The sequence below is a fragment of the Miscanthus floridulus genome, chromosome 1, assembly GCF_019320115.1.
Source record: "Miscanthus floridulus cultivar M001 chromosome 1, ASM1932011v1, whole genome shotgun sequence".
Taxonomy (NCBI): Eukaryota; Viridiplantae; Streptophyta; class Magnoliopsida; order Poales; family Poaceae; genus Miscanthus; species Miscanthus floridulus.
The window spans coordinates 19,446,925-19,519,013 of record NC_089580.1 but is presented as its reverse complement, the minus strand read 5'-3'; the positions used below and the strand labels follow the sequence as shown (position 1 = coordinate 19,519,013).

The window sequence follows — 72,089 nt, the reverse complement described above, 5'->3', positions numbered from 1 at the left end:
TCGACCACGAGGCGCCCGTCCTGGCGGCGCGCGCGCATCTGCAGGCACGGCCCGTCGCTGCGCGACATGGACGGCAGCGGCGGCGGGAACGAGCGGCGCGGTGACCGCGTCCCGGGCGAGCAGTGGTAGTTCACCGCCGCGAGATCCTTGCTTTCCCACTGCTCCTCCTCGCAGCAGCGAGCCGCGTCGTGCTGCCAGAAGGACTCCTCCGGCGCTGCGGCAGCCGACGCCGCCGGCAGCGGCGAGTCGAATAGGCTGGCCATGTCCAGGGACGACGTGAAGTCGCCAGAGCCCGTCTCGTTGCCGAGGCTCTCCGTGCAGACCTCGAGGCTCTTCTGGCTCATCAGGCTCGACGACCGGCGCACGAGCGGGTGCACGTACGGCTTGGACGCCTTCTGAGCGCCGGCGGGCGCCACCTTGTCGACGTCGGCCTGGATGACGTTCCATATGTCCATCTGCGCAGGCCGGTCGTCGACGACGACCTCCGGCTGCTTGTACGGCTCGACAGGGCGCAGCCAGCAGGGCGCCTCGAAGGCCGGAACAGCTGGGCCACGGCACACCGCCACCGACATCTTCGCCGCCTGGAGAAAGATGTGAAGTGGCAGTCGCGCTTGCTCCCTGTGAAGAGGCACGATCGTAAAGAGACGTGAGCAACAGATAGATGACTGGCAGTCGCGCTTGTTGCAAAGAGTCTTGAGTAACCGACTGACTTAACCAGCGTGTCAGGCTTCTTACCTTAGATCAGAGAAGCGGGCAGAGCATGCACACTGCTGCGCCGCAAGGAGAAGCTCGGAATTTGGAAGCACTTTGTGTTGGAACTTGTGTGGTCTTGGGCTAGTAGTCCTGACTCTGGAACTAGTAGATGTCTGGGCTGCTGTTGTTGCACAACATAAGCTTTGTTGCAAGCATGGACCTTGTTTAGTTGGCGAAATTTTTAAGAAAATGGTAATGTAGCACTTTTGTTGTTATTTGGTAATTAGTGTCCAATCATAGTCTAATTAGGCTTAAAAGATTCGTCTCGTGAATTTCGTCTAAACTGTGTAATTAGTTTTATTTTTTATTTATATTTAATGCTTCATGCATGCGTCCAAAGATTCGATGTGATGGGGAATCTTAAAAAATTTTGGGAACTAAACACTACCCATGTATGTATGGTGTGGTTGCTCAGCTGGGGTGGTATTTGTAGGCCGGGCTGCGGTGAGGGGAGAGAGGAGAGGGTATTGGCCGTTCAGGGACAAAGGCGAGGGCCCCATGCTCTTCCACTACTTTGCATCCACCATGCTCTGTTTTCCCTCGGCCTTTTTGCAAGTTAATAAATAATAATGCTTTGGCATTTCTTGCCCGGTCATGGTGTCATGGTTTAGTCGGGATGCATAAAGTACTGTTGCTGAGGCTATCATGGATTGATAGATATATAGTTATACTTAACCAATCATAGGGATAAAATGGTTTTTTTTCTTAAGCATACGAATAAAATGGTCCCCATGGATCGTGCAAGCATTGCTTGTGGTGATTGTGTTTAGTAAGAACAGAGGTGAGCATGAACATCATAGCTGCAAGCATGATAGCAAGCCATCAAACTTTTATATGCGCTTGACTTTGTTTCACTACCACATAAACTGTCTTCACCGTCGGCAATTTCACCACCGGTTTGTACAGAACTGGAGGTGATAAGTTTCACTGTCGGTCGAAAGACCGGATAGTCATAATAGAGAGAAAAACCGGCCGTGAAAATTGTTTTCACCGTCGGTGATGACATTTTTCAGTAGTGTTTACTAGTCCATAAACTAATATGCATGTATGAGGTAAAAATATATTTTTTTAGAAATACAAGAAATATAGAATTTTGTGAAATGCCTACAATATAATGTATACATATATTGATCACATTTCCTTACAATATACTCCCTCCGTCCCAAAATAAATATACATCTCACATTTCGTGGAGTCAACAAATTCTAAATTTGACCAAATATATACAAAAAAGTATTAATATTTATGACTCCAAACAAACATCTTTAGATGAATCACATCATATATTTTCATAGTAAACCTATTTAAAGATATAAATATTAATATTATTTTCTAAAAATCTAGTCAAACTTAAGAATATTTAATTTCTCGAAGTGCCAGATGTGCACATATTTTGGGATGGAGGGAGTATACCTCTACTGAACATGGTCTCAAAAAGTTATTTTACTTGTGTATTCGTTGTTATATGTGGCCATATATGGTATGGTATCCAAAGTCCACCACATAATTGAGCGAGAAAGACCAAAACTATGCTTAGGTAAAAAAAATATATACAATGATGCAATATATTAGCAACATTTTAAACATTTTTAGAACGGTAGATTGGATAATTTATAAGAAGAGGCATTTGGTAGTTTGGGATAGTTTTTCATAATGGTGGATGTGATAATTTACAAGTGGCTCTTTCGGATTCTTTGATCATTTTCCTATAATGGAATGGGTGGTTCCGTATTTTAGAAGGATGCATTTAGCGTAATTTATGCAAATCTTTTTCATAATGGTAGATATAGGTAATTTGGAAGCATGTATCGGGAGTACTTTGGGTATTTTTCGTAATTCAAGAGATGGATACTTCAGAAACATGTACCATCCAACTACTATTGGTGTCAATATTTATGATCAAATGTTTCTGTTGTTATGAGTATTCTTGGTATTTTCTCCTAGTGGCAATATTGGGGTATATATGTTGTTTCAATTTTCTGCTAATAATGTTTGTACTATGCAAAAATGAAATGATACTATATGTCATGTTTCATTTTCTATAATCACACCTAAACGAGCAGTGCAATGCAAGTAGGGAAAAAGGATAAGGATGTTACCGCATAAACTGAACAAATTATCCACGTGATTATTTGCCCCTGAGTAATTTACTTGGTTATAATTATTAGCAAAAATAGGTTATATGTATCCTTTTTCCTCTATTGAGAATTGATAATGTTATCATTTTTCTATGGTACTGTGTGGATTCAAGATTTGTCAAGTGGGGTTCTTTAGCCCAGGGATGCGAGTAGCCCAGGAGAACAAAGAAGATAATGCATAGGTGCTTTCATATTAGTTTTGTCGGATATTCAACACATTATAGAGGTCCTTTAGATAGAGGAAGGGCCCGGCTCCTGTCAAAAGTATGTTTTAAAGTTTTATTCTAAGTGAAATATCTTGAGTTTATAAAAGCTCAATATTTATGATCCATCGTGAAGCATAATTTTGTAATTTACTTATTTGGTATCATAAATATTTACTTTTTATACAAATCTGGTCAGATTTAATATTTTGACTTAGAATAAATCTTAAATAATATATTTTTTGCGATAGAGGAAGTAATTTCTCTCTTAGACATACCGATCTTCCTTTTAGGATTAACTGAGTTATCAGAGCATGCATCTTTAACGGTAGATGGCATATTGATAAACCTTGATGTGGGCTTGCGCAGAGGGACATGCGAGTTGGGGTTGAAATGTCCAAGGACAAAAGTATCTTGGTTCACTACCAGTTCACAGCTGAAGCACCATCGACACACCCATTGTGCTCTCTTATCAAGTTACTCACTTTGCCCTCAATTACATATCAGTTTAGCTAAGCGCTGCTTCATAGAAAGATTCTATTTTGGTTGCTTTGAGTTTTGTTTGCGTCTCCATACAAGAACAAGAATTATCTTTCGTCATTGTCTGGTGCTTAAAATGACCTTTGCCCTATTCACTACACCCTGCACAAGTGAGAAAGCATGAAACAGAACTCCCTATGCTTTTTGTTTCTCGTCACACTTACTTTCCGTCACCACAAGCAAATATTTATATGCTTATAGGTATAGCCTTTTAATTTCTTACCCTACTCGTTGTCCTCTTTAAGTGAATAGAGATACCATCTCTAGGCTTTAGCACATTTTTTGTCGGATGGAGAATGTGTTGTCATGTCTTATTATTTAGTAGCTATATAATTCTTTTATTTTGGAATCGAGAATCAAGCTCAAACTTACATTGGCTGTTTTGTTAGTACTCTGCTTTGTGTACTACATAGAAGTACACTTGAGTTAAACTGGAAATGTGAGTTTTGAAAAGAGCAGATAAAAGACATTCAAACAACATGTTAGTAAACGTATTCATGCGGCAGAGGCCTAAGACAACTTGCGTGCTTTTGGTAGAACGTCATGTTTGTAAACTCGGGCAATTTTAGTAGCAAAATAGTCTGTTCGAACAAAATTGCAAAAAAAAAAAAAAAAAAACTGCCTCTTTTATTTTTCAACACATCTACCTCCCTCATTTTTTTACTCGCAGCAGTATTATATATACTAGAATTATATATAGTAGCTCTCTAATTTTTCAAAACTTTTGAAAATCATTCTATTGTAAAATTATTTTGTGTAAAGTAATACTTGTACTCTAGTAAAACAAAATTAATGAGTTTCATATTATGGGAACAATTTAATTTTTGTAATGGACATTTAAACTTTCCTCTGTTCCACGTTGCTTCTCTTGATCTTCTCTTGTCAATCCAAAAGGAATGATCTAGGGATCTAAAAAAATCATGTAAATTTTTAAGTAAATGCTAAAAGTTAAATATGGTGCATTTTGCTTCGATATGGTATTATAGCTTTTGTAGTTTTGAAATAATTCTTTAAATCCAAAACTACAAAAACTATGATGCCAAATCTAAGCAAAACCGTCGTGCTTGATGTTTAGCATCTACTTAAAAAATCACATGATTTTTGAAAGTTCCTAGATCCTTCATTGCGGATTGACAAGATCATATCTATAGAAGCAACGAGAATGGGAGGGAACAGACAGTCGGACTTAGTTTGAATGTTATTCCTTTAAAATGATTTTAAAGAGAAATCATGTTCTGTGTTTGCAAAAATAAAATTATTTTTCCATAAAAATCTTAATTTCATTTTACCAAGTACGATTTTACTCAAAAAAAATCGTCCTACCTATGGTACAACGATTTTTTTTTGAAAGTTGCTTTACCGGGAGACAACAATATATAATTTTTAAAATTGTGCAGAAATGATGTGTGTTTATGCCTTCAGTACAAAAATGTTATTAAAAATAAAAAAAAAAACTTCTATAGAGTGCGGGGCAGGCCTAAACCAGCCTGGAAAGGTTAAGCGCACTCAAGACTTTTCCACGATCCACACAGACTCAATACTTAGGCATCTAACCGAGTCCAAATCCTTCATTGACCTTTTGTATTGTTTTTACCAATATTATTCCAAAACAATGTTAACACACCACTGTACAATGTACATAAACTACTCCCGTTTTCTTTCAAAAAGGGAAACCGTATATGTGCAGTCGTAAGCTTTCACCAATTTATTCGAGGAGGAGTACGAGTACACCGTTTCTTCAACTGGGCAAAGTCGACAAGTCGTACATGCGCCATTATTACTCGTATAACCAAGGCCCTGTTTAGATTCTATTTTTTTTTCCTCCTATAGTAAAAGAGCATGTTTGGACACATGTATAGAATACTAAATATAGACGGAAAAAAAAACTAATTGCACAGTTCTCGACAAAATCGCGAGACGAATCTTTTAAGCCTAATTAGTCCATGAAAAGCCTTAAGTGCTACAGTAACACCACATGTGCTAATGACCGATTAATTAGTATTATTAGATTCGTCTCGCAGTTTTCTGATGGGTTCTGTAATTTGTTTTTTTATTAGTATCAAAAAAATTTTTACCTCCCCAACTAAACACACGCTAAACCTAGCGGACGATTCAGGAGAGAAAAAAAAAACACACGCTACAAGGGGAGCAGACGAGCAGTGGAGCACCGCCCATTCGCCGAGCCCAGCAGCTGGGCCTCCCGGTGGATGCAGTGGCGCCTTTCGCGTGAAAAGACCCGTCGGCCGCGCGGGTCCCCGCGAATTTTCACCGGCGAGACACCTGGGCGAACGAGGTGAAAGCCGCGCGGGGCAAACAGAGCGCGGCCCGCGCCTCCACGCCGGCACAGCCGTCCGATGGGCCGCCGAGGCGGATCTGGCCGCTCTCCACGGTACGCGCTCGCTGTCCCACGAACCAGAAGGCGTCGCAGAACCAGAAGGCGTCGCAGAATCGCTCGGTTTGGTTCAGTGAGTGGGATCGATCGGCACTAGCGAACGCAGCTGGGCGAGCGGAAAAGAAGGGGGGAGAATTTCGGGCAGTCCCCCGTTTCTTCGGCCGGCCGCGGCCGGCGGCGATGCGTTTCGGGCGCGCGGCGGCCGGCAGGGGGCTTTGGCTCGCGCACTGGCGTTTGTTCGCGTCCGAAACGGAAATTGTTCGAACCCGCAGAGATGCCCGTGCGCGAGCGTAGTTCTTCCTGTTCCCGTTGTTGTTTAAGATGGATAAGACACCGCACGTAATAAGTGAGTAATGTTGTTTATCTTGGGGCTTGATTTGACGTAGTTTAGATTTCTGTTCTCAAATGAGACAAGGTGTGCTCCCTTTTTTTTTCACAGGCACATGACGGTGTCCATGCTTCTTTCCGTATGATTGTTGCTCGAAAAGAAAAGGAAATGAAAGGAACCGCCATGCTTTTGCATTTTCTTTTATCATCAGATGCCCATTTCTTGCATTGCATCGAAGCATCAGAACCGAGAAATAAGGTCTTATTTTAAACGTGGGATTTTTTTTCCCAAATGTTAGGTCTCTTTTGTAAAATCGAATTAATTTCTGTAAAATTTATGGGTTCAAAGAGAATAGAGCAGACTAGTTAAACGCTGCAATCCATTTTATGTTTAGTGTAAGGACGTAAAAAGTGAGATCAGCCACAGATAAGTGGGGCCAATTTGTCATTTTTCTCTCTTCCTCCTCCCCTTATATCTCTCGTCCCCAACCGTGCCCGGTCGTACACCGCGGCGGCTCTATCAGCAAGAGTGGCCGCACCCCGCCTTCGCGCGCGTGCAACCCCCTGCCAGCGAGCTCGGCCACGTGCTACCCCGTCGGTGAGCCTAGTCGCGCGTTGCCCAGCGCCTCCTTTACGGCGGTGGCAGGGCCGGGCAAGAGCTCGTGCCAAGGACCTCCGCGCGGCTCTTTGGGGCCGGGCACGGTGACGCCAGGGGCGGAGCTCGCCCCATGGCCGCACACCAAAGCCAAAGGCGGAGCTCGTGCTCCTATGGCCGCATGTTCTCCTTGTCGTGCGCCGGGCCCTGGGCGGATCTGCGCCGCTCCTTACCCCCTCCGTCAGCGGTCATGCGCCCAACTCCTTCCCCCTCCGTCGTTGGTCACGCTCGTGCTCTGCTTCAGGCGCGGACTCAGCGCTCGTCCCACATAGGACGCCCGTTTGTTTTCCGGGGGCGAGATGGACCCAAATCTCAATAGTGGGACGATTCCATCTCCAAATGACTGTGAACCAAACAACGATCTAAGGTGGATTACCTACCTGGGTCCATTCTATCCCATGAACTTAATGATCAAGGGAAGGAACCTCTCTCTTCTCGTTGACCCCTCAAGAGTCATTGCTCGGATAAAAAAATGGTACAAGTGGGTTTTCTCATCTCATCCTTCTAACTGAAAACGTCTAGCAACTTAGCAAGACAGAAGCAGTGTGAGTCGCAAAAAAAAAAGACAGAAGCAGTGTGAAAAAACTTTTATCAAAGAGTTAAATGCACGGGTGGTCCATCAACTTACGCTCTAGTTTCACTTAGGTTCATCAACTCTGAAAGTGGATTTTTGGGTCCATAATCTTTGTTAGTAGTGCATTCCTGGCCATACCCCATTTACTTCAATTTTTTAACTGACGTGGCACCTTGGACGCCGCAAGCACACGCGCATGTGCATGCATGATGCATGCACGTCGGCATCTTCTGGCAGGAGTCCCGCGGCGCCGGCAGCGCCGTGTGCTCGGCTGGGGCGACGGCCACTGCCGCGACGGCGCGCAGGTCCACGGCGACGGCGCCTGCGTGATCGGCGTGGCCCTGCGGGAAGCAGTAGACGGCGGCGCCGACGGGCGGCACGGCGCACAGGCACGCCTGCCACAGCTGCGCAGACAGCAGCGGGCGCGAAGCAAGGCATTAGGCGGCAGCAAGTAGCATGGCGTGGTGGGAGACGGACGCCGCGCTGTTCGCGGCGGTGCTGGGGTGGGGCCGTGGCCGGAGGTCGTCCAGGCTGCCATTCGGCATGGAGCTCGACGCCATGGAGCCCGCCCTCCCCACACTGCTGCTCGACGCCATGGAGCTCCGGCTGCGGCCACTGGACGCCGTGGAGGTCCGGTCGCGGCCTCGACGCCCGCCCTCCCCGCGCAGCTGCTCGACGCCATGGAGCTCCGGCTGCCCTCCTCCTCGCAGAGCCACGCCGCCGTGCTCGTGGTACAGTTCGCTGAGCTTTTCAGAGTACTCGTTGTATAGGGAAACGACGACCACCGCCTTGCGTTTGGCCGGCTGCTGGGTGCCGGAGCCCACGGTGGCGGCAGTATTGGCTCTGGGCACGCTGACGCCGGGCAGGACGTTCTCGTGCTGCGCGCACTTGAGGATCTGCCCGTAGAGCTCGTCGGTGGAGATGGGCGCCCACTTGAAGACGCACACCTGGATGCCGACGCGCTCGTCTGCCTGGGCGAAGTAGGAGGAGCCGTGGTACCGCGTCACCATGCCCACACCGTGTTGCTGGGGTGGAAGAGGTAGCGGCCGAGGTGGTGGAACACGGCGTCGCGGCGCGGGAACATGTGCGCCAGCTCCCGCTCGTGCCGCGGGAGCAGGAACAGCGCCGGCACGAAGTAGTTGTCCGCCTGGAACACGAGCCAGGGCACGCGCGCCAGCTCGGCCTGCACGTCGTCGCAGAAGAAGAGTTTGTCCTGGGCATAGTAGTTCCCGAGGCGTGTTCCCGAGGCTCTGGTTGGTGCAGATGCCGAGCCCCTCGTGGACGCGGAGGTCTTCCTCCGGTAGGATCCACGTGGACCCCGGGAAAGGCTCGCAGAAGAGGCCGTCCAGGTCGTCGCCGCTGCTGTGGAGGAGCAGCACGCGGTCGGTGAGCAGCGCGTAGAGGAAGGCGGAGGTGATGGAGAGGATGCGGTTGCCGAGGCCGGCGTTCGGTGTCCACACGAGGTAGCTGCACCGCGCGCCGACGGAGGGGTCAGCGCCGTCGCCGCCGGCGGAGGCGTTGTTGGGAGAGGCGCGTAGGCGTTCGACGACGCGCGCGTAGGCGGGGGTGCCCGAGGCGCAGAGGCGGTGGAGGGACTCGTACCGGCGGAGCGCGGAGACGAGGTGCGGTGAGAGCGCGTGCAGTGACGCCTGGCGGTAGAGCGAGGCTCGGTACCGGCTCAGGCAGGAGCTGTCGTCGAAGTCCGGCAGGAGGAGACCGCCCAGGAGCCGGTCGCCGGGGTTCGGCACCGTCGCCAACGGGATGCCGCCCTTCTCAGACACTGCCGCGCACAAAGAAAACTACTCGATTTAACAACTATAGTCACGGCACTGTGCGACAACATACTGGCGCTCATGACGACGCGAACTCCGGCGAGACCCATGAATCGGCTCCGGCTGCCCTCCTCAGCCTGGACAACCTCCGGCCACGGCGCCGCCCCAGCACCGCCGCGAACAGCGCGGCTTCCGTCTCCGACCAGGCCATGCTGCTTGCTGCCGCCTAATGCCTTGCTTCGCGCCCGCTGCTGTCTGCGCAGCTGTGGCAGGCGTGCCTGTGCGCCGTGCCGCCCGTCGGCGCCGCCGTCTACTACTTCCCGCAGGGCCACGCCGATCACGCAGGCGCCGCCGCCGTGGACCTGCGCGCCGTTGAGGCAGTGGCTGTCGCCCTAGCCGAGCACACGGCGCTGCCGGCGCCGCGGGACTCCTGCCAGAAGATGCCGACGTGCATGCATCATGCATGCACATGCATGCGTGTGTGCGGCGTCCAAGGTGCCACGTCAGTTAAAAAATTGAAGTAAATAGGGTATGGGCCAGGAATACGCCACTAACAAAGATTATGGACCCAAAAATCCACTTTCAGAGTTAATGGACCTAAGTAAAACTAGAGCGCAAGTTGATGGACCACCCGTGCATTTAACTCTTTATCAAATTATAATTCACCATGGCACATACTTGCATAGTAGCATTGCCCAAAAATAGGCAAACATTTATATCTCATAGCATTTCCCTGCGACCAATGGCGTCTCAACAGCTATGAATGAAAGGCGTCCAAACGGGCAGAGCCTCTCGCCTTTCCCCACCAGACAAGATCGAAGAGAACGCACCATCGCCATGGCACCAAACAAAATTTTGCACCAAACAAAATTTTCACCAAAGGCGCGAGGCCACCACCAACCGCGCTGTCCATTCGTGGTCCGGCTCGAGTAACAACACACGAGCAGTGCAATGTCCGGATGGCCTCCATTCCGCGAAAATTAGGAAGAGGCGGGGCCCCGGCCGACCGCACGCAGCTTTTTTCCATAGCAGCGAGAACGTTACGTACGACGACGCGTCACCGGCCACTGGCGTGTGTCAGGAACGCGATCTCCAGCCCGATCTCGCCCTTGTTTCGGCCCCGTTCAAAAACAAAAAATTTTCAACATTCCTCGTCACATCAAATCTTGCGGCACATATATAGAGTACTAAATGTAGACGGAAAAAAACTAATTATACAGTTAGTTGAGAAATCGTGAGACGAATCTTTTAAGCCTAAATAGTCTATAATTGGACAATTTTTGCCAAATAAAAACGAAAGTGCTACCGTAGCCAAAAGCGAAAAAATTTCGGAACGGCCCTGTGCTACAGTTTTGGCCGGAATTGGCGCCGCCAAATTCATTGGTGTGCACTGTAGTACAGTGTAGTATTTCGTCTGTATTCGGTAATAATTATCCAACCATTGACTAATTAGGCTCAAAATGTTCGTTTCGTAAAGTAGAATCAAACTGTGTAATTAATTTTTGATTTCGTCTATATTTAATACTTCATGCATGTACCGCAAATTTAATGTAACAAGAAATCTTCTTTTTACATAGTGCCAAATTCGAGTTCGGGAACTAAACACCCCCGATGCATCAAGCTAGGTTCGCGCGCCTCCGGCGGCCACGGAAGGGGGGCCGCCACGCCGTCCGGCCAGCTGGCAGGCATGGCCTGGGCGGCTGGCGCCCTGCCCGGCCATTCCGATGACATCTCTCATCTCGAGGTTGGCTTACCGGCTGACGCTCTCCACAATGGTGGAGTGGTGCTAAATAAAAAACGGGCTCCACGTATAGTATTTGGCATCGCTTTTGCATATCCTACGAAGCATAACTAAAGGTACAGTAGCCCCTGAGCCCTTGAACTCATCCAGCATGTGTTGCGGTAGTTGGGATGGGGCTAATTAAGCCCTTGTTTAGTTCTACCTTAACTTCTAAAAAGTTGCTATAGTACCTGTCACATCGAATGTTTGCGGCTCGTACATGAAGCATTAAATGTAGACGAAAAGAAAAACTAATTGCACAGTTTGGTGGGAAATTGCGAGACGAACGTTTTGAGCCTAATTAGTCCATGTTTAAACACTATTTGCCAAATAAAAACGAACGTGCTACAATAGCCCCAAAATCCAAATTCCTACAATTAAACACCCAAAGCTAGCGCTGGTTCCTTCTCTTCCTTCCCGTAGTGCAGTCTCTCTCTCTTCTTTCATTAAAAAATGGAGATAGCACCAGTGCAACTACATTCACCGCTCTCCTCTTTTCTCATGTTGGCATCGGTAGTTGCAGTATGCTGAGTGATGCTTTTATCTTTCTCTCTCTCTGTTTTAGACATCACTCTGGCCACACGCGGTGGAAGGCCTAAGGCGCTCGCGTCGGGGCGCACAGGCACTGGCACCGGCCACCCGCCGGCGCACGCGGGTAAGATATTCCCGGCGCGAATTATTGCCATGGAGATGCAGCCTGCGTGCTACGCGATCTGTATGTCTTTTGCGCCTTTCCCATGTCTACTCGTACTCGCTTTGGGCCAGGACACAAAATTCCGGTGCGGTCCGGTCCAGAGACATGTTGTACGGCACTATAGCCCGCAGAGCCGCAGGTATTCTGGTTGGGTCGTCGGACGCGGATCTGATGGCTCCCGGCCGATGCAGCCAGAGCCATGGCGATTGCAAAAGCCTCTGGCGAAAGCGTGGCTTTGCCAACCCTGCAGTGTCTATTGGACGCGATTCGGGCTATGGGGTGCGGTGCGTGCCCCAGCGTCGAACGTAATCAAATCCACCGTGATCTATTCTAAAGCTGTGGTCCCGTTTGCAAAATTCAAGGAAAGGTCCATGCACCGGGACCCGAGGTAGCTAAGCCCTAACGTCTAACGATCCCCGAGCACAAGGGGAGAAGGAACGATAGATGACCTTTAATTTCTTTCTGATGTAGTCGACATGGGGATCTTGCCAAATGCTGACGAAGATTGCCTAGCTCTCTCCAAACAGCGCGATGCATATTTTTGGGTGCAACAGCAAACAGGTTCCTGCTTACTCACATGCTCGAAAGTAGCATAGCAGCTTAATTAACTAAAAACAACTGCTGAAAACTTGAAACAAAAGCATGCATTATTAGTAATGCTTTTTACAAAGGCAATAAACCAGCAAGTCAAAAAGCCTTGTATATCCTTAGAGTCTTTGATTTTCTTATATCGGGTAAGTCTTGCTGAGTACAATTGAGTACACACGATTTTAGTCCCCCCGTTGCAGACGACAGGTACGCTTGAACTACACTTGTGTGTGGAAACCTCCTGTGGGCGCAACAGCATGGTGTCGCGATGTGGCAGGAGGCGGTGGGAGCAGGAGCGAGATAGGTGAGGTGAGCGGCTGTGAACGCACGCTACAGGGCGAGGCAAGGTGATAGAGAAGGCAGAGTGCAGCCCTGTGCATGACTTGGCAGTACGTGCGCACGGCGCAGGGCGGTGGCGGCCAAGCCTGGCCTGGCGCGCAGCCGGTGGACCACCAAGGCTGGCCCGCGAGACTCAGCCACGACGAGGCTAAGGCGTTGCGCGGCACCAAGTGACACGCGACAACGGCACACGGACTGACCAGCGGCAGCCACCTGGCCACAACCCCGAGCTCGTCACCGGCAGCACACTCGCGCACGTGGTGACCACGGCCTCAGGTCAAGAAACTAGGAACGATGCCACGCACACATTTTAAAGCGGGCAAAAAACTGCTCACTGATTCGACGAAGGCTCAACCAATTCCATGAACCTAAGGTCAACACTACCAGCTAGCTAGCAAAGCAATCGTCATGACCAGGGAGCATCTAGAGAGGGAGTGAGAGGAATGCTAACATGAGCTTGTCGCGCTGAACGTCAGTTCGCGAACAGAGTGCCAATGACATGACTTTGACACGTTTTAACGAAGTTTGAAAAATTTTACGAAGGTATCGTGACACCCAACACCACTACCACTTAAGCCATGCTCAAGTACTCGCCTAGAGGCAACTAACAGTACAAGAACATGAAGCCGATGTTTAAACAATTTTGTTAGAATTTAAATGTCAAAACGGCATTGTCTACTATCATTATCAGATTTAGAAAAGGGCAACGCCCGGTTAGGACTAACAACCATTTGCGCTTTGGTCACGATTTTTAATATGTTTAAACCTTATTAATTTCATCCAATAAATATTTCATGCAATAGTCCATACTTTATACTAAACCATAGGATCAAAACATTTAAGCACAATTTTACTATTTTGCTCAATATAAATCACCAAAGATGGCATTTTAAACATAAGTTCATTTTCTCGTCGATTCAATGAAACATTCTAGTTTGAATTTCGGATTCGATTTTTGAGCTCCCAAAAACACTAGATAACAATACTCACTTCTCAAAAATTAAAGTTGTATTCTTATCTACACTATTTGCTCACCATTTTTACATAAACATTATACACAAGTTTTATCTTGTTTTTGTTTGTAGAAATCATGTGTGTTTTAACTTGTTAAAGTTCAAAAACTCGTTCGGCTTGATTTCTTCGAGGCCTTAACCTAGGCGCTAAGCAAGTTCATAACACCAGAGGTGTTACAGAAAGCAAGATGGTTTTGGCGGAAAAAATGTGACATCACCATTAGAGGTGACATCACAAGAATCCTCAACTTAAGAGCAAACCGATGTACTTGATCAATGAACTTCACAAGAAGAAGTCTGATTCGAAGGACTTAAGACACTGAACCCTCACCGAAAGAGCTAGTTTGGGGGAGAAGTACTCTCGTGTATCCAGGTAAGTATTCTTTACTTTTATTTTAGTTTTCAGACTCTTTTTAATAGCCAAAAAATGGTGAATAAAAACAAAATAAAAATTTATCTTTGCATTCGCCATTTATAGAATTATAGTAATAATGTGTGATCTAAAAATAGAAACAAAATAAAAAGATGTGTCTAGTTCGCTTTAATTTATTTTTAAGAGCTGAATAAAATAAAGAGGACTCAGAATAATCTCTTAAATAGAATTGATGAATAGTTGCTCTGTTGTAATTCCTTTTAAGTATCTAGTTTTCAACCTTGAATTCTCCCGAGTTTTGGATAAGATTGTTTTGATATAAGGATTTACTCTGAACTTGAAATTCGTGGGTAGCATATGCTTGATCTAAGTCTAGGTAATTGACGAATATGATTTGAGAAGGTCGGAGCTGTTGTTTATCTTGTTTCAAGTAACACTAAAGTTCTAGATATTTATGTTTTAAAAACACAAAAATGTTACATAATGAGTTCCTGTATGGCAAAGTTTAAATTCCCACCAGAGTCATACTTGTTATTTAGGCTAGGAAACCTTCCACATATATGTTGTTTGCTTTTGTATTGAGTTTTGTCAAGCTTTGTTGACCCTTATGAGAGGTTTGTTATGCTCTTAAAATCAAGATCACGTACACACCACCTACATATACACCTGCTGCTCCTACACTGGGAGAGAACATAAAAACATGCTTGTTAGGTTTCCCATCCACCAAATAAATGCTCCAAGTTCTTGTTGCTATCTCTCAAAAGTTTTGTTGCAAAAAAGAGGCATGGGGCTATGCAAAAGTTATTCATAAAAAAAGAAAGAGAAGAGAAAAAAAATGAACACAAAAGTGTCCGAAATATCTAAAACAATGGGTACTTAGATGTTCGCCTAAAAAAGAGAGGAGATGAATAAGATAGCCCCTGCTCTCTAGCAAATATTTCCAAGTTTTCAAAGAGAGATAAGTTTTCAAGGAGCAAAGTAGAATTAGGTTAGCCACCATATATATATCTACTATATATCCACACACATGCACATCTTGATTTGATTGTATGACTCAACTCTCTTTGGATCCGTTGTTTGACTTTACAATATATGCATTGCAAGTATGCTCTAGCTTTCTCTCTACATACAAACTCTACATAAGCTTTAGTGGTAGGAAGAGAAAAAGGCATAACATCTTTATTGCCTTGGTGAGGATCCACAAATACCACATATATTGAGAGACTTGACAGTGTCATACAATGGAATCTCTGAGTTTTATTTGAAAACTTATAAAAACTCTAGAATAATGGTGGAACAAAGAACTTGAGACATAGTGCTTGACTTGATCGTTCTGTCTTTCAATTGCTCAAGACCCAAGTGAAGGCTAAGGAGCCCCATGGTTGAAGGTAATATGGGTAAGTTTAAAAGTCAGATCAGTTTATTCTAATCCGTAGGAGAGTTCTTGATTGAATTCTTGTGTACTTTTAAGGCGTGAAAGCATTGTAGCAACTCCTGATCCATTGTTGAGTTTAGCTTTGCTCAGGGACTAGCAAAGGGTAAGTGTGGGGGACTTGTTGATGGTTGTTAATGTCAATCATAAACCATCAATATAACCTGCATATATGCTAAATTTCATCATCAAATATAGGTCTAGGGGTTTAAACTAATGAATTCCACGAGCTTTGGTGAACATATGAATGCATGAGGATTTATCTAGAAAATAGCTCTCAGGACCACTGTCATACACTCCAAATAGGCAAACCGACATCAACAAGTGATTCAATTCGTGAAACCTACGAAAGTCGACTCAAGACAGAGCCCAGGACCCACCATCCGAAGGGGAGGCCCACTTGCCACAGTAGCAGGACGGTCGGCCAGCCCATTACGGAGGCCCCTCGCCCTTCGCCACCTCGTACGCCTTCCTAAGGTCTGGACCCTTGATTTTAAGGTGGTTTTAAGTCTGTTCATCCAATGGTGATCGAGGGAGTTGACGTGGATCAATGATGTGGCAATTCCTTGCACCCTACTCCACCTCGGCTTATATATAGCAACCCCTATCCCCCTCCTTGGAGGCATCCTTGAAACTCTAATTCATATCCTCCCCGTTAGGATCAGAGCCAGCTCTCAAGATGTAGAAGTAGAATAGCTCTAGTTGAGAGTTAGAGAGAGATGAGCCATGCTCAGGTTCTAGAGAAATCTTCGGAGGTCAGGTATATCTTTGTATCTCACCTTTGCAAGACTTATGCTTTAATATATTTATCTTCTCTATCTACTTTTATGCCTTTCATGTGTATGGTTAGTATAGTTATCATACTGTCGGGTTCACAAACCCGGGGTCCCTCGGGGACCGGCTTCCACGCCAGGGCTCGGCCTAGCAAAACAGCATGTTGTTCATGGTCCGGCCCAAAGGTCTAAAAATACGGCGGGCCGGAAGGACAGTTCGGTCGCTGACCAGAAGGTCTGCCCGAAAGAACGAACGCACGCTCATCAACTTCTTTGGCCCACCTCCGACCGGAGCACTCGCCCCAGGCACCAGCCGCACCCGGGCAGTCTCTCCGATCGGAAGGCCCGGCCCAAAACGCTGCTTCCTACTCTGACCCCGCGACTCCGACCAAGGACCCGTAGGAAGCCTACTTACCGCTCTTCTCCAAACTGGCGCGGCTAGGCCCGACTAGGGCCATCCGACCGGGGGCGCCCGCTCGGAAGGGACCAGGGGTGAACGAAGAAGGTAGCCCACAAAGTCAAACCACGATACCAGGACCATACCCTGCACGTCTGCGGGAACAGTGCTCCTCAACCGCCCTGACACAAACAGTATTGTAGGCACCGACATTTGTGTCTACAGTATTGTAGGCGCCATTAGACTCCCATACGGCAAAAAGCCCCCCACATACCTCTGGGCATGGGCACCAGGATTCACCATACCTGGTACCCGTGGTGGGGCTCCTCTCATACCGATAGTATTTTGCAGGTACCGATGTCCTCCCTTCCTAAAGAAGCCAACGCAACCTTCCATGTGCACCTGACATTCCACAGTGATATCAACAGTTTTGTGGGCGCCTACCATCGACTGTCCTCATCGGCATGGGCAACAAGGCTTAGTGACATCCGTACTCCCCCCTCTCACCTATAAAGCCATCCCCTTCATCTATAAAAGGGGATGCGCTCCCTCCAACAAAGGGGATCGATTTCCTGGTAGTTAACCCAAGTCGACTTCTTCAAGTTCAGGTTTAGGGTTGGACACTTCGTTCATAGCATAACTCCTGTCGGTCTCGGCCCTTTCGACCGGACCGACCGGACACCCCATCTCTCTCTCCCTCGTTTGTAACCCCACTACAGACTTTGAGCACCTAGGCTCAGGAATAAAGTCACCGACTGACCCGCACTGGACGTAGGGCACGTTGCCTGAACTAGTATAAATCCTGTGTCATTGAGTGCTAGGCCACCTCCGATCACAACGTACAATAAAACTACAAATATTTACTAGTTGGTCACTTTTTGTACCGATAATTGGTGCCGTCTGTGGGGAAGATGCTGTACATTCAACACTTTTTTGGTAATCAGATGGCCCATTTTTCTGCCACCTCCGCCGTGGCGGGCTCGGGTGATACGATTCGCTTCGACTCGATGGAATTTCCCGCACTCCCGCCCGCCGGGATGCGGGTTCCACCCGTCTTTGAGCCTTCCTAGGCCTTTTGCTTCGGAAGCCTGGACTTCGTTGCCGACCAGCTCGGCGTACTCCACCTCCACGAGGAGGCACACGTTCCGGCACCCGTCGAAGGGGCGCCCTCCATCGACTCCGGGACGCTCGACATCGACGGCGCGGCATCTGCGCTTCTATCCGAGCAAACTCTCTGCTGAAACCTCGCTGTAAGTAATACGCGTACTGCTACTTACTCTTCATTTACTATCCCTAATCGAGTACCCGGAGAGATTGTGTCATCCACACTGCAAACACCGCATGATCAGTTCCCCTACAGCCTCGCGTCCTCTGCGGATACGTACACCCGGGGACTCTGAAGGGTGCTGGCGCCTTTCCCCCTCACGTTTGAATTTGTGGGAATGACAGGCCATGCTCCTACCGCTTCCCATGAACCCTTGGATGGTGAGGGCGTGAGCGACGATTCCAGCGTCGGCGACGTGGCACCAAGCCACTGTCCGTCCCAGGAGTGTGCCATGGCGGACGCTCCGGGACAGCCACCGGTTGTCGTGGAATCTACATAGACTCACACCCCTCCGAACCCGCGTGCGGAGGCCCTCGCGTCCGCTCAAGCACACACCGAGGAATTGCGACAACGGCAGCAGAACTAGCCGCCACCTGCGCCGGCTCAGTCGGCCCAGCGCGTCGCGCCCCACGCACATGGCCTGGCGGGTGGCGCCCGGGGCCACGCCCGTTAGGTCCAACAAGACATCGTGAACGAGGGAAACGATGTCCCACAATTCACCCGGGCTGGCCGGAATATCACTGCTGCAGCGATGCTTCTACGCGGTGTTCCTGAGCCCATCGACCCTCAGGAGCGGGCAGTCTACCGGAACCTCCGGGTTTTAGTAGAAGCCACTGCCGTCCAACAGGCAGAAAGCTCCGCATCATGACTCCAACGCATGCCCTCTCTCCCCACCAGGGGAACAGGGACGCGCTAGACGGATCGCTCTGTTCACTCACTGCTACAGCCGCCAGCACCGGCTCGGAGTGCGGTAGTCACGCCACGGTCCGACCGGGCAATGGCTCTGCACCCACGATCGGTACATGAACAGCCCGATCCACACCAGGACACCCGTAGCGCCATTGGCGACCGGCATCAGCCCCAACATAATAACGATATCCACCATACGGCGGCAGGTGCCACGAATCCTGGCCAAACCATCGAGGGAACTGGCGAAACGCGGCCCAGGCGTAGTCGCTGGCCGGACGACCGGAGCCCCAGCCCCGAGGGCCTAGGGCCTCGGGCCTTCAGCCGACGCATCTGAAAAGCGTCGTTCCCGCAGCGTTTCTGGCCACCCACCAACATCACCAAATACACTGGGGAGACAAACCCAGACATTTGGCTCAAAGACTTCCAGCTCGCCTATTGGGCCGGAGGAGTGGATGATGACTTCTTCATCATTCAATATCTTCCCATTTGCGTGGGGGAACATGTTCAGGCGTGGCTCGAATTCCTTTCGCACGACAGCATCCGCGACTGGGCGGACCTCAAGAGGGTCTTCATTGGGAATTTCCAAGGGACGTACGTCTGACCGAGGAACTCTTGGGACCTTAAGAGCTATCAGCAAGAGCCCAGGGAGTCCCTACAGGATTACATTCGTAGGTTCTCCCAATGATGCAATTCTCTCCCTGATGTCATCGACGCAGATGCCATCAGCGCGTTCCTCTCCAGGACGAATTGCGAGTCCCTTATCCACAAGCTTGGCTGCTTGAAACCCCATACCACCCACAACCTGCTTGACGTAGCCACCAACCACGCCTCCAGTGAGGAGGCAGTCGGAGCGGTCTTGAGCGGAGGCTGGGACAAGGTCAAAGCCAAATGCATGGACCTAGACGAGGGCCCCTCCACGTAGAGGGGCAAGAAAAATAAAAAGGATCGACGTCGATCGGACAGCGCCCTGCTAGTCTCCGCGACCGATCGCACAGTCAAGTAGCCCCATCAAGGACTACTTGACCACTTCAACAAACTCATGGATGGTCCATGCCCCAACCATGCCTACCCTGTCAAACACCTCTACAAGGAGTGTGAGCTCCTCAAACGTTTCCTCCAACAGGCCGACGGGCCAAAGGAACGAGACGGCAAAGAGGCAGCACCCAGGAAGGGAGGTATGGCAGGCAAAGACGCGGACGACTTCCCCGATGCTGATGAATGTATCATGATCTTTGGCAGATCCGACGCCGTCTGGACCAAGCGACAGCATAAGGTTCGCTATCGAGAGGCATGCACCGCCGAGTCGGCCATCCCCTCCTTCCTCAGCTAGTCAGAGTCTCCGATCACCTACGATCAGAGGGACCATCCCTCCCACATCGCAAGACCAGGACGCTACCCGCTCATCATCGACCCCATTGTCCGCAAGAAGTGGCTTACGAAGGTGCTAATGGACAGCGGCAGCGGCCTCAACATCCTATACATCGACACCCTCGATGCCATGCGCATCCCCCGATCAGAACTCCACCCGGCGGGCTCCTCCTTCCACGGGGTAATCTCAGGAGCGCAGGCATACCCGCTCGGGCAGATCAATCTTCCCGTAACGTTTGGTAGCCGAGCCAACTTCCGCTCGGAGGTCCTCACCTTCGAGGTGGTGGACTTTCCAAGGTCCTACCACGCCATCTTGGGGCGGCCATGCTATGCGAGATTCATGGCAATCCCCAACTACACCTACCTTAAGCTGAAGATGCTGGGACCAAATGGCATCATCACTGTGAGCAGCGCATTCTCGCACGCCTTTACGTGCGACCGTGAACACTACGAGCTCGCCACTGCGGTTGTCAACTCGTCCAAACTCCCGCGGCTCGGGGAGTCGTTGGCTCCGGCAGCCCCAGACTGTAACCAACCGACTTCCTCGTCGACCTTCCGCCCGCTCGAAGAAACCAAGACGGTGGGAATCGACCCCACCAACCCAACCAACATAGCTCGGATCGGGACCTAGCTCCTGGCCAAATAGGAATGCGAGCTCGTTGACTTCCTGCGCGATAATCACGATGTCTTCGCATGGCAGCCGTCTGACATGCCGGGGATACCCCGGGAGGTCGCCGAGCACGCACTACGCCTTGCCCTGGGCTCTAAGCCCACCAAACAATGCCTATGTCGCTTCGACGATGAAAGGCGTAGGGCCATAGGCAAGGAAATCGCCAAACTCCTGGCAGTTGGGTTCATTAGGGAGGTCTTCCATTCCGACTAGCTCGCCAATCCTGTCCTGGTCAGAAAAAAGACTGGGAAGTGGAGAATGTGCGTCGATTATACTGGACTTAACAAAGCATGCCCGAAGGATCATTTCCCATTACCACGCATAGACCAGATAGTTGACTCCACCTCGGGTTGCGAAATCCTCTCCTTTCTGGATGCCTACTTAGGCTATCACCAGATCGCGATGAAAGAGTCTGATCAGCTCACAACCTCGTTCATCACCCCATATGGTTCGTACTGCTACGTGACCATGCCTTTCGGCCTGAAGAACGTTGGCGCCACCTACCAAAGGTGCATGCAGCAATGCTTTGCCGACCAAATCTTCCTGCTCGACTAGCCTGATTAGGCCGAGCAGCCAAAACTAATGATTGCCGTCTATGTTGATGACATAGTGGTCAAAACGGCCTAAGCTTGCGACCTGATCGCAAACTTGGCCGCGACATTCACAAACCTTTGAAGGTTCAACATCAAGCTGAATCCCGAAAAATGTGTTTTCAGGGTTCCAAAGGGGAAACTGCTTGGATACATCGTATCCGAGCATGGCATCAAAGCCAACCCTGAAAAGATCACGGCCATCTCCAACATGGGCCCCATACGCAATGTCAAGGGCGTGCAGAGGCTCACCGGTTGCCTGGCTACCCTAAGCCGCTTCATCTCCTAGCTTGGCGAACGGGGGATGCCGCTCTAGAAGCTCCTCAAAAGGACAGACGCCTTCATCTGGACTGAGGAAGCCCAGCAGGCTCTCGAAAGCCTCAAAACGTCCCTAACATTGGCCCCAATCCTCGTCGCTCCCGAGTGGGGAGAACCCCTCCTCCTTTACGTCGCGGGAAGTAACCATGTGGTGAGCGCCACCTTGGTCGTAGAGAGGGAGGAACCAGGACACTAGCTCAAAGTGCAGCAACCCATATACTTTATCGGAGAAGTGCTTACCAACCCCAAGGCTCGGTACCCCCAGGTGTAGAAACTCCTATACGCAGTACTAATGGCAACCAGGAAGCTCCTACACTACTTCACCGACCACGAAGTCACGGTCATCACTTCATACCCACTCGAAGACATCGTCCACAACCGCGATGCCGTGGGATGAATCTCCAAGTGGGCTCTTGAACTCATGGGCCACGACATCAGATATACCCCCTGCACCGCTATTAAGTCTCAGGCTCTCGTGGACTTTGTCGCCGAATGGGCGGAGGTCCAGCTATCAATTCCGGATGTCACCCACGAATACTGGACAATGTACTTCGACGGGTCCATAATGGCGCTCGGCTCGGGAGCTGGAGTGGTTCTGATCTCCCCGGATGGGAGTAGGCTCCGTTACGCCATTCGCCTCCACTTCTCAGCTTCAAACAACGCTGTGGAATACGAGGCCCTTATCAACGGACTCCGCATCACCATCGAGCTCAGCACTACGCGACTCTACGTCCGTGGCAACTCGAAACTAGTTGTTGATCAGGTCATGAAGGAGTCCTCCTACAAAAGCCCCCTCATGACAGCATACTGCCAAGAGGTGCGCAAGCTTGCGGACAAATTCTAGGGGATCGAACTGCATCACATCCCTCGAAGGGACAACGATGCCACCGATTTCCTCACAAAATTGGCCACCAGGCGGGATCCGTCCCCAACCGGGGTCTTCATCAACGACATCCACGAGTCGTCCGCTCGCATCTTGGGAGATCCAATCTGGACGCACCCCGACGCCCAACTAGTGCCCAGGGGCCCCGACCCCAGTACCTCTACACCACCCGCAAGCGTCGCCGTATTGGCGCTAGGTCAAACCGATTAGCGAGTACCGCTACTCGCCTACATCCTCAAAGAGGTTCTCCCGCCCGAAAGGACGGAGGCCCAACGAATTGCTCGACGCGCCAAAACCTTCATCGCACTCGGTGATGAGCTCTACAAATGGAGCCCATCAGGGGGTACCCATGAAGTGTATCCTCACTAGCCAAGGGAAGGATCTCCTCCTTGAGGTTCATGCCGACATTTGCGGGCATCACGTGGCCCCAAGGCCGCTGGTCGGAAAAGCCTTCCGCCAAGGTTTTGCTAGCCCACCGCACTACGAGATGCAGAGGAAGTCGTTCGTAGGTGTGAGGGATGCTAGTTCTATGCCCGGCAAACCCATTTGCTAGCACAAGAGCTCCAAACCATCCCTATCACCTGGCCATTCACGGTCTCAGGCCTCAACATGGTAGGACCCCTCAAAAAGGCCCCGGGCGGTTTCACCCACCTACTCGTAGCGGTCGACAAATTCACCAAGTGGATAGAGGCCAAACCCATCACCAACATCCGGTCGGAGGAGGCAGTCAAGTTCTTCCTTGACGTCATCTACCGATTCGGCGTTCCCAACTATATCATCACTGACCACGGGACTAACTTCACCGGGAAAAAGTTCCTAAACTTCAGCAACGGATACATCATCAGGATCGACTGGGCCTCGGTCGGACATCCACGAACTAATGGTCAGGTCGAATGCGCCAATGGCATGGTCCTCCAAGGACTTAAGTCATGCATCTTCGACTGACTCAACAAATATGCCGGGCGATGGGTTGCGGAGGTCCCAGCGATCCTCTAGAGCCTACGAACGACCCCAAACTGATCCACGGGATTCACACCCTTCTTCCTGGCCTACGGAGCCAAGGCAGTGTTGCCCTCCAACCTCGACCACAGCACACTGAGAGTGAGGGCTTTCGACCACGACTGAGCCACGGAGGCCCAACAAGACGCAATCGACCTTCTCGAAGAGGCCCATGAAGCAACTGTCATCCGCTCCGCTCGCTACCAACAAACCCTCCACAGGTACCACAAAAGGAAGATCAGAGGAAGGATTCTCGAAGTCGGCAACCTCATACTCCGGAGGACCCAATCAACGAAGGAAAAACACAAGCTCTCTCCACCATGGGAAGGACCCTATACGGTAACCGAAGTAGTCCAACCGGGCACCCACCGACTAGAGGACAACAACAGCAACCTTCTCAACAATACTTGGAACATTGAACAGCTACGTCATTTTCCCCCTAAATTTGGTCTAAACCACTTTTTTGTTAGAACACGCTCTCGTAAGAGCACCCCTGCCCAAAACACTTTCAGCCCGAGTCGCTCGGGGGCTCCATGTACAATATTAAAATATTACCTCTCTTTTTACTATCGCACGATAAAGCAACTGTGTCCCCAAACAAAAGAACATTCCATTCCCTGTGTTTTCCTTATGTAACTCTGTTCTTGTTCCCAACCAAACGCACCCCACCTTTTCCTACGGTTACGAACAGCTAAGCCTCGCGGGCCACGCCCCGGGATCATAAGGTCGCAGCCTACGGAATAAACGGGCAGGTACGAGAAAGAAAGGATAAAAAACAAAAGTTTTGCTAAGATAAACACAGGGAACGAATATCATGGTTCTATCACAAGGACAACACAGATATATTCGTTAATACGGAAAACTATTCACATGAGGATTCACCCACAAACCTAAACTATTGCATTCTCTGCTGCTACAAATACTACCGCAATCGCTCAACGACGTCACCTGGAGGCCAAAGAAGAAACCGGACACAACCACCAGGGACCCGCTCGGCTCCGCTCTTTCCACTTCGGTGAACACAATGAATACCTTTAGGGCGTCGCACCTATAGATGCTCAGTAGAAGAACATGGTGCCCCTGGCTGGAGGCACCACCACATGAAATCTCCGCCAAGAGACCAACCGACCCCCTAAGTCGATCGAATCGCTCAGTATCCACACCTGAGATACAGGTAGGAAGCGAAGGGGCGCCCCATGCGGGTCATGCCGACTCCGTCTCGAATGATGAGCATGGGTCCCCGTCGGACATTTCTGACTAAAGCTCTCCGAACCCCGTCTCTCAGGTCATCAAGGTAAGCATGTGTTCATTAAATACGAAACTGTTCACACAAGGGCTAACCCACGATTGACGAGCGCAGGTCTCGGTCGGACGTTTCCGACCGGAGCTCTTCAAACCTTGTCACTCTAGACGTCAAGGTAAAATACTATCAAAGCCCCTCTATTTTAATTTAAAACATTCATACATCCATACGTGCATTTCATTCCATACGCCTGAACCCCCTAGATGGTTGGGGAATGAACCGCCCGGGGGGCTCGGGAACTAAGCATCGCACGTGCAGCGAAATGCATCAGAATGCTCCGTGTTGCGTCACGAAGCGGTAGTTGCCTCATTCGATATGAGTAACCAACAGAGCCAGGGGAGAAAACCATAGATGAGCACCATGTGGCCCTAGCCTGGTCTAGCAGACCGGGTCATCTCAACCTTCTTGTTCGATCCTAAACCTCTCACCAGGCCCACAGAATCTCCATCGAAGGGGGGCTATTAGGCCACCTGGGTCGGTCTCCGGAACGACCTAGGCATCTATCGAGTTGCAGGTAAAGGAGTAGTGGAATGTCACAAGAGGGCTATGCCAACCCTATCATGAACGACGGACCTGGGTTCCACTCGATCACACCCGTTAGCGAACTCACCGAGCTAGTCTTCGAGCCTGAGCGATCGGGACAGGCGACGAACCTCAGCCCCTCTGATTGTGAGGAACCGAGGATGGGGTAACGCACAATACTCACATCGACCCCCATGAAAAGCCCGATAGGGCTCGGGGGCTCAAGATAAAACGCCAAGGACAGCGACCTCGAACTCGCTAGATCCACGACTCTGACTCGCCCGGTCCCACGGCGCGCACCGACGCCAGGATCCACGTGCATCGTCTTGTCCGATCTTTAACCAAACTAACAACATCTTCGTAATGGCTTCAGATGGCTTCACTGTGCTCCAAAGAAAACCTTAGGACTGTGACCCCGAACTCGCGTCGACAGTATCTATGACATCCGGCTACAGCTCCTAGGACCGCGACTCCTAAACTCGCGTAACGGCTTCAGATGGCTTCACTGCGCTCCAATAAAACCTAGGACCATGACTCCTAAACTCGCATAATGGCTTCACTTCCAACTGTGCTCCTAGGATCTATGAGCTCCAGCTCATACGATTCCTGAACAAACTAAACTAACTCTCTTGATCCATGGCGCGCACCGACGCCTAGGTCCATTCGTGGCTCCGCCTTGCCCGATCCCATAGCACGCATCGACGCCAAAGATCAGTGAATTCTGTCGCATCCAAACCAGGCTTTCTTCATCCGTGGTGCGCACCAACACCAGGATCAGTAAGTTATGTCTCATCCCCACACCTAAAAATCCCCTCGGTTGCACAGCGACACCAAGGTTGAACAGAATTTCATCTCAAAACTAAAAACACACACGTCCACCAAAGCACCACCCCCCAGCCGGTTCTACCCGAACTGCTCGGGGGCTCGGGGGCTACACCGCGGGTGCGCTCGCGCGCACCCGCTGGCAAGACAAAAATCCCCCGGACGATTCCGCTCAAAACACCCGGGGGCTCGGGGGCTCCTGTCGGGTTCACAAACCCGGGGTCCCTCGGGGACCGGCTTCCACGCCAGGGCTCAGCCTAGGAAAACAGCATGTTGTTCATGGGCTGGCCCAAAGGTCTGAAAATACGACAGGCCAGAAGGACAGTCCGGTCGCCGACCGAAAGGTCTGCCTGAAAGAATGAACGCCCGCTCATCAACTTCTTCAGCCCACCTTCGACCGGAGCACTCGCCTCGGGCACCAGCCGCCTCCGGGCAGTCTCTCCGATCGGAAGGCCCGGCCCAAAATGCTGCTTCCTACTCTGACCCCACGACTCCGACCGGGGACCCGTAGGAAGCCTACTTACCGCTCTTCTCCAAACTGGCGCGGCTGGGCTCGACTGGGGCCATCCAACCGGGGTCGCCCGCTCGGAAGGGACTAGGGGCGAATGGAGAAGGCAGCGCACAAAGTCAAACCACAATACCAGGACCATACCTTGCACGTCTGTGGGAACAGTGCTCCTCAACCGCCCTGACACAAACAGTATTGTAGGCGCCGACATTTGTATCTACAGTATTGTAGGCGCCATTAGACTCCCATACGATAAAAGCCCCCCACATACCTGGTACCCATGGTGGGGCTCCTCTCATACCGATAGTATTTTGTAGGTACCGACGTCCTCCCTTCCCGAAGAAGCCAACGCAACCTTCCATGTGCACCTGACATTCCACAGTAATATCAATAGTTTTGTGGGCGCCTACCATCGGTTGTCCTCATCGGCGTGGGCAACAAGGCTTAGTGACATCCGTACTCTCCCCCTCTCACCTGTAAAGCCATCCCCTTCATCTATAAAAGGGGATGCGCTCCCTCCAACAAAGGGGGTCGATTTCTCGGCAGTTAACCCAAGTCGACTTCTTCAAGTTTAGGTTTAGGGTTGGACACTTCGTTCATAGCATAACTCCTATCGATCTCGGCCCTTCCGACCAGACCGACCAGACACCCCATCTCTCTCTCCCTCATTTGTAACCCCACTATAGACTTCGAGCACCTGGGCTTAGGAATAAAGTCACCGACCGACCCACACTGGACGTAGGGCATGTTGCCTGAACCAGTATAAATCATGTGTCATTGAGTGCTAGGCCACCTCCGATCACAACGTACAGCAAAACTACAAATATTTACTAGTTTGTCACTTTCTATACTGACACATACCTTAGCATGGGATCTCCGCTCGTAACGAGTGCTTTAGTTATCATATGTGACTAGAGTAGTAATCCGTAGTATAGACATGGTGTCTAGACTATAGGTTACCTGCGATTGCACTCAATCCTACAGTTAGTTGTGGTAGCCTTAGGGGTTATAGCTCTGTTAGGCCGTTGTAATCCACCACATTAGAATTGATGTTAGTAGAGCTTTAGGTAGCCTTCCCCTAACTATGCTTTCTCATCCCCCTCGAGAGCTGGAAAGGTATTGTTGCTTCAAAATGTTATTGTGTATGATTGCTATATTTACCAATGATTAGTTATACTGTATAGAACCAAAGTAATAGAGAAGTATTTAGGAACCTTTAACTCACCCGTTGTCCTCTCAACTTAGCTAGACTACTCATTTATTATGTAATTCTCTTGTGTGAGTCATTATTCATAACTCTTATCATAAACAACACTTACCATGACTTTAGTTTAGTTAGTATACTAGTTAGTAGATACATGATGGTGAATTATCAACTTCTTTAACCATTGTTTCCCTGTGGATAAATACGATACTCTGGAATACTCCCGGGTGAAAGCTACAATGGTATACGTGCGCTTGCGGATTTATCTATGTGCATTTAAAATATACCAACACAATGCCAAAAGTGAAGGAGGGTTAGGTATCATCAATTTAAAGACATGGAATTCAACCTTATTGCTCAATTTTTTGGATAAGTTCTAAATCATGCATGTAAGGTTCTTCTTCGACAAAGCTAACCTACAACACAAATTCAGTTTGAGGGCTGTTGGTTCCTTTTGATGGAAAGACCTTTTGATTATTAAGATCGGAACCTTAACTTCATGAGTGGTAAAGCATCAACTTACTTTAGTCCACCATATACTTGAAAGTATAATTGACCCTACGTTGCCTTTGCGGGGTGCTCAAACTATGTGAAAATCAACATGGCACATCTTTCCATATATATAGTTTGTGGGCTTCTAGCATGACCTGGTCAAAGCTTTACTCCAACAACAACACCCCTCATGCTAGAAGCCCTATTGGTTCCTTTTGGTGGAAATATGTGCTCAAACTATGTTAAAATTTTAGGTTATTGACAAAGAGTAATCCTAGTAGAGGAAACATAGTTATGCTCTGACAAGACAATTGGTTAGATAATCTCCTATAACACAAATTCCTCCAACTCTTCTCCTTCACAAGAAATCCAAATGCTCTATAAGGTTCTTCTTGGACAGAGACACCAGCAACATCTTTGCCCTCCCTCTATATATCCTCCCAAGCTTCAGCCTAGATAGCTGAACTCTAGGATTGATACAAGAGAGACACTTGGAGTTGGAAATTGAAGATTAGTGGTCTTACATTTGGGGCTCAAATACCTATAACACAAGGAAAGCATACTCCCAACTTCAAGAATCTCTTGAAGCCTCTCCCCTTTTTAGATGGCTCTGGTCCTTAGGGAATCTTAGTAAGCATAAATTCTTTTTCTAGCTCCTACTCAGGGATTGTTTGAACACAAGGAACATCCTACACAAAAAAAAACACTATCTGGATGACTACAATTGTGTGCTTTGTAATAGTGGGGTTGAGGAAACCTGTCTTCATCCATGTTTTGAATTGTTGTAGTTCTATTTCAATTCATTGGAACCTCACTCTCTATTCACTAGATCTAATGATATAGAAGCAAGAACAACTTTTGGAAGTTGCTTCAGGAAAATAGTGATGATGCCTTGTTGGGTGATTTGGACCATCAGAAATGGTGTTATTTTTTATAGCAAGACCCCCAACTTTACATTCATGGAAGGCAAACTTAAAGAGGAACTTGTCATGGTTTGTATCAAGACCGAGCAGAAGCTGAGAGGAGCACTAACCCTGTGGAGAGAGATTTTTTTTCTTAGCTTTGGTTCCTCTTTTTCTTTTGGCTCTTTGAGCCTTGTAATTTGTGTTGTATGTACATATATTATTTTTTATATATACAAAAATATTAAAAAAAAACTATATTTTTTTGCTTGAATGTGGCTAGTGGTAATGTTGAGACTGTTAATGAGTAAGGAACCCAAATCAAGTTCAAAGTGGTATATATCAGACAGTTTAGATATAGTACACTAGTAGAGAAACGAGTTGTACTCCCGGTTCTTAACCCCCTTCAGTCCCGGTTTTGGAACCGGGAGCACGAATCCAGGACTAAAGGGTCCCTCCTTTAGTCCTGGTTTCGTGCCCAGGACTAAATGTCTACCTTTAGTCCCAGTTGGTAATACCAACCGGGACTAAAGAGGCCTCTCGGCCTGGCCACGTGGGTCGTCCCTTTAGTCCTGGTTGGTATTACCAACCGGGACTAAAGGTTTTATTTTTTTTTCTTTTTTTTTGTTTCTATTTTCAATTGATGATTCGTTTTGGTTTTCGAATAGGTTTTCGAATACACATTCTACGCTGCTAATAATATACATATTCTACATGTTTATAATATTTGAACATTTTGTACAAACTAAAGTATGAAACTAACGTATATATTACATGCATATACATATATTGCACGTAATTTTATGTACATATATTATGTATATGTATATATATATATTACAAATAAAGCTTGCATTGTATATTCTATCATATCCTTGGGATAACAAATTCACTCCATCTGGTTTGGCTTTCATGTTTCGTTGACGTCATTGTAGAACTCGCCGATGGGGTTGAGGACCTGGTCATTAAGAAATCCTGCTATGGTCTCTTGAATTACTTTCAGTTGGTCACGTCGTATGACTTTTTCCTTCAACCATAGAGTCTTCAATAAAAGTTAAAGGAAAAGTATTAATATATATATATATATATATATATATATATATATATATATATGTGTGTGTGTGTGTGTGTGTTGGTCACGTGATTACTTATATATATGAGCAATAAAAGAAATTGTAAATATATGAATATATTTATATAACGTACTTTGAGCTTCTCTTCAGGAGTTCTTTTTGAGTACGCCATGATGAACTCGCAAACATAGTATCCGTAGTAGTTGTTCCCCTGTTCTTGCCTCAGAACCCACTTTTATGAGAAAAAAGATCCGGTGAATTGAAAGCATGCATGGTGTTAATTGAATTATATATATATAAATGTAGCTGGTACTTACTTTGTGTGCGATTATATCCAGTGGCGCTTTGCAATGTTTCATGTGGTGTTCCTCAATGAAACTTTTCCAAACACTACGCCCAATAAAATAAAAAATTAATTTGGCCTTTAATAATTGTTGCAGTTAAGAGATCGGGGTATATATAGTTGCTAGAGAGACCAAATTACCCTTGGATAATATCTATCATGTCTTGGTACTCTGTTTGTTCTTTTCTTAATGAGTTTAAGATGTGCAACCGACTATTGGCCATATCGATGACCATCAATATCCAGTGATTGCTGCGTATGTTTTTATACACAAATATGATCGACATTAACTAGAGTCAACATATATATATGTGGGAGATATCTCAGCTAGTAAGCAAATAATTGAACAAATGTCCATATGATCGACATTAATTATTTAACACTCACTTGAAGTTGTAGGGGAATAGTATGTTCTTGTTTTGTTGGTTCACTAAGAACCTCATGAGATTTTTCTCAAGTCCAGCTTTCCATCCAGGCGGCGGGGGATCAGGGTGTTTGAATACGACATTTGGATCAATGAAACCAACATCGTTATCCTATCTCTTTCTGAGTTCTGTCATCTCATATCTGCATATATAAAAATATAGTGTGAGGATATATAATTTATATATATATATGTAGCTTTATATATATACACTTTAATAGTAGAAAATAATCACACTTACAGACAATAGCAGCTAATGAGACTTTTGTCGAAAGAGTCCAGGTGGCATAGTTGGTGTAATTCTCCAAACTTGACATATATAACGTCATCGCCACGGAAGTAATGTTGGTTTCTAATTATGACAGAAACAAAGTTCTCTCCCCGTTTACGCGCCGCTATGTACCACTTGTTTAGTAGGTATATTTACGTACCTAGTTCACCTAAGGCCTCAGGGTTGTATAGACTCTTTCCATGTTCAAATTTCTTCCAAGGATCCACTTTCGGAGCAGATGGTCCTTCAGCGAGCACTTGGGCAAGGTCCAAACCTATATCCTCGTAAAACCGAACTAGTTCCTCAAAATCGACATCCGATAAGTCTAAGTTTGAACCATATTCATTACGAATGATAAGAGGGGGGACTGATTGTTGCGATTGTTGTCCGAGTTGTGCAACACCTTTTCCTGCTCTAGTCTTTTTCTGCGCCGCCTTAAATGACTTGGTGAGAGAGCGGTCGTAGTCCGATTTTGGCCGGGTCTTTTGAGATTCCCGCTTTTTCCGGTCCACCTTCTTTCTTAGAAGATCTAGAGCTAGGTAGAAGTATGGTTTCTCCGGGTTCTCCTTCGCTTGTTGTTGCTTTCTAACATTTTCAAAGAAACTTTTCACATCTTTTTGTACTTTAGCCTTTAATTCCTTTTCACTTTTCTCATAAGACAGTTTTCGGGGAATAACTGGATTAGAGGAGGCTTTCTTCTCTGCCGGTTGGTGGGCCAACGGCTTCGTTTGCGGGGCGGACCTCTTAGGAGCTGGAGACCTCCTTGGAGGCGTTGAAGACCTCCTCGAAGGTGGCGGCGGTGGAGACCTCCTTGGAGGTGGCAGCAGTGGCGGCGTTGCATAATCATTGCTCAGAGCACTATGATGATCTAGAGATTGAATAATTGGACTTAGGTTGGCGGAGGCCCTGCTGTGTGATTACAAAAAAGAATAATTATATAAGAAATTGTTATTATTAATCATGCATGTCAATAGAAAATTTGTGAAAAAATTGTTTCGTTCACTTTTGTCCACACCTATTGTCTGGCAGTTGAGGAGGCGGTGGTGGACTAGAGACCCCGGGAATAATGATATAGCGCTTGCGCCATAGTATGAATGTTTTCTCTGCTTCTCCTAGAGTCTTCTCCCCATCAACTCCTGGAATGTCAAGAGGCAGATCACTAAAACCTTTGTTAACTCTATCCACTGAGACGCTAACATATCCAGGTGGTATTATTGCCCCATGGATTCTTAGTGTCTTGGTAGGATCTAGAAAAGAAAAAACATCGAGAGCCACCATGATTGTGGCATTCTCTTTTGGAATATGTAGCTCACATGATGTAAATGGTGCAGTGATGTCATCCACGGGGAAACATAGCATTGCGTCATCTTGATTTGGCAACTCCGTGGAAGTGCAGTTGCTTTTCAACTGATCAGGGGGGCTAATAATGTTGATTCCTGGATCTGATGCCTACCTTTGGGCACTCATTGCTATTTGCACTTGCTTTCTGATTTCTTCATGCATTCTAGCTTGCATGTCTTTTTTGCGCTCCTGTGCTTGAAGCAACGCCTCCCGTGACTCACGAACCAATTCCTCCAACCTGCTGATCCGCGCTGCATCCTCATCCTTCCTTCTCTGCTGGCTTCTGTAAGTATCTCTATTATCAGGGAAACCATGCTCCCAAGAAATGTTCCGTCCTAAACCTCTCGTTCGGCCACTGTGTTCAGCGGTCCTGAGGGCATACGTCAGTTCATCCTTCTCTCTATTAGGCCTGAACGCACCAATAGCTTTAGCTTGTAGAGCATAAGACAATCTTTGTGTTGCTCTTTCAAGTTTTGTGCCATGAACCAGCTTCCCAGTCTCTAGGTCCAATCTTCCCCCATGAGCGAAAACCAATTCTTTACACGTTTGGGCCAATTGAGTGATTCTGGTGTGATACCCTTGGCAAGAATGTCCGCTTCCATTTTCTCCCACTTGGGAATGGCAATCGTGTAGCCACCTGATCCCATGCCATGGTGGTATACCTTCTGTCGGGCATTCTCTTGGTTCCTTCTCACCCGTTCCTCACCCTCTTCCGATGTCTTGTACTATACAAAATCATTCCAGTAGGGCCTCAACTTTGTGAGCGGGCTGCTAGTATTGAAATTGGGCATTAGGTTCTTCTTGACGTATTTTGTGTATAGAGATTTCTTCCAAGTCTGGAATTGTGCGGCCATCTTCTTCATAGCCCACTTTCGAACTAGTTCCTTCAATTCATCATCGTTGATAGCATCATAATCATCCGCTTGCAACGTGAAATGTTGAAGGATATCATCCCAAATTAAATTCTTATCAAGATCAGAGACAAAACTAACATGAGGCTCATTGATCTTTTGCTTCCATTCACGGGCACTAATCGGAAGTTTGCCCCTTACAAGGTACCCACAGTGTTGCACGAATTTCCTTGCATGTGGACCAAGTGGTTCGCCTGTCTCGATATTGAATTCTGATATTATGTAGCGGCCCTCCAATGGATTTTTTGGGCCTCGAATTTTTTTTGCTTTTCGCCGTTGTGATCGTCGATCCAGAGGGCTACATATAAAAAAGAATAAATAAATATCATGTGTACACATAATAGATGATAGATGTTCAAATATCATGTGTATTGACTCCCGTCATCTACATCCTGCTGGTCACCAACGGCAAATTGAGTGCCGGTGTTCATAATATCCATCATTTCTTCATCCATGTTGTCTCTCGGGGCAGCCATCTAACTTTTACTCCACTAGATATATCTACAAAAAATAAAAACTATATCTATAAAATGGACTCCTGTAGGACGTGCCACCTTGAGGATAGTAACATTTGTAGATGACATTTGTAGGTCCGAAGTTATCAAATATCCATCAAATTATAGCTCAAAAACATGTTTAAATAAGTAACCATCCGTACTAGTTGACCTTGCTTACGTGATCATCTCGGCGAGCATTTCTCCACCGGACGGCACCGTACTTGGTCACGGAAGAGCTCTGTTTCTACGAGGAAGGGAACACGGTCTTCCACGACCGTTGCCGCTCTCCCTCGTAGAATCAAAGCTCCTCCTTGACGTCCATTACCGCTCGGCAGAGAACATGCTAGCCGAGATGAACACGGTCTGCAAGTTCAACTAGTTCATCAATCCATGTTTCTACACGGCCTAAAATCTTAGGACATCAATCCATCTTTAGTATGGATTATTTGAACCCACCTCTTACTAATAGGTGGTTGGATAATTGGCTTATGTATGAGCTATTAGGACCTATTAGTATCTCTTCACCAACTTCTCTGCCCTGGTAGAAGACCTCCAACCAGAGCAAACAAATCCTTTTAATAGACACTGACAATTGAGGTCCACCTATCATCCCTACCAACTTATCTATGCAGGAGAGCATCGCGGCCGCTTGCGGGAAAGAAATAGCGTCACGGGGAAGAGGTCTTCGCAGCCCATAGCGCCGCGGGAAGAGTGCGTCGTGGCCACGGAGAAGTCGGGCGTCGCGGCTACTTGTAAGGAAGAAGTAGCGCCGTGGGGAAGCGCTCGTCGCGGCCGCGGGGAAGAAGTAGTGCCGTAGGGAAAAGGGCGTCCCAGCCGCATGGGGAAGGAGCGTGTCGCGGCCATCGCGCCCGCCGGCCCACCCCTTGCTCTATTGTGTTGGATCAGAGGAGGAGATCCGGACGCATGATGAGAGAGGGCCACGGCAAGATCGCGTCGGGGTAGGCCACTGGATCTGGGGCGAAGGAGGTGGCGTTGCGATAGGAGGTGTTCGGCAGCCTCTTCCTCACTGGATCTAGGCGAGGCTCGGTGGAAACATCAGGGATTGAAGGGCGCAGAGAGGGAAGAGAGCGGGCATGGGATCTAGAACAACGGTGAACTGCCGGATGGGGGCTAGTCTGGACGCCTGCAGGATTGAGGGCCGAGGGGGCTGGTTCGCGGTGAAACATGCCCTAACGATTTTGTGCTCGCTATGCTACTGACATATTCTAAGTTTGAAGGCTCTCGATTGTTATCTTCTACACTTGACCTGTTTGAATACCAAGAGCACACCAAACCGGCCATATTGCAAATTGGAACTTTCGTTCGACGGGCCCGAGCGCCAAGTCTCAAAAATCGCTACTCTGCGCCGTGTGTGGTAAGACACGAGGGCACGGTGCGAGCGTGCGGCAAGGTGAAGGCATGAACCAAACACGCCCGAAGTCCTCCAGAGCTATACTCCATGGCCACCCCATTCCCCTGCTCCCTCGCCGTCGGTTCGAGCACACACATACACAAATAAAATCTACAAATAAGCACACACTCATACACACACTATTGCTAATGAGGACGACGAGGGTGGAGGACGACGAGGATGGCCGAAGGTGATCTCTCGATGATGAGGATGCGACGGGGACGACGACGAGCGCTCTAACAAAGGGGACGACGACGAGCGCACGACGAGGCGTGCGAGCCCGTGGAACTGGGGAGAGGCGCGAGACGGGCCGCTGGCAGAGATGGCGAGAGATGGCGTGTGGAGGTGGCTGGAGGCTATGGGGAGCGGCGGCGGCGTGGTGGCTCTTGGGCGAAGAATGAAGACGATGGATGAGAGAAGAAGACGAGGCGATATATATTAGGCCGATCTTTAGTCCTGAGTGAAGCCACGGCTCAGGACTAAAGGACCTTTAGTCCTAGGTGATGGTAAGAACCGGGACTAAAGCTCTGACCTTTTAGTCCTGGGTGCATCCATGACCCGGGACTAAAGGTATTTTTTTGGCGGGCCACGAAAACGTAGCCCACCTTTAGTCTCGGGTGGTTGATCGACCCAGGAGTAAAGGTGGGCTGCAGTTGTCTTCCTGCCGGTTCTAGAAGTTTTTCCTTTTTATATATTTCTTTTATATAAATATGCAGACAATTATTAATTGCCTAATAAATAAAATATCATCCAAAAAATTATAATAAATATTCCTAGACTTGGTTTTGCATTATTATACACAACAAAAATTTGTAACCTATACTCTTTTATTTTACTGTATAAATATTTAACATAGTGTAAATAATAATTACAATTTGCACCATGCAAAAATATACTACTTGATTAAAATCATTAAAACTATTACTTTTCGACAGGAAATAAGTTTTCACATCTTATTAACGTTGATTATTTGGTTTTCATCACACATTCTCCACAGGAAATCCACCGTCAAGCAGAAAATTCATTTAAACCATAGAAAATACGAAAACACGACAAAAAAAATCTGAAGTCACAATTATTACATAATAGGTCTAATACATCACTATATATATCAAGCGGGCACAGTAGTGAACTTCTTCTTAACGTATATCCCTTGGTTATGATCGAGCCGTAACCATGGAGTGTCCTCATCATTTAGCTGGATGCTTGGGCCTTTGTTCACTGTGAAGGGTGGAATTCGGTCATTCTTTTCATAATCTTCTGATATGTCTGACTTGTCTTCAATTCTGACGAAGTTTCTTTTCCCTGAAAGAACTATGTGGCGCTTTGGCTCAATGATTGGGTCGTTGTTGTTTTTCCCTCTCTTCAGTTTTGTAGACATGTCCTTGATATAGAACACCTGATTCACATCCTTGGCAAGGACGAACGGTTTGTCTTTGTACCCAATATTGTTGAGGTCCACTGTTGTCATTCCATACTGGTTGTCGACTGCTACCCAGCCTCCAGCCGCATTTACCCATTGGCACTTGAACAAAGGTACCTTAAAAGTAGGTGTATAGTTTAGTTCCCATATCTCCTCTATGCGGCCATAATATGTTTGCTTATTTCCATTAGGGTCGGTGGTATCTATGCGGACACCACTGTTTTGGTTGGTGCTCCTTTTATCTTGGGCTACTGTGTAAAATGTATTCCCATTTATCTCATACCCTTTGTATGCGAGGATATACCATGATGGCTGCCTAGCCAACAAATATAGTTGCTCATCAATACTCTCATCACCCTGACATTTTTTTCACAACCAGTCGCTGAAAGTTTCCGTGTGCTGACGCGTAATCCAAGCTTCAGACTTCCCTGAAAACTCGGATCGGAGAAACTCTTTATGTGTCTTGATATACGAATCCACCAAGGAGGAGTTTTGCAGAACTGTGTAGTGTGCTTTATTAAAATAATTGTCCTACGTACCAATATATGTTTTCTTCCCTAGTGTCCCCTTTCCACTTAGTCTCCCCTCGTGTCGCGATTTAGGAACACCAATTGGGTCAAGGTCGGAAATAAAGTCAACACAAAACTCAATGACCTCCTCTATTCCATAGCCCTTGGCGATGCTTCCTTCTGGCCGAGCACGGTTGTGAACATATTTCTTTAGGACTCCCATGAACCTCTCAAAGGGGAACATGTTGTGCAGGAACACAGGACCGAGAATGCTAATCTCCTTGACCAGGTGAACTAGGAGGTGTGTCATGATATTAAAGAAGGAAGGAGAGAACACCAACTCAAAGCTGACAAGACATTGAACCACATCATTATGTAGTTTAGCTAGATCCATTGGATCGATTGCCTTATGAGAAATTGCATTGAGAAATGAACATAGCTTCACGGTGGCTAGACGTATATTTGGAGGTAGAATTCCTCTTAATGCAACTGGAAGCAATTGCGTCATGAGCATGTGGCAGTCATGGGACTTTAAGTTTAGAAATTTCTTCTCTGGCACATTTATTATACCCTTTGTAGGACACGTGGATGCCTAAGAGGGGGGGGGTGAATTAGGCAACTTAAAATTCTAACTCCTAACTATGGCCTCTTTTTCTACCTCTAGCAAAACCTATGCAAAAGATAATCTATATAGATGTGCAACTACGGTTTTACTAGTGTGTTGCTATCTCTACCGCAAATGATAATAAAATGATCAATGTAAGTGCGGAAGCTTAAAGAGCAAGGTAGAGATATGCAAACTCCCGTCGACGACTCCGGTATTTTTACCGAGGTATCGAGAAGCGCGCAAGCTTCCCCCTAGTCCTCGTTGGAGCCCCTCGCAAGGAATCCCTCGCAAGGGCCAAGCTCCCGGTCGGGTAACTCCATGGATAGCCTCGGGCCTTCCCCACGTGTAAGTGGGTCTCCGATGTGCCTTCCGGCAAGCCTCTCCCGGATGCTCCCCGCCGTCTTCACTATCAAGCTTCCGGCCGAAACGCCGCGGGCCTTGTTCCCTTCGGTACACGGTGGCGGCCGCACCACAAACGCGGTTGGTGCGATCTCGCAAGACTTCAAGCCCCTCCAATGTACAACTCTTGTGCTCGCAAGCACGGGGTGGCAAGAGGTATGCAAACCTCACTAAACACTAGGCATACACCTAGAGCAAGCGCATAAGCGGTGGTCTAATCAACCTAAGCACTTCGCAAAGCACCTACGCTAATCACCTGATGAAACACTATGCACTATGCAAGTGGAGATCACTAGAATGGTGTATCAACACCCTTGGTATGTTTCCTCAGCTCCACACTTCTCAAATGGCCGGTTGGGGGTTGTATTTATAAGCCCCACTGAGAAAGTAGCCGTTGGGGTCAAACTCCCGCAATTCTGCTACTGACCGGACGCTGAGATCGTCCTGACCGGACGCGTCCGGTCGTCCCGACCGTTGCAGCCGCGAACTACCGATCGGACGCTGACAGCGTCCGTTCGCCTACCATCGGACGCATCCGATCACAGTTTCGCGCGCCTGGAACCTCTCTGTACTCGATCGGATGCTGCGTTCCTGCGTCCGGTCGGTTGCCGCCAGCGTCCGGTCCTCGCATCTGGTCGCCTGTCTGCCGAGCCACCGGTCCAGCGTCCGGTCGTGCTTTCAGTGTCCGGTCCAGCGTCCGGTCGCCTCTACAAGCTCGTTTCTTCGTGATCTTGCGTATGGCTTGGTTCCTATCTTCATGCTTGGACTTTGCTTGATATCTTGGGTCTTTTCTTGTGCTTCTAATGTCTTGCTTGAGGTGTTGATCATCGGATCATCACGTCGCCTTCGTCCAAGTCACGTCTTGCACCCTATTGGACTACAAAACAAACACTTACAAATTTATTAGTCCAATTTGGTTGTGTTGGTCATCAAACACCAAAATCCAAAGTAAATGGGCCAAGGGTCCATTTTCCTTACAATCTCCCCCTTTTTGGTGATTGATGCCAACACGACCAAAGCAAGCAAATAACAAAATTTTTAATTTAAAAACTATCTACTTGCTAGGATGCAATGCAAGGGGCAAGGTTTTATGATGCTAAGAGATACTACATGAAAGACTATGATACCAATTGAAGACCTAGCTTGCCCTTGCAAATGTCCCCATGTGGCATTATGGATTAAAGTTTTGCTTCTTATAAATTCTCCCCATTACTTAAACTAATCCATAATCCACTATCCTCCCTTTCTTGGACCATTACCATTTGTAAACATTAACTTAATGCTTGCCTTTGGTCCTCCAAATTCTCCCCCTTTGGCATCAAACACCAAAAAGGAAGACATTAGTAGCACAAGGGAGGGTCAAACTTTGTGATCCTTTGTATGTAGAATTGGATAGATCACAAAATTTGACTCTCACATTATATAGACTAAGCTCCCCCTACATAAATGCATACATATGATAGAAAGCAAAGCATATGCATAATTGGCAAATTATTGCACAAAGGAGTTTAATCTATATAATGCATAGAGAAAGCATATAAATATCAAAATGAAGTCAACATGATGATACTAAATGAAGAATGATGCTTAACTTTGGGGACTCCAATTTCCTTACAATGAGACTACTACACATATGATAGGTTTGAGAAGTTGATACCATTTAAAAAGTGTTAGTCTCAAAGCATCCAAGTTGTAGAAATACTCCCCCTAAATATGTGCACACAAATATAGAATACATTGTAGAAATCATGCACATTGATTTTAGAATTAAAAAATACCACTTGAAAGATGACATCTCATGAATGTGAGAATCATTTTCAAAAAGATATCCAGGAGAGATTATCTACAATTTGGACTTTGGCACATATTTAATAAACAATTGTAAGATAAGCTATGTGCCTTGCTTCTAAACAATTTTAAACCATGTAGGTTTGCTCCAAGAGTTAAAAAAGAAACCGAGCAATCCTACCATAAGATATACCTATTGTATGCATGGCAAATGATTTAAACATGTAAATGCAAACATAGGCATGAAGAGTAACTAGATGCTTAAAGATACCAATTGTAGGAAAATCTAATTGCAAGATGTACCAATTAAAAAGTAATAACATCTAGTTACCTAACATGGGAAGGGGAATTTGGGTCCATAGTATTCACTAACCCACTTGGCAATGATTTTGTCCATCTTGATGCACCCCATGAAATGCACCCATACTTTGCCAAGTCTCCAAATTCCCCGAAGTCCATTGGACTTCTCACTTCCCTCTCGGGATCCAAACCTTCTTGGTGCTTTTCATGTTGGAAATGATTTCCTTTGGCACCCAAAAGCTTTTGACCCCATTGTTGGCTTGCTTGTTCACCTTGATGGCCACCACCTTGTCATTTTTCTTCTTCTTCAAGAGATAAGGTGTGGAGGCTTTCTTGTCCACCTTGTTGGTGTAGATGTTGGAGAGCTTGCTTGTTTGCTTTTTCTCTTTCTTCTTTTCTCCTCCCCCATTCTTCACCTTGCACTCATATGACTTGTGACCTTCCTTGTGGCACACGTAGCAAACCACGGTTTGTCCTTCATCAAGCTTCTTCACTCCCTTGACGGTGTTATCTTGATGAAGTTGGGTTTGCTTTACCTTGCCTTTCACTTGAGTCAAGTCCTTGGTGAGGCGAACTACTTCTTGCTTGAGTTTCTCATTCTCCTTTACAACCTCTTGTGTGCATGTATCTACAATCACTTTCTCAACACAAGCTTGGTTGCACAAGAGTGAGTCTAAAAATAAATCATTGCAAGAAGTAGAGGCATCCTTTTTAATTATGTCATTTCTTTTAGATGCTTTGGTGGGGGTATTTTTGATGGCCTCAAGATTAGCAACTTTATTTGTTAGCTCATCACAATGCTTGCACATGATTTCCATTTTAGCAAGCAAACTTTGATAATCATTTTGTGAGCTAGCTAACTTTTCTTTTAATTTTTCATTTTTCTTTTCAAGTTGCTTATCATTGATTGTGCATGCACTCGTTGTTGTAGTAGCCTCAAGTTGCTCAATTTTAGTAGATAGTTCAACATTGAGATTTGCAAAGTTTTCATATTGTTCAAGTAAATTCTTGTATGCTTCTTGTGAACTACCTAGCTCTTCTTTTAAAATTTTGAGCTTCTTTTGTTGACTAGTGCAAACTTTAGCATATTTAAGATTTTGTTGCACAATTGTATTGTAAGAAGGCAAATCATCATCACTATCACTCTCACTAGAGGATGAGCTTTCGTTACCTCGTGCCATAAGGCACACACGAGAAGAGCTTGATGATGAGTGCTTGCGCCCTCGCCTCTTGTGATGGTCTTCTTCACTTGAAGAATCATCCCATGACCTTATTGATGTGAGGGCTTTGTTCTTGCATGCCTTCTTCTTTGTCTTGGGTGTGGGCTTGTTTGGACAAACTTCCACAAAGTGCCCCACCTTGCCACATCCATAGCATCCTCTCTTTCTTTGCTCGTTTCTTTGATTGGTGAAAACGAGGTCTTGGATTTGGATGGGCACACCCTTGACATTGAGCTTTTGGATCATCTTCTCCACCTTGTTGATAAGTTTGATTGATTCTTCATCAAGGTCGGAGGTGGAGGAGGAAGATTGATCATCACTTGATTCTTCTTCTTCATCATCATCATCCTCATCTTCATCTTCACTTGAGGAACTTGAGCTTGAGCTTGTCTCAACTTTCTTGCTCTTCATCTTCTTTTTCTCGCTACATGCGAGAGCTTTGCCTTTGCTTGATGAAGAGGTTTCTTCTTGACCCATCTTTCATGACATTTCAAATGCCACTATCTTGCCAATGACAATGCCCGGGGTCATGGTGCTCAAGTCCTCCATATTGTGAAGGATGGTGATGATGCTTGAATATTTCTTTTGTGGTAGTACGGAGATGATCTTCCTCACGATGTCTGCATCATCTAGCTTTAATAATCCTATAGAATGGAGCTCATTGATAATTAGATTCAAATGAGAATACATATCACGAACAAGCTCATCATCATTCATAGTAAAGGAATCATAGTTTTGCTTTGCTAGACAATGTTTTTGCTCACGGACATTACTTGTGCCGTCATGGAGCTCTTGGAGTTTTAACCAAATTTCATGTGCCGTATTTAAAGTAAATACTTGGTTAAAAACGTCCATGCTAAAGGATTCAAACAAGCAATTTTTTGCTCTAGCATTAAAATGCAATTCTTTTTCATCACTCTTTGTGGGTTTTTTGGGATTCTTAATGGGTTTCATCCCGTCACGAGTGACTCTCCATACACCTAAATCAACTGCCTCAAGATGACAAGCCATTCTTCCTTTATAGTATGGGAAGTTAGTGCCATCAAATTGCGGAGGCCTAGCGGTATCCATCCCAACCACTCTAAATAGCGTCGGCTCAACGGCGGTTAAGCTAAAGGTCCAAATTGAGCCAACCGGCTCTGATACCACTTGTAGGACACGTGGACGCCTAAGAGGGGGGGGGGTGAATTAGGCAACTTAAAATTCTAACTCCTAACTATGGCCTCTTTTTCTACCTCTAGCAAAACCTATGCAAAAGATAATCTATCTAGATGTGCAACTACGGTTTTACTAGTGTGTTGCTATCTCTACCGCAAATGATAATAAAATGATCAATGTAAGTGTGGAAGCTTAAAGAGCAAGGTAGAGATATGCAAACTCCCGTCGACGACTCTGGTATTTTTACCGAGGTATCGAGAAGCGCGCAAGCTTCCCCCTAGTCCTCGTTGGAGCCCCTCGCAAGGAATCCATCGCAAGGGCCAAGCTTCCGGTCGGGTAACTCCGTGGATAGCCTCGGGCCTTCCCTACACGCAAGTGGGTCTCCGATGTGCCTTCCGGCAAGCCTCTCCCGGATGCTCCCCGCCGTCTTCACTATCAAGCTTCCGGCCGAAACGCCGCGGGCCTTGTTCCCTTTGGTACACGGTGGCGGCCGCACCACAAACGCGGTTGGTGCGATCTCGCAAGACTTCAAGCCCCTCTGATGTACAACTCTTGTGCTCGCAAGCACGGGGTGGCAAGAGGTATGCAAACCTCACTAAACACTAGGCATACACCTAGAGCAAGCGCATAAGCGGTGGTCTAATCAACCTAAGCACTTCGCAAAGCACCTACGCTAATCACCTGATGAAACACTAAGCACTATGCAAGTGGAGATCACTAGAATGGTGTATCAACACCCTTGGTATGTTTCCTCAGCTCCACACTTTTCAAATGGCCGGTTGGGGGTTGTATTTATAAGCCCCACTGAGAAAGTAGCCGTTGGGGTCGAACTCCCGCAATTCTACTACTGACCGGACGCTGAGATCGTCCTGACCGGACGTGTCCGGTCGTCCCGACCGTTGCAGCCGCGAACTACCGATCGGACGCTGACAGCGTCCGGTCGCTTGCCATCGGACGCGTCCGGTCGCAGTTTCGCGCGCCTGGAACCTCTCTGTACTCGATCGGACGCTGCGTTCCTACGTCCGGTCGGTTGCCGCCAGCGTCCGGTCCTCGCGTCCGGTCGCCTATCTGCCGAGCCACCGGTCCAGCGTCCGGTCGCGCTTTCAGCGTCCGGTCCAGCGTCCGGTCGCCTCTGCGAGCTCGTTTCTTCGCGATCTTACGTACGGCTTGGTTCCTATCTTCATGCTTGGACTTTGCTTGATATCTTGGGTCTTTTCTTGTGCTTCTAATGTCTTGCTTGAGGTGTTGATCATCGGATCATCACGTCGCCTTCGTCCAAGTCACGTCTTCCACCCTATTGGACTACAAAACAAACACTTACAAATTCATTAGTCCAATTTGGTTGTGTTAGTCATCAAACACCAAAATCCAAAGTAAATGGGCCAAGGGTCCATTTTCCTTACACCCTTTATATTCGAGGAGAATCCAGATGGTACCTTGATGCTTGCTAGGCATTCAAACATGCTTTCTTTCTCTTCTTTGCTAAGAGTGTAGCTGGCAGGACTTAAGTAACGGCGTCCATCATCTATCTTCTCTAGATGTAGGTTGTCTCGTTTTTTCAAACATAGTAGGTCCTGTCGTGCTTCAAGTGTGTCCTTAGGCTTCCCATACACACCCATGAAGCCTAGCAGGTTCACATAAAGATTCTTCGTCAGGTGCATCATGTCGATCGCGCTACGGACCTCTAGGACTTGCCAATAGGGTAGCTCCCAAAATATGGACTTCTTCCACATGGATGCGTGACCGTCGGCGTCGTTCGGAACAAGTTTGCTGCCATGTGCCTTTCCAAATACTACTTTGACATCCTTAACCATATTGAGTACATCCTCATCAGTTCAGTTGCCCGGCTTGGTCTGGTGGTCTGCCTTACCTTTAAAATGCTTGCCTTTCTTTCTTAGGGGGTGATTCGCAGGAAGAAATCGACGATGGCCAAGGTACACGACCTTTCGACATTTTTTCAAGAATATACCTTTAATGTCATCGAAACAGTGCGTGCATGCATTATATCCCTTGTTTGATTGTCCTGAAAGATTACTTAGAGCAGACCAATCATTGATTGTTACGAACAACAATGCTCGTAGGTCAAAGTGCTCCTGTTTGTGCTCATCCCACACACGTACACCTGGTCTATTCAACAAAAGTAGAAGTTCTTCAACTAGTGGCCTCAGGTACACATCGATGTCGTTGCCAGATTGCCTTGGGCCTTGGATGAGCACTGGTATCATAATAAACTTACGCTTCATGCATAACTAGGGAGGAAGGTTGTAGATACATAGAGTAACAGGCCAAGTGCTATGACTACTGCTCTGCTCCCTGAAAGTATTCATACCATCCGTACTTAAAGCAAACCTTAAGTTTCTTGCGTCATTTACAAACTCCGGGAATTCTCTATCGATTGCTCTCCACTGGGACCCATCAGCAGGGTGTCTCAACATATTGTCTACCTTACAGTCTTCTTTGTGCCATCACAACAAATTTGCATGGTCTTTGTTTTTGAACAGACGTTTCAAGCATGGTATTATAGGAGCATACCACATAATCTTGGCAGGGATTTTCTTCATGGGACGTTCGCCCTCAACATCACTAGGGTCATATCGCCAGATCTTATACCACGATGCATGACATACCGGGCATGCATCTAACTTCTCGTACTCCTCACCACGGTAGAGGATGCAGTCATTAGGACAGGCATGTATCTTCTGGATTTCTAATCCCAAAGGGCAGACTACCTGTTTTGCTTTGTACGTAGTGACGGGCAATTTGTTATCCTTCGGAAGCATCTTCTTTTGGATTTTCAGTAACCCTCCAAATCCCTTGTCAGATACATCATTCTTTGCCTTCCATTGCAGCAATTATAGTGTGGTACCCAACTCTTTCTGTCCCGCATCACAAGTTGGGTATAGCAATTTCTTGTGATCCTCTAGCATGCGCTCGAACTTGATCTTTACCTTTTCACTTTCGCATTCTCTTTGTGCGTCACGAATGGCCTGACCAAGATCATCAGCGGGCTCATCTTTTGCCACTATCTCTTCTTCAGCTTTTCCCATTGCAGTATCATTGAAGGCACCATATTCAGCAATAATGTCATCATCGTCCCATTGTTCTTCACCTTCTTCTATTATAACCCCGGTTTCTCCAAGCTTCGTCTAACAAATATAGTTTGGCATGAAACCCGATTTCAACAAGTGTGAATGAAGACTCCTTGAGCTAGCATATTCCTTCAAATTCTTACATATGGCACATGGGTAGCACATGAAACCATCGCGTTTGTTTGCCTCGGCCACACGTAAGAAAGAATGCATGCCCTCAATGAACTCTTGGGAGCGGCGATCAGCATTGTACATCCAATGCCGGCTCATCTGCACTACATAACATACATACCATATTAAAACCTAGAATATAATTAGTTAATTATACGACATACATGTCACCACACAAGGTATTAATTTATGAAAGTCTCGCTATAATGTAGATAATCCCAACTACCAGTAAAAAAACTAAAGCTAAAATGCACTTCAGCAGCATAAGGATTTCGCGACCAATCCCAACTAAACAGATAGATCATGCGTTTGTTCAACATCTATGGGCTTCTTCCGTAGGATCACTGCCTCATCAGCCGCCGTAGCCGCCTATACCAGCCTAAACATCCAGTGCCATCCCACTGAAATTAAAACAAAAAATTAGAACTTTAATCACAATCATCATGAAAATAAGTATAAATTAACAATAATCATCAAATGCGACAAAATAACTCAAATTGCGATCCGGACACTTATAGAAGATACGACCCTTGTTGGGACACTCCTTCCTCACCCGGTACTCCATCACAATCTTCTCCTCACACTTGCCGCATGCAATGAGAGGGAGGTCCGGCCTTAGTCGCTTTTGAACACGATGAGAGGCCGAGGACCCGAAAGTAGTTGCCATCTACTCTCTATACTCATTTTTAATATAATATAAATTTCTTATTTTATAAACAAATAAAATTAAAAAAACTCTAAAATTCTCTATATCTCTAAACCATAAAATTTGCTATGCATGCTAGAAATGAAAGCTGAATACTAGTTTTGAATAACTACTTTAACCTTCTTTCATCCAAATATGCAAACTTTAAAGTGATTTTGAGCTTAAATGACTTATAAATAAAAAAATTCCATCATAAAAAACCATATATATCTAGTCCACAAAATGAGATATGCTACTGATGAAACATGAGAGTATAAAATTGGTAACCTTTATAACCGAAGAATCGATGGAGGAATCGAAGAAAATCTTGTGATTACCGGCGATGAGGAAGAAGAGAGGTCGGCGATGAAGCAAGAAAACACTGAGCTCGAAGTGGCTCGGGCTCGGGGAGGAAGAAGGGCTATATAGGAGGGGAACTGTAGTCCCGGTTGGAGACAGAAACCGGGACTAAATGTCCCTTTCTAGTCCCGGACGGAGTCTCCAGCCGGGAGTAGACTTTTACTCCCGGTTGGAGGGACGAACCGGGAGTAAAAGTTAACCTTTAGTCCCGGTTGGTAGCTTCAATCGGGACTAAAGGTCCCCTGCAGCAAAAGCCTGTCACAGTAGCCGTTGGGCAGGGACCTTTAGTCCCGGTTGGAGCTACAAACCGGGACTAAAGGTCTGTCTACTCCCAGGCGCGAAAAATACCGGGACTAAAACCAAATTTTGAGATGGGATCAAAGATCGTTTCTCTACTAGTGGTATATCTCCTTCCCAACAGTAATTGCGAACCACATAAATTTTAATATTACAGTTCAAAGTGGTAAACTATTTGAAAGTTATCTCTATAACTAATGAATTTATATTGATATTAATATTACTAATGATACACAAGGTTACTTGTGATTAATTTTAATTTGGCTAATCATTTATTAATTTTAAATGCTTTGGTTTATTTATATATTGGTGAGATTATTTTTCTACACACAATTAGTGCGATAATTATTAATAAATATGTTGTTTTGATGGATTGTCTTTATCAATATGTGTTATACTATACTCATATTTTACATCCCCACATAATGCATAATGATTTTGTTCTATTAAAACATTCGATAAAACAATTAGACACTTATTATCTTCGGAATCAAGTAAATATCAGTTTTGCATTTTGCATTTGCACCCGATAATATTCATATCCATATATGTATCTAAATTCAAAATAAGTTTTTGGTAAATAGCATTATCTGAATCCTTCCCTACCTCTGTCATGTCAGTATTAGGGGGTGTATGATTCAGTGACTAAAGTTTATGAGGTGTCACATAGAGATATCATATGTGGTGTTCGGATACTAATAAAAAACAAATTACAGAATTCGTCATTAATACATATTTATTGTAGCACAATATTATTAAATCATAGACTAATTAGATTTAAAAGATTCGTCTCGTAAATAAGTTGTAAGCTGTGCATTTAGTTTTATAAATAATCTATATTTAATAGTGTCAACAAGGACAGCTGGACTAAACACGTCCTTAGTGATTTGTGTTGATTTGACGGTCCGTACGCTATGGAAGCGACATTTCCTAGCTATCTGCGCTGCTTTAGGGCTAACAGTAAAAGTTGTCCTCATCCTCCTACTTTTATCCAAAGCCAAGCGAGGCACGTTGAAGGGGGAATGCATTTAGTCGTCTTCCTAGATTGTTTCAAAGTTCTAAGTTTTTTCGCTCTCTTTATCACATCAATTTTGAATATATGTATGGAGCATTAAATATAGATAAAAAAATAATTAATTATACATTTAGTTGTAAATCACGAGACGAATCTTTTGAGCTAGTTAGTCTATGATCGAACAAAGTTTGTTAAATATAAATGAAACATGCTACAGTGTCTAGATTGCAAAAATTTGCAATCTAAACCAGGCCTTTGTTTTCTTCTCTGGAAAAGAAAGGAATACTTTGCAGCAGCCTTTTGCTAAAGCAACTCGGTATCGGGCCTGTTCGTTCGCAAGTCGGTTGTTTTGTTGTGGGAGAAATACTGAGCTGATGAGGCGGCTCATAAGTTTTCCTCGAGAAGGCAGGAGGAACCACCGGTCCATCCATCACGCGGAGGCAAGATATATCCACTCCAGAAAGAGAGTGCACTGATGGGAAGGAGCTGAGATGCTGTGTGGGAAGGAGATCAATGTGAAACTTCTCCAAGCCTCCGGGCAGTTGGAGTCTCTGCGTGCTACAGCTAGCGGCGTCGAGTTCTTGGCCGGACGATCTGGGCGATGCTTAATGTACCGGGCGGGTGCGCCGACGGTGACCGCGCTGCGGTACGGACCACGGGGAGGCGGAGGCGGAGCTCTCCACCGGCGGCGACTGCGCTTGGTGCGCCTGCTCGCCATCAATGGCTTATGCGCGGGGGCAGCTCGCTTGAAACGCGATTAGCTCCCCCGCCAACCCAGCGAGGCCAATCACGCAACGCTCCTCTCAAGCTCAAGGACGCCACTGTCGCTGGTGAGATTACATCAAATTCCCTCCTCGCCATGTCGCATACTCGCATCATGCTTCGATTTGAGTTCTAGCTAGCCCCCCCGGCCCAGCCATTCCAGAGTTTTGTACTAGTATATAAGAACTGGAAGAGATCAATTGCTTCCATGTTTTTTTCCTTTATAAAGCAGAGTGATGGATTATTATACTTCTGCTCTAGCTAGTAGACTAGGAAGTACTGCCTACAGCATTAGTACTTCTCTTCTCGTTTTTCTCATTCCGTATAAAATCCTGAATAAACAGTATGCATGTTGTAAGCTCTGTGTACCCATGCTTCAAAAGGACCATATTAGTTGGGATTTAGTATCTAGTAGTATAATTTCGTACGTCTCATTTTGCTATTCCTGTATAATATATGATATGAAGATCCCAGCCAGCAGATGAAACTAGTATATATATTCTAGCTTTCATCAGGTTCGCTCAGAGAGTTGAACTCGATTAATTGTTGGACGGTTTCTTTTATATTGCGTTATTTTATAGAAATGATGAGATAAAAATGGCATGGCCACATCTTGCCAGAAAGTATTAGAATAGAAAAGCATTTTAAATTTTGGCCATGCCATTTGGTATCTCTTCCCGGCCTTTAGTTGTCTGTGGTGTTAACTGTTCTCTTAATAATGGATAGCAGATCCAGCACTTGTTTCCCAAAGGAAGTATTAAAATTGGAAGGAGCACAACGAATCAATTTACTATGTATATGAGCTGATTCTTCGATCAGTTAACCTACTATTGACAATTTGAAATGATAAGAATACCAATAATTCTCAAAATTTTATAAATGTGTTTGTATGGACAGGCTAACAGACATGACAGATCTATTAAAAGATTAAAATGTTTGGTTCTCTGCAACACTATGCCTGCTATACATCACAGAATGCAAAGTGATCTTTGTCAAATTGTAATACCCAGCCAAATCAACCCTAGATGTTCATCATATGTAACTTCTATTTATATAATACCAATTTTTTATGCTACATCTTTTTATGGAGCAGTTTAGTGCTGAGTTATGACTTAATTACTGTTAACCACTATATACAGCCATGCATCAGATTTATCATGTGAGAGGTCCTAACCATTAAATATATATCCGACTTAGCCTACAACGTCCACATCATGCATGTAGGTAACTTGTGCAGTTCTTTGTATGATCTAAGATTGGATCAATGAATACTTTGATTAATTGCCTTCCCTATCTTTTTGCAGGTGATCGCCTCGGACTCATGAGTTATGGGATGATTTTTAATTCATTTGCAGTTTGGAATTGACTGCCACACTAACAGTTTAAGATTAGCTCTGAAGCCCTAATAAGGTCAGCTCAAGGCACATCTCTTTCCCATAGTATATATAGTGTTGTATTAAAGGGTTAACTTGATCACAAGCATGTGGTGTTCTAAATTTTAATAGCTTGCTCATCATTCCGTTCTTTTATTTGGTGTTATACTCAAATTTTATATACAATTGATCTCCAACATTACTGTAAGGTAATTGGTACGCTGTCCGTCCAAAAAAGAATGCAATTCTAGATTTAACGATATGTCAAACTTTTCTAATTTAGATCGAGTTCATAGGAAAAATATCAACATTTATGTCTCTAGGTTTACTGTGGAAATATATTCCATAACCAATGCAATGATACATATTTGGTATCATAAATGTTAGTAACTTTTTATATAAATTTGGCCAAATTTAAAATTGTTTGACTCCTCAGGAAGTGAGAATTGCATTCTTTTTTAAATGGAGGGAGTTTATGTTATTCTAAAAGTATTTAGTAGACTAGTGGCATATGTCCAATGTCTATAGTTTGAAACATACTGATGCTAGAATTTAGAAACATTGTCACTACCAATTATACATGTAAACTTAAATAGTGCATTATAAGTTGAATAAATATGAATTAATGCTGAATTTCTCCAAAATATTTACTGGGGTATGTAAAATCACCCCTGAAATGGATGCCTCATTTTTTTAAATATGATATGAAATAAAGTTTCAAATGAGAAAAAGAACACAAAGTGTTGGTATACTTTCCAAAGTAAATTCTCTCTCATGCATAAACTCGATGGCAAAAGAAGACACATTTTATATTTAGGAGCTACATGGATAATTATATATAATTAAATAGACACAAGCTGTACATATCCAGCTTTACTATTGTTGTAGTTACAGATTTTATACACCATGAATGATTTGGATTCACAGAAATGAGTGCGTTTGTTTAATGGTGCTGCACCAAGTGTCTAGGTTGTTCTTAGAAGAATTTTTAAAGAGGGAACCTGTGGTGTGTGGCTAGTGCAAAAGGTTTGGTCCAGCTTTTGACTGCTGCCTCCTAAAGGTTGTTTTAGTTGATCCGCGTGGACGTTTGTTGAGTTCTAGGCATGAGTGTTCCTTGAATAAGTAAGGTGTGGTTTGAGTTTGTTTGTCTTGTAAATATGTTCTCTCATTAATGCAATGATATGCAGATCTCTCCTGCATATTCGATAAAAAAACATAGGGTTAAGGTTATCATATACATGAGGGGAAAGCTATCATAAACCATTATTATCCACTGAAGCGGGCCGGGGGAATGAGTAATATGCAATATAACAAAGCTAAGGGTTAAGGCTGTAATAGGTCAAGGTCTTAATCCAATGATACGTAGTTCTGCATATCAGAAAAGAAGAGATTTTCTTGTTCCAAAAGAACATAACCTTTCTTTTAACAGACAGACATGCTGTGGGCAGACAGAAGAATAGAGAGAAAAGAGGGGTGGCAGACTTGCAGTGGCATACAGATAATAAACTACGTCAGCTATACTCCAGAGCTTCAACTCTGGTGCTACATTCATCAGGTCAGATATGTATGGTACTGCTATTTTTTTTTTAAAAAAAAACTCTTGAGCTACATTCATCATCAGGTCAGATATGTATGGTACTGCTATTTAAAAAAAACTCTGGTGCTACATTCACCAGGTCAGATATGTATGGTACTGCTATTTAAAATTTTCCGGAACACACCCTCTTGGATAGTTGGATGCCTTTCAAGCCGGATCCCATTCACGTACCTTGAACGGCAGCTTGGAACTTCAACCTGATCTGAGCTGTCAGCTGACTTTTGCAAAACTGAGTGAGTATATTTATATAATGTTCATGACCAATGCCAAGCCAGTCAAAAATTTTCGGCTTATAACATGTCCTGAAGACTAACTGACTCCAACTCAAGATAGGAGTCTGCAGTGGTTTTGTAAAGTGAACCAAATGAAGAAATTACACTTCCAAGTGTAGATGACAGCAACACAAAGCTTAGTCTATGTTAATTAAATTGCTAGGCGCTGCTTGTATCATATATAGTAGACCTTCGGAATCATTGTTTTTCTTAGTACATGCTGGTGTGCTAATGATCTCATTTGATCAATATTTATAAAACAACAGTAAACCACCTTGATCTTCTGTGTTCCATTCCATCTCAGTCCTACGTCATTTTTTTTGCAGTACTGCTAAAACTATACATATAACATATGGCCCTGATGATTTTCGCTTAGTGAAGGAGTACAGTAAGTATTAGTAGTTACTTGTTTTGGTTTATTTCATATGGTTTTCTCCTTTTAGATCTTTCTACTAACATTTGAAAAGGAGTACTAATAAATCATTTGCGCTTCTCAACAAAATGAAGAAATATACATGCACGTATATATATCTTGTGTCTGTATTCATGTATATAGGTAATAATATGGCATTGTTGTCGTTTGGGAACACAAAACTATTTCTCCGTTCTTGTGCAGATTGAGTTGTTTGCTTCGGTGGTCCGAGCTATCTATCCTGCATGTGGGGCGTGCAGGCGCAGCTGGTTTCGCGCTCTTGTATAGGCCGTCTGCAGAACGAACAGTTCTTCGGTACTGTGTGCTGCTCAATGTACGTATTGATCCTGATGTGTGGTACGTACGTATGCCTGTTGCATAGATATACAATTGCTTTGGTCGTTTTCAAAAAAAATTTAAGACACAAAGTACTACTACTTCAGAATGACAAGACTAGATACAGGTGCACACACTGTTTATCCTAAGCCTTGCAGTACAACATGTGACCTTTGAGATGTACAATTTACGTGCACACATTCACTATTACTGCTAGGGCCCGTCGCGGTGACACATCAACTGCAGTTCCTTGTTATGGTAGCGGAGAGGTGGCCAATGAAGGACTACGACATAGAGACAATAGGTGGGCTTTCCCATTAGGCACACGCATCCATTTTTTTTTTGTGAAACTGCAACACATTCATATGTGTGTTGGTAGTCGATCTCATATATATATATCGTCGTCACATTCATATGGTTTTTGAGAAATATAGATGAAGGCAGTTTCTTACCATAAAGTTTACTCCCTATCACATCGGATGTTTAGACACATACATAGAGTATTAAATATAGACTACAAAAATAACTAATTGCATAGATTGCGACTAATTTACGAGACGAATTTTTTAAGCCTAATTAGTCCATGATTTGATAATGTGTTGCTACAGTAAACATATGCTAATGATGGATTAATTGGCCTTACTAAATTCGTCTCGCGAATTACTGAGGACTTCTGTAATTTGTTTTATTATTACTATCCGAATACTCATATATGACACCCCGATGTAACATACCTAGACTTTACTCCCTGAATTTAAACATCACCGAAGTTGTGATATGTCTTGTGATATGTTCTGGACATCCAGATAGAAAGTGTTAAATAGGAAATAAAGTATATAAATGAACACTGTGATCTCGTTGTCAATAGTTACAATCATCCTATATTCTTTATATTAGATTTAGTATCGCAAAATATTCGATACAAACCACCCATTTCGTGCAACCGTGACAACCCCCTTGAAATACATTACTATAAGTTCTAACTCTTTTTTTTTTTTGAAATGATGCATGTCGATTGCCCCATCTAAATACATAACTATATTGTTGCAAAAGTTGAGGTGCAAACTCAATGTACAAAAAATTATATGAAAATAACAAAATTCGGGTGTACTCCCTCTGTCCCACAATTTATGTCGTTCTGGCGCTGGTTCAAAACGTCTAGGTTCAGTGGAGAGAGCAAGCATCAGAGTGTGTACACGGCCAGGTTTAGACAATAAATGATGTACCTTGTTGAGTGCTACAACGACTCATATATCGGGACAGAGGGAGTATATGCATTGGAAGGCAAAAGTTATGTGATTACATATGCATCTGAATTTTCAGAAATTGATTTTGCATGTTAGATTTTGCAAAAATGTATACTTCTACATATTCACTATGGATGTGCATCATTTCAAAAAAAAAAAATTTAAAAAAAGTCTATGTGCGTGTTCAAGGGGTTTTCATGATTGCACTAAATATTTTTGTCATTTAGTATAGTAAACAAAAGCATGGGTCTTCAAAGATCAATAAGGGGCATGTGAAAGATAAACAAACCATTGTACTCTTGTGGTGTTGTGCTTAACAATTTTAGTCGTCAGCTTTCTCAAACGATACTACACCACCATTAGTCTAGGTCTAGTTCTGTATGTGATTTAGGGCTTGTTTCGATCCCAGCTGCTAATAATTAGCACTATGTTTAGATATTAATTAGAAGGACTAAACGTGAACTAATTTTAAAACTAATTGCATAGGCGGTGACTAATTGGCGAGACGAATCTATTAATCCTAATTAGGCCTTGAGTAGCCTATGTTTACTATAGCACCATATATATATATATATATATATATATATATATATATATATATATATATATATATATATATATATATATATATAATCTAATCATGACCTAATTAGGATCAATAGATTTATCTCGCTAATTAGTCACCACTTATGCAATTAGTTCATGTTTGATACTTCTAATTAGTGTCTAAACACAGTGGTATTTTAGTGCTAAAGATCCAAACAGGCCCTTATCATTTATCTACCTTAACATAGTCTTCTAATTATATGCATGTGTCATTGTGCGCCCTCTAGTATTATATATGCTGCTCGTCCTTCTACTAAACCTTGGAGGTTTCATTGACCATGCATCTATCCGGACAATAAGACCAATCTAGCATCCCTGTCAGCAAAATCGATCAAACTCAAATGTAGCAATAATGAAACTACATAAATTTAAAATATGCTTAGTAGATAAAGTTAATATATTCTGAAAAAAATGCTTTTAATAGACAAATTATAGATAAGTTGCATACCATCATATTATTGTAAATGGAAAAATGGGTTCATATCTGCAAGCTGCATGGCGTGCACACAAGTTACCACGTGTACGCCCCGATGCAGTTCTACATTTCTTTAAAAACACATATTTTTCCAGTAAATTTGTTAAATACACATAAACATCATATGTTAAGATATTTAATTTACATTTGTGCAACAAAAGTTCATATGTGCCTAATAAAAAACACAAGGGATATTAAGCATATATCCTTTCATTACGGAATGCACTAGGAAATATGTTTATGGCAGGTATGTATACTTCAACATGATGTTCATGTATGATTTTTAAAAACCTTTTTGAGATGCACAAAACATACTTTAATGTTGATACACTCACCTGAGTGTTTAAATCAGCAGGCCCCCCCCTTATGTTAACATCAAGGTAGCTACATTTGTTGACAAAATTAAGATGCCAATGCACCATCTCACTTTAAACTGATTATGATGTCTCTATATGGACCTATGGCTTTTTGTCGGCGTGCAAGTAATGGCTATTATTACTTGAAGAGCATGAATTATTCAATTGGCCAGATTTGAACTAATGGACGACATTTGATGTGCCTCTGAAACCCTAGCACTCCCTCCATCCCAAAAATAAATCAGCTTCATTCTAAAGCTGTCTTCAGTTAAACTATCTTAAGTTTTACCGATTTTATAATGAAAATCATCAACGATCACACTAAGTACACTACAATATGGTCAACTTCTATACAATGATACTAGTTTAGTGTCATAAATAATTGTGTCCTTTTTATAAATTTGGCCAAACTTAAAATATCTTGACTTTGGACAACTATAAATTGATTTACTTTGAGAGATGGAGGGGGTAATAAATAACCATAGCTTTCAACATATACTCTATGATACTAAAGATTTAATTAACTAAGGAGAGTCGGATAGTAAGTATGCATGAATCATGATGTCCAATCAAATAGCAAGTAGCAATTGATAGTTTGTATACGAACTAAAATAATCTTGCATGATCTTTGGAATGTGTGGAGGTGCCAATAGAATTTAAAAATATCTACTGTACTTATGAAAATGTAATCAGAAAACAACCAGAATATAGTTTTTTTGCCAAGATTATTATTACTACATGGAAAAATATATCTATATGGGGGGCGTCAAGGAACTCCAGCAGACGAGAAATGATGTCAACCTAGGGATAGAGAATTCGAGATATACAGTAGTAGTCTGAAAAGTATGAATCAGATTTGCAGCTCATCAAGAAATTAGTGTAAATTGGCCATGTTCGGCTTACCCCATATTCGGTTTGTTCGGCTTTTTTTTTCAGCCGGAACAGTATTTTTCTCTCACGACAATTCAGCCGAAACAGTGTTTTTCAGCCAGTTTTAGCCAAGTTTCAGACCAGCGAACGGGGCCAATAGAAGCAATTAGATAAATGATTAATAATAGGAGGAAGCTCTAATTCAACTAAATGATCGGCTTGTTTGATCCATGAATGGTGTAATTATTTTACGAGCATCCCATGAATATAAAGCCACGCCATTATGTGAAGATTTTAACATGCATACAAACGGCAACAAGGAAGAGAAGAAATTGACCTTGAGGGACTTTTACCTAGCAAAAGCCTCTCTTTAATTTCAGCATGTTATAGTTTCAGCCTTCAGCAGTTTTTTTCTTTTCATTCTTTCATCGAACAACTGAACTACAAAGCACTTGCTTTGTGTCCAGCACCAGCTGGATACTATTTGGTCTCGTTCATCACAGAGATTCCGTTTGGAAATTACAGAATCGACACAGATTAGTTCCATTAATGAATCAACACAGTGCATGCTAGCTATAATACATCATCATGCGATGACCAAACGAAGTTCATCGTCACACAGCCAATTACGAAGTCTAGAAAGAGAAACACGCATAGATTAACACAACAAATTATTGAGAAGCTCATGGGAGGGAAAAGGATAGAGTAAGTTGAAAGAGTAGTTCTAGTAGTACCTAGTGCGACCGTGTTCTTCAGTAGAAGCGTGAGTTCTGCTGAAAGACGACTCCACCAAGTTCCCATTGTTCTTGGCAGTAGTAGTTGCCGCCGCCGCCGCCGTATCCTCCTCCTCCGTTGCCAAAGCCTAGGGCCACGTCGCTCGGCCCTGTGATTTCTTGCATCCTTCCTCTATTGTTGAGAGTTGATGAACACCTCTCCCTCTCCTCCAATTCAGCCTCCGCAGCACGCGGCATGTTCATGGACGACGATGAGTGGTGGTGGTGGTTCAAATGGTTCGAGCTCGGCCTGTCGCTCGCCACCGAGGCAGCCGCCGCCTCCACGTCAATTGCTGATGCAAGCTTTACCCAACGCATCTGGTGCTTCTCCTTGGTTCGCTCCCTCGCCCTCTCCCTCGCCTTCGCTCTCGTCTCCTTGTCGGGGACCGGGTGCGCATTATTCCCCAATTTTCTTGGCGGCTTCGGGGTGGTCGCCGCCTTCCTTGACTTGGCCGGCTTCTTCCCCTCACTGCGGCAATTACCCTTGGGCTTCTGATCTCCTCCTCCCAGCTGCTCCGACGGGTTGTGCTTGCCGTCGACGGAGAGGCTGCTGGAGCCGTCCTCCACGCACTCCGACGACGCGTCGACGTCGTCGGCCATGATCTCCTGGATGGCGGCCTTGGACGTGTTGAGGAGCCATTGTACCGTCTTGCTGGCCTTGTCGAAGCCAAGCATGTCCTGGAGCGCGAAGAACTTGCCGGCGACGTCAAGGGAGAGCCGCATCCGGCGGTCCCTCATCCCGCCGGCGGTGCATATCTTGCTGTGCCGGTCTTTCCTCGCCGCGGCCGCGGCCGCCGCCCTGTCCAGGCTGGCGCTGACGCCGGCGCCTTGTGCACCATCACTGGCGCAGGTGCCCAGCTCTGTAGCCGGCGCCGACGCCTGCTCCATCAGCGGCTGCACCGGCAGGTCCGGTGAGTTGATCACGGCTTGTGGAGGGGTGCCGGCGGCGGCACTACCGATCTGGTAGCTCAGGTGAAAGCTGGCGTCGGCGGCGAAGGGAGGGGAGCATGGGTAGCAGTAGAAGCTGCTGGATTGGTCCGGCTTTGGGGAAGGCGGGCTGAACTGCAGCTGTTGGTAAAGCGGTAAGTCCATGGGGCTTGAGGAATCACAGAAAGGAAACATGTGCTTTGCTGATGGGACTCCAAGGCCCCTGATGCCCTCTCCCCCTCTCCCTCTCTAGGTTCTGGCACTAGAGCAGTGTGTGTTGATCTCTATGAGACTATGAGAGAGGCAGGAGTGTGGCCTATGTCCTATGATCAAATGTGTCCGGCCACTACTAGCAAGTAAGATGTCGTCCACATACAGGATAAGAGATAAACTTCCCAGTCTTAAACTTTGTATAGACACAATTGTCCTCAACATTCTCTTTAAACCCAAAATTCTTTATTGTCTGATCAAACTTCAAGTATCACTGTCTTGAAGCTTGTTTTAATCCATAAATGGATTTCTTTAGGCGGCATCCCATTCGATCTTTTCCTTCCACGACAAAACCTTCCGGTTGTGCCATGTAAACATTTTCCTCCTAAGTCTCTGTTGAGAAATGTCGTCTTTACATCCATCTGATGTAATTCTAAATCGTAATGTGCCACTAATGCCATTATGATTCTGAAGGAATCCTTACATGAGACTGGAGAAAAAGTCTCATTGTAATCAATCCCTTCTCTTTGCGTAAAGCATTTTGCCACAAGTCGCGCTTTATACCTCTATATTCCCTTGAGCGTCAAGTTTTGTTTTGTAGAACCATTTACAGCCTACTGTTTTGGCTCCTTTAGGAATTATTTTCAAGTCCCAAACTTTATTGGCATTCATAGATTTTATTTCATCTTCCATGGCCTCGAGCCACTTTGATGAATGATCACTTCTCATGGCTTCTTCAAATGAGGTGGGATCATCCTCCATTTGAAATTCCTCAGTGTTGTATACCTCACAGTCAGTAGGAATAGCTAATTTTCTAACTCTTTGAGACCTTCTAGGGGCCTTCACATTTGGCACATCTTATGTTTGAGGCTGTTGTTGCTCCTCCTCATGTGTGGCAATAGGTTCTACAAGATCCTGAAGAACAGGATCCTCATCGTCATTCATTGTTGCCACATGCGGAATAACAACAGGTGTTGGCACCATAGTATCTTGTACTGTCGGTGCAGTGACAGTAGGTAGTGAGAAAAATGGCTTATGAATCATCGAAGTGGGTGCATACACCTGCTTCTCTTCAAGGTTAATTTCTTAAGCTACCATGCTCCCCCTCATCATTTCATCCTCTAGGAAGACAGCGTGACTCGTTTTCACAAACTTTGTATGTTTGTCTAGACAGTAGAAACGAAAACATTTTGACTTTTATAGGTAGCCAATGAAATGACAACTTACTGTTTTGGGATCTAGCTTCCCAATGTTTGGGTTAAATACTTTAGCCTCAGCAGGACTCCCCCACACACGTAAGTGGTTTAGTAAGGGTACTCTTCCTGTCCATAACTCATACGGTGTTTTGGGCACCGACTTACTTGGTACTCTATTGAGAATATGAATGATGGTTTTTGACGCCTCCATCCACAGGCTCAACGGTAAGGTGGAGTAACTTATCATATTGTGCACCATATCTATCAGGGTACGATTGCGTCTTTCAGCTACTCCATTCTGCTGAGGTTCGCCCGGTGTAGAATACTGGGCTACTATGCTATTCTCCTGTAAGAACTTTGCAAAAGGTCCAGGAACTTGGCCATATGGGTTATGCCGACCGTAGTACTCCCCCACAGTCGGACCTGACTATCTTAATCTTTAAATTGTGTTGGTTTTCAACTTTTGCCTTAAATATCTTAAATTTATCCAATGCTTCTGTTCTCTCTTTGATTGGATAAATGTAGCCATAACGGGAGTAATCATCTGTGAATGTTATGAACGAATCATAACCATCCACACTCTTTACAGGAAATGGACCACAGATATCTGTGTGAATAATCTGTAAAATTCATGCGCTTCGTTTGACATCTTTCTTAATTTTCTTTACATACTTTTCTTTAATGCATTCCCTGCATTGTTCTAAATCTGAGAGCTCTAATGGAGGAAGAATATCATTCTTAACTAGTCTTTTTATTCTCCCCCTCGAAATATGGCCTAAACGACAGTGCCATAATTTCGACAATGCATCGTGAGCTCTCTTTCCTTTTCTGTTTACATCCGCAGACGAGGATACATTCACATTGTTGCACGCAACGTTCCCATTATTGTATACAATATTCACATCATCACGTAGTGATAACAGATAAAGCTCATTTTGTGAGATAGCAAGACCAACACATGCATTATTAAATGTTATCTTACATTTGCCATTTCTAAAATGACAATCATATCCATCATTGTCCAAGCATGAAATACTAATCAAGTTTCTCTGTAGGGAGGGAACATAAAGTACATCTCTCAGCAAAAGTGTGAAACCATCAGCAAGCTCTAGAGAAAGATCGCCAACGGCTTCAACATCTGCCCGGAGTCCATTTGCAACTTTAACGTATCTTTCTCTTCTTTGCGTAGTCCTCGTTGAACGGAATCCCTGTAAAGAATTAGCAACATGAACAGTTGCACCTGAGTCAATCCACCAAGTAGATTTCGAATACTGTACATACATGGATTCATTTATGAACGTAATAATGTTCTCAGCTTTCTTTGCCATGATCATCTTTAAGTAATCGGGACAATCTTTCTTATAATGTCCCGTCTTCTTGCAATAGAGACATTGATCTTTCTCTACTGTAAACTTATTTTGCTGAGGCTGATGCAGCATGGGACCCTTTCCCTTTGACTTTGAGGAGGAGTTAGCATTATTATTCTTTTTCTTATTGTCTTTCAAATAATTGATAGAGCCACCATTGACAGCTTTTATTCTCTCCTGCTCTTGCACACACATAGGCATGAGCCTCTCTATGTCCCATTTTTTGGGATGTATGTTGTAGTTGACAACAAAAGTGTCAAACTCTTTTGACAAGAAAGCAAAAATCAGATGGATAAGGAACTCTTCCTTGAGAGCCAGATCCATTGGTTTTAGCTTGGATGCCAAATTACTCATCCTTAGTATGTGCTCTCTTATGCCACCATTACCTGAGTACCTCTCTGTTACCAGCTGCTTTATCAGCTTGGTAGCATATGTCTTTGAAGAGCCAGTGAACTGACTCTTTATTTTTTTGAGGTACTCGGTGACAGTGTCACACTCTGGGATTGAGCCCACAATTGCAGGCTCAATCGTGTTCTTTATCACAGCCAAATATTTCTTGTTGGCAGTGACCCACTTCCTATGCTCAAGGTCATAGGATATTCTTTGGGATGCAAAATCCATCTCTTTGGTTGCCCAAGCAGCATCAGCCTCGTTTGTCTCCCTCACCGATGCCACAGGCTCTGTGGGACACGGTGAGGTGACTACTCAGTCCACCTCAGCCAAGATGAAGGTCAGGTCAATCTTTTTCTTCCACTCCATGTAGTTATCACATTTGAGAGTAGGGATCTCTTTGATACAACCCATTAAGTTGTATCCGTCTGAAAACACAATTCATATAGAGTAAGAACATAAACATAATAACAATAACAATTATATGCCTTAGTTCCAACGTTGGCCAAAATTAAAATATACAATTGTCCTCTATATTAATTTTACATCACCGTTGGACAGAAATAGAATTAATGCAAGACAAAACATCATAATATTGCCATTAATCAACGTTGGTCAGAATAATAATAATATTATAATCAATTAAAACATATCCATTTTTCAAAATTAAATTATCTCGTTGGTTCGAATTTAATAATGAAAATAACAACTTTAAATACGCAGCGGAAAAATAATCTCAATTTTGTGAATTTTACCCATAGGAAAATTCTCTTTTCTCTTTTTTAAGTCATTTATCCATTTTCTAGGAAATAAACCTTTACTGGAAAAAGAAAAAAATGAAAAACTAATTCAATTCATCACTGTTCATTCGGCCCAGCCGGGAATTCGGCCTAGCCTGCCTCTCTTCCACGCGCGCTGCCCGCACCTTTGCCGCAACCTGGGCCTAGGCCGGCAAAGCCGCGCGGCCGCGCGCGCCCGCCTAGGCCGCGAGTCGGCCCGATCGATCTCGTCCGCTCGTCTGCATCGGACGGCTGCGCGTGCTCGTCGGACGAACAAAACAGCGACGGCAGTGGCCCCCCGAACCCTAGCGGCCATTCGGCCTTCTCCTTCTCTCTCTCTCACTCTCTCAGCCGCAGCGAGTGCACCGAGCGAGCAAAGCAGTGAGCGAGTGCACCGAGCGAGCGAAGCAGTGAGCGAGCAGACAACTCAGCGCCGTCGACGGCCCCCTCGCCGGTGAGCGCGCTCCCCAGCGGGTGAGCGCGCCGCCGTCGAGCGGCCAGGCTGCGGCGCCCTTTTGGCCAGAGCCCAGCGAGCAGCGCCCCCAGCTCGGCCTTCTTTTCCCCGCACGCCAGCGAGGCAGTAGCGCTGTGTAGTGGCGAGGTAAGCCAAAACGGCTCTTCCTCTTCTCCCTTTCCCCTTCTTTCTTCTGGGAGTAACCTGATTTGGGGATGGGATCAAAAATTAGGGTTAGGGTTTCTTTTCCCGATTCGATTCGTTCGATTCGGTTCATCTTTTTGATTTGATTTGATTTCTTTTCTTTTCTATTTGTACCCATACCGAGATCTACTCAATAGAATCTAGCTAGCTGTTCCCCTTTCCCGTCGCGAGTTAGGGTTAGGGTTTGACTCACTGGAGTCACTATTCATCTTCCCCGACGGGTTAGGGTACTGTTCTTGTTCCTCGACGGGTTAGGGTTCGGATGAACCTCTGTTCTTTTCTCAGATCTAAACGGATCTAAACTGTTAAGCTAGATCTATCCCTAAACGAGGCTCTGGTACCATTGTTATACATATAGGATCACTAGGAGCATAGATCTAGCCGGGTACTTCATGTAAATGGGTAGCAAGTCCTAGTACATGTTCTAGACAGAGATTAGACACCGTAGATGAGGAGCCGCTCGTGTCCGCCATGGAGTCGGTGTCTGCGCTAGGCAGCGACGGTCGGGGAAGAGTACGGTTATGAGCAGTGGCGACCGGCGGTGAAGACCGGTGACGGCGCAGTGAAGTCCGGCGTGGTGGTAGCCCTTCGGTGTAGATGCAGAGGTGGCACGACTAGTGGCTTTCCGTCACTGGTTGTGCCCCTCTAGATCGGATTAGGGTTTAGGGATTTCGGTGGGGAGCTCGGCTCAGGCGAACCTCGTGACTTGAGCCGCCGGCCCCACCTCTATTTGTTGCGCAGTGTGACAGGGGTCCTCCAGCCATAGTGGGTTGGGCGCCCCCAATCAAGACGCGGATCAAAGGCCCAACTAAGCCGTTGGGCCCAGTTTGAGATTGAGATCAATCTAACAAGTGAGACACTCGCCCCTACCTGAGAGGGTTGTGCCATCTTATAGAGAGAGGAGGGCCGGGGAGGAATACTGCCTGTTTGTGTTGACGAGGTGGACCAAGATTTCATGCTGTTGTAACTTCCAGCGACGGAGCTTGCATGAATGTGTAGGGGGCCAATTCAAAGGTACACTGCTACAGTTTTACCAATAGTAGTACCGACAATTGGAATTCTGTGGAAAATCTTTGTTTTTTTAAGTTCTATCTATATATACTGCAATGAACAATTGAAATTCTATCAAAGAAGAATGAACAATGTACGAATTTACATACTTGTAAGCTATGATCCACTAATCAGCAACAGCAAGCATGATACGAGAGATGCAGGAATTAATTACATACATGCAGCGACATGCAAACCTGTAGAGTGCAGCCAGAGCAAGGGGGGGCCAGGACTCAGTTTGGCCCCCACATAGCTCCGTCCGTGGTAACTTCTACTGCAACTTAAGCAGTAGTACATCTGAGCCATTCAAGGGGCAACCAATGCCTTGGATGAGAGCCTATCCTTTCCCTTTGTTTTCTATTTATTTTTGCAGCCCGCAGCCTCTTTTGGAGAAAAATGCAGCAAAATGCAAACAACAGCTTATGATTAGCGCTATGTTTTCCTAACCAACCGAAAAATAACAGAAATTCTTTTTTACTGTGGAGGAAAATCTAGGCAGGTATTATTTGTATATTATATTTTTACCATAAATTTTTCCTAATGCTTCCCATCTTGACTTTTTCCGGATTATATTAAGACTCAGCACAGTACATTCTCAATTATACATGAAAAAACTAAAATAAAAAATACATAATATTCTATCCAGATTCTTCCATCTTTTTTTCTCCAGTGGCTTTCCTCGATGCAACCGATGCTCTAGATGAATAGAGCCTTGTTGAACACTAGAGCCAAAGTGTAGTCCTTGTGCGAATGGCTATCAATTTAGGGGGTGTTGGGGACTGCTCCCCCCATGTTTTCAACTCTGCTCCACATTTTTTAGTCAAACAGGTTCAGCTCGACGTACTCTGTTCGATTAAAAAAATGTGGAGTTGTAAGAGCACCTAAAGGGGTGCTTCACGAACTCCAGTTTTTTTGTGGAGCAAATTTCGTGGAGCAGTCCCAAACACGCCCTTGATATATATAGCTCTTGTATGATACTTACTAACTAGCACATTGGACCACACAAATAGCGTGGGGAACAAGTTTGCTCATTGCACTATTTGGATTTTTGTTAATTTCAGTATCATTTTAAAATATTTTAGTTTGTTTATTTGACTATTATTATTATTGTTTTCTGTGGACACTTTTCTCCTTTTCCCTATTAACCTTGTAATTTCTAGGCCCTTTAAGTGAACATGGGAGCTTCTTTTCATTCTGTTATATTAATATATTAGTACCCACTATTCTAATAGTATACTAATTATGCACTTTGCGTTATAATGAATACAAAACAATTCTACTTTACACAACATTAACCTCTCGATTTAGAGCAGAAATACAGATTATTATTGAAATGAGACGTGCTCTTTCATTTTGTTTATTACCTATGATTTTTTAGGCCCTCTTTGGCGTAGCTCCTGGAGGCTCCGGCTCCTCCTCCCGTTGCACTGTAGCTACACTGTAGTAGGAGCCGTTTCGGAAATCGAGGCAGAAAATGAACTGGGAAAAGCCGGAGCCGGTGAAGCCATGATTTAGAGCTCCTCCGGCTCCGTGCTACAGTAGTGAAGCCGGAGCCGGCCCAGAGCCGTGCCAAATGGGCCCTTGGTATCCATGCTATCCCATCAGGTTGCTAAGAGCAGTAGCTTCACTTAGTTATCCTGTTGCTAACAGCAATAGTTTAGCAGCTACCAGTTAGAGAGGTCCTGTCCGGTTGATCATGGACGTTGAATCTGTGCTGTGAACCAGGAGAATACAACGACCTGCACTATGGGGGGGGGGGGGGGGGGGGGAAGTTGCGTGCATGTTGAGACGCTATTGGCTACAAGTGACCTAGTACATTTATTGGCCAGATGGGGGCGGCCATAGCTGCATACTCTCTCCGTCCCAAAATATCTGTCGCTTTCGCTTCCCGAGAAACAATTTTAACAAAATATATATTAAAAAATATTAATATTTATGATATATAATTAGTATCATCGGAAAGATCTTTAAATCTAGTTTTTAATAAATTTATTTAGAGATACAAATGTTGCTAGTATTTTCTACAAATCGAGTTAAACTTATGGCACGAAAACCGAAAACGACAATTAAATCGGGACAGAGGGAGTAGACTGCAGTACGATGGACGTGCCTCCTTGAAATCCTTCTTCAGGAAACTGAAGACCGTGTATTTTTTTTTTGGCACTGACAGCTTTCTATAATTTTTCAGTTAACAAATAGTATTTATCTTTTTTAATAAATCAGTCAATCATACTTTCAATTATAACTTATCAATCAAACGAACAGAACATGTTACATCCATAGAAATTATTCGAGGTGTATTATTAGTATATAGATTAAACATTGTGGGAGGGCTATCAAAACAAAGGACCAGTACGTGATGTACGTACGTAGTAGTGTGCAAACATGGTAGGGGTACTACTGTAGAAACGTTTTTTTACGAGTGTTTGGCTAGCCGTCCCTATCAAACTGTCTCTACAAATTATGTATTTGTAGAGGCGGTTCTCAGGTCGCCATACAAATCGATTTGTAGGAACGGCAGTAGTATCAGCCGCCCCTATAAATCGATTTGTAGGGCGGCTGTACTACCAGTCGCCCCTATAATACATGTTTGTAGGGGCGGTTCAGTCTAGAACCGTCCCTACAGTACGTTTTTTCGTAAAAAAAATCAAATTTATAATTCAAATTCGACCAGAACACTGTTTGTTTCCGCGTATTCCATCCAGCATTCGCGTTGTCGATCCCGCGACCAACGTTCCGAACCGCGTTCGGGTTGCCGAACGCCCCGCGACCAACGTTCCGAACCCCTTAGACTACAAGCACAAGAGTATTATATAAACTACAATTACAAGTCCAATTCACAAGAATATATACAATCCATCATTAAATAGACATAATTCACAAGGTAAAACCAATGTCAAATTCCATACAGATTGTTATCAACGTCCTAGAGCTAGCCTTTCAGTCTCACGAAGGTGTTGGTACTGAGGATTACTACCTAAGTCAGACTCTCGGTCATGGTAGGCGCCTTTGACGTGTACAATCTGGTCCAATATAAAGTTGCAAAGGTCGCCGACGAGCTCTAAGGGTTGGTCATCCTTGTATGGGTCTACCGGAGGCGGATTCTTTGCCGAGTGGGCACTCGGCAAAGGCCGATATACATTCGGCAAAGCCTTTGCCAAGTGTTACACTCGGCAAAGGGCGCTCGGTAAACAGTTTATCGGCAAAGACCTCTTTGTCGAGTGCATTATATCGGTCACTCGGCAAAGGCTTTGCCGAGTGACAATCCGACACTCGGCAAAGAAAAGTGGCCGTGACAGCGAGCGCCACCGTGACGGCGGCTTTGCCGAGTGTCAAGGTCAAGCACTCGGCAAAGGTACCCGATTTGCCGAGCGCCATTGACTTAGACACTTGGCAAAGGTGGCCACTTTGCCGAGTGTCTTGTCGGCGACATTCGGCAAAGTGGCGACCTTTGCCGAGTGCCTGGACCGTGGCACTCGGCAAATCTGTGATGTTTGCTGATTGCAATGGCCATTGCACTCGGCAAAGCATGTTCCAGGTAGTTTCCAAATGGTCACTTTGCCGAGTGTCATGGCCATTGCACTCGGCAAAGTGACTGAAAACAGCCTTTTTATTTGTTTTTTACATCCCATCCAAACAAACAGAAGATATATATAACAAACATCATCAACATCACATATATATCATCAACAGCATATATATATCACCAACACCACATATATATCACAAACGTCACATATATATCACTAACGTCACATGTCTCACAATATATCACAAATAAATTCACAAGCAATCCAAGTGCTCCATTATCGTCAACCACAATTGCAAATAGAAGTATCATTAATAATCACAAGTATCATAACTGATTTGGTGAAGGATTCGCTGAAGCATGAGGATCGTTCGATGCCGTCGATTGATTCTGCACAAAGGAGAAGAGATTGCATGTGCAAGTTAAATATATACCATACATGAATAAAACTTTCATACTCCACTAGGTTTGACTGTAAGCATGAACATACAAACTAAAACATTTATACCCACAGGAGTAGAATAGTGAGGAGGTGGAGGTGGAGGTGGAGCGAATAGCAAAGGTGGCGGAGCTACACCCATAGCAGTGCCAAGACTTTGCATGTACTGAAGAATCTCCACCATCCTCTGCTGCTCAGCCTCCCGCTCGGCCTCCACCCTCTCCATCTTCGCCTGCATCTGCTCCTGTATCCTCCTCTCTTGTTCCAGCTAGGCCTATAATATATCCACCCCAATGTTACAATAATGCAAAGGAAAGGTATGAAAAAACCAATGAATGATGAATAAACCAGGAATAACCTCGAGTGCCTCCACCCGGTGGTGTGAAGTGTCCTGCCGAGGTCGTATGGCCGGGCTCCTGCTTGTGCTGCTTGCTCGAATCTGGGAGAGACTGGGAGTAGCGGCCGAGTCAATTGTGCCATCGCCAATCCAGTACCGTCCATGCTTCTTGCCTCCTCCCACCCTCATGATGACTTCTCCATCAAGGTCCTCGGTGCTCAGATCATACTCTGACCCATGGACATCCCTTGCCATCGATGTGTACTCACTGAGGCGGTTGTGGACGGTCGCATTGCTGTACGCCTCGGGCCCGTCCTCCGGGTTGTAGTCGACGTCGGACGTCGCCTTGCCCTTGTGGGCCATAGCAAATGCCTTGAAGATGGAGCAAGGCTGGCCACCATATGACGCCGACTGCGAGAAAAAATGCAAGATGATTAGAAATCATGCAGAATTGAGCGTTAGAATAAATAAATGAATTTGCGTACCCATGTTTCTGCATATCCGCTAAGGCTACGACTGCCTTGATGGTGTGCTACACCTGGCATCATCAAACGCCGCTCCCGGCACAAGTTGTGTGTCTCCTCCCACTCGCGTGAGCACCACCTGTCCACCATCTGTTCCTAGCACTGGGGATGCACGGCGCACCAATAAGGAATCATCTACAGGCCATCAAGTACATGATATATCAGAAGATGAAATTAAGCCTGCTTAATCTCAAAAGGAATCAGTATTAATGTTCTGTATTTACCTATAGGTACTGGTCTTGGGTCAGCGTCATGGATCTTGCACCCCTTTTGGTGACCTTCGTTCCAAGGATGGTCCCATGGTAAGTTACGACGGCCTGGATACACGCCTCGTAATGCATGTCTACGATGAGTTTTTTGCAGCATTTGGTAGCCACTGCATCCGCCCTGGCCTCATGTCCATCCTGGCATCTAAAGAAATCCTACATACAAACACGATGTATCCATTCATTATTTCAAGAATGTATTGAGCAATGTAGTGCGAGGAAGACTTACCCACAGCTCTTGCTTCACCCGCTCCGCCTTGTTGTTGAATACCCTGTGGGCCTGATCTGCAGCATCGGGGGCGGCGGCGTAGTGGTCAAACAAGCAGGCCGGCCCTGTCACTCCGGCATACTCAACCAGGCCAGGGACGTGCTCCTTGCATAGAAGACCGAGGATGCCATTGACTTGGCATGTGTGACCACCTCGACTCGCCACAATCGTTCAGTTCCTGCCCAAGTGGTTAAGAAAAATTATTAATTTCTATTTTGATTTTCAACATATCATATAAAGTAGTGATAACATCTAAAGCTACTTACTTTTCCCCCTCGGGTCGAATCAGTGGGCATCTCTCACGAGGTGTCAGTCACTGAGGGAGGCTCGCGGGACCTCGCAAGTAGACGCTCGACGAACTAGAGGAAGCAGAACCCCCCACTGTTGCCTCGTCCTCGTCGTCCTCCTGCGCATCCTCTTGTGCCTCCTCGTCATCCTCCTGTGCCTCCTCGGCATCCTCCTGGGGCACCTGCTCCTCCTCCTCCTCCTCACGTGACGGGGCGGCAGGCGACAACTCCCTCCTGCGGCTGCTCCTCCTCCTACTCTCCCCCGGTGCAGCGGTCCTTGTCCTTCGGTACAAGGACGTTAGCTTCCTCATCCCACCGCCCACCATCTTTGTTCAATCACCTGCAATTAAAAAGAGTAAACCAATAAGCACAGATAAATAAGAAGTACTTAGAAATAGATGCAAAATAAACAAAACGTAATTACAAAATAACATAGTATTACATGTATTAGAAATAATCTTCATGATCGGGATTAGCTGGATCATAAGTCTCATCATCACTATCAATCATGTTGAAATAATCAACACTATCCGAATGAGCAATGTTGTCATTGTCATTGTCTAAATGTAATCGCTCACGCATTTGTAAGTCCTTCACATTTTGCACCTCATCTCTAGCGTCCTCTTCAATAACCGTTTCATTGTCTACTTCTATTCCGATCGTTTCGGTTAAGTCTATCTCAAACCTCCCTTCTAGTCCCTCTTCTTGAAAGAACTCTCCGTCATATGTGTTTGGGTCTAAGTTGTAATCTTCATCGTTTGGGACAGGCACTTTACCGTGTGGCGATACCCTATGCACAATATCCCAACCCTTAAGATGCCTTATGGTTTAACACGCATATGGGAGATAATAAACTTGCGTGGCCTGTTGGGCCACAATATAGACATTGTCTCCTGGTAATACGGAATCATATCGAATTTCAACTAGCCCAAGATTAGAATATGTCCGTCTCGTTACTTTAGGATCAAACCAATGGCATTTGAATATGACGAGATTTAAAGGTTTGGAACCATGAAACTTGAGTTCATATATTTCTTCAATTCTTCCATAATACTTGACCTCATCAACGCTGGGCGTAAAAACTCCAGAACTTGTGGTTCTTCGATTGGGTCGACTCTGCTCATAGCATGTTGTGCGAAAGGATATCTATTCACGTCATAACCAGAAAATTACCTAACCCTATAGGCAAAGCCATCGGCAACCTATCTCAACTCGACACGCATAGACGCATCCCTCTGGCCCTGCAAGCTCAAGCAGGATACATCGTTATATTATTCGCACGTACGATTAACTTGGAATGTCAAACTAAGTACGAGCTAAATTGGACGGTACCTTCTGTTTGAACCAAGAAATGAAATTGGGCATTCCATTTCCCGCACCCTGTCTAAGAAGGGTATCTACCTGCTGTGGGGTAGGATCCCTTGATTGACGCCAGAATTCATGAAGAAATTCCCTGTACCAATGAGAAACAAGGGGGTTGGATGCAGAATAGTGACGACGTATTTAACAAGTTCGTTGAGAACTTACTTCATGTACGACGCCACTTCATCAAGGTTGGTCAACACGTATAGCATGATATGGCGCCACTCTTCATGATTCAAGGTCTTGGAGGTCGATGCACTTGCACTTTCGAGTTGCCCTCGGAAAAGGCTGAGGTTCGATTCATTTTCGCCAGCATTGTAACAAGGGGATGGATTATGCACACTAGGGAGGTTGTCACCATAGTATGTTGTTGTGAAGTTCACCACCTCCTCCAGAATGTATGCCTCTGCAATAGAAGCCTCGATTTTGCATTTATTTCTACATTTCTTTTGAAGAACCTTTAGACATCTCTCGATTGGATAGCACCAATGGCCCTGCACGGGCCCCCCATTCGTGCCTCATACGGGAGGTGCAAAATCAAATGCTGCATCGGATTGAAGAAGCTAGGTGGAAAGATCTTCTCCAACTTATAGAGCAACACAGGTGCCATTCTTTCCAAGTCAGCAATTATGGTCTGAGATAACTCCACCATTGCCGGAAGAAGCCGCTCAATCCATATGTGGTAGTCATGACTCTTCATCCCTAAGACTCACATAGTAGATAAGTTCACTCCCCTTAGATTAGCTGCATACCCATCAGGGAACATTAATGCCTGCATCCATTCTAGTACT

General features: G+C 45.3%; 2 protein-coding genes, 1 long non-coding RNA gene and 1 pseudogene across 6 annotated transcripts in view; 1 reads left to right on the top strand and 3 right to left on the bottom strand.

Moving 5' to 3' along the window:
- The window catches only part of LOC136475062 (protein FAF-like, chloroplastic), a 1,642-nt gene extending 781 nt beyond the window's left edge, over nucleotides 1–861 (bottom strand). Inside the window, exons 1-2 of the mRNA XM_066472618.1 lie at nucleotides 736–861; nucleotides 1–618 (exon numbers count right to left, since the gene is read on the bottom strand). The exon at nucleotides 1–618 is cut by the window's left edge and continues 781 nt beyond it. Of these exons, the coding sequence (XP_066328715.1) occupies nucleotides 1–572 (572 nt within the window). The 5' untranslated portion in view covers nucleotides 573–618; nucleotides 736–861. The remainder of the gene's footprint in view (nucleotides 619–735) is intronic.
- A 7,150-nt stretch (nucleotides 862–8,011) lies between these two features.
- Nucleotides 8,012–9,450, bottom strand: LOC136475052 (probable fucosyltransferase 7; annotated as a pseudogene).
- Nucleotides 9,451–48,994: 39,544 nt separating this feature from the next.
- On the top strand, nucleotides 48,995–61,318 carry LOC136475034 (uncharacterized). Of its 4 annotated transcripts, XR_010763078.1 has the most exons (7): nucleotides 48,995–49,460; nucleotides 50,697–50,802; nucleotides 52,195–52,320; nucleotides 52,442–52,595; nucleotides 52,961–53,022; nucleotides 53,251–53,380; nucleotides 61,098–61,318. It is a non-coding gene; the product is annotated as an uncharacterized lncRNA (long non-coding RNA). The 4 variants fall into 4 exon arrangements; XR_010763075.1 differs by having other exon boundaries at nucleotides 52,961–53,380; XR_010763076.1 differs by having other exon boundaries at nucleotides 52,961–53,403.
- On the bottom strand, nucleotides 57,430–59,016 carry LOC136475026 (transcription factor TEOSINTE BRANCHED 1-like). Its single transcript, XM_066472585.1, has one exon. The coding sequence runs from the start codon at nucleotides 58,829–58,831 to the stop codon at nucleotides 57,689–57,691; it is 1,143 nt and encodes a 380-aa protein (XP_066328682.1). The 5' UTR covers nucleotides 58,832–59,016; the 3' UTR covers nucleotides 57,430–57,688.
- Nucleotides 61,319–72,089: the final 10,771 nt, after the last annotated feature.

Excerpts from the sequence above, each read along its gene's own strand:
- LOC136475026 (XM_066472585.1), bottom strand. The coding sequence starts at position 58,831 with ATGTTTCCTTTCTGTGATTCCTCAAGCCCCATGGACTTACCGCTTTAC.